This window comes from Dama dama, chromosome 23 (assembly GCF_033118175.1).
Source record: "Dama dama isolate Ldn47 chromosome 23, ASM3311817v1, whole genome shotgun sequence".
In the NCBI taxonomy this organism is placed as follows: domain Eukaryota; kingdom Metazoa; phylum Chordata; class Mammalia; order Artiodactyla; family Cervidae; genus Dama; species Dama dama.
Window position 1 is genome coordinate 13,694,354 of NC_083703.1, and position 72,089 is coordinate 13,766,442.

The window sequence follows — 72,089 nt, forward strand, 5'->3', positions numbered from 1 at the left end:
ATTTAAATATATTTAAAGCTCTTGATCAGAATGATGTCTTCTGATCATAAGGTCAATTTGTAATGAAGCCTTTAAACTCAATTTCCTGAAATTTGGGGGGAGAGAATAGGGCACCAATTTGTTAAATGATTGGTGTTCCTGCTAATGTAATGTCTTGTGAATGTTCACTCAGCTCCTTAAGGATGAGTCTGGTACATCGACAGGATGATCAGGTAGAAGTACAAAAAGACTTTAATCCGTCGACCCACAGTGCACTGGTTTTAAGTTCTGCCTGGATCTTAGGATCGTATGACATGACATAATCTATTATTTGGCCTGTTTGGGCAATAATCATGAGTATTTATAAAATTGTGTTAATAATGCCTCCTTCAGTGAGTTAATGAGTGCGTCTTAAGAGAGATCAAAGCTCCTAGCACAAAGCATCGGGTCTGCCACGGAAAACAGACAAAGTTCCACAGATGTAAATAGTGCTTGTTTCCCTCTTTTATCAGTGAGTTGACCCCATACCCAACAATCAGATGCCCAGAAAAGTGACAGATTGATTTCTACAGGAAATGGAATCATCCCTGAAAACCAGGTCTTTAAAAATGTGAACTTCACTTGGAGAAATTCAGCGTGGTTTCGCTTTCTTCAGTTAACACAAATTATTTGCAGGCGAATTCATTACCAGCTAAGCCACAAGGGGAGCCCGAGAATCCTGGAGTGGGTAGCCTATCCCTTCTCCAGCAGATCTCCCCAGTCCAGGAATCAAACCGGGGTCTCCTGCATTGCAGGCGGATTCTTTACCAACTATGCTATCAGGGAACCCCATTCCAGAAGTAACAACATAGATAACCTGCTCTGGGATGCTGCCCTTCAGCTGACAGATAAGCCTGTGGCAACCACTCTAGATCAGCCAATATAATGCTATAGCTGGTGGTCCGGGAGGCTGTTATTAGAGTGGGCTACACTGAGTGAAAAAAGAGATCCCAACACAAGACAGCTCAGCAAGTAGAGTTTCTCTCTTCTTTTGTCTATGGTGGTTCTAAGTCACTCGGGACAGGAGGGTGAGTCTGGGCTCTGTCATATATGCAGGGACTCAGGCTAATAGATGCTGAATGTTATTTTGCAATTTTAGGCATTAAAGCAGTGGAAGTGATATTTCTGAGAGATAACCCTTAAGTTCCTCAAAGCAGGCTCAGTCTGGGGCTTTGTGGGCTTCCCAGGGGCTCAGTGATAAAGAATCTGCCTGCAATGCAGGAGACACAGGAGATGCAGGTTCAGTCCCTGGGTCTGGAAGATCCTCTGGAGAAGGAAATGGCAACCACTCCAGTGTTCTTGCTTGGGAAATCCTGTGGACAGAGGAATCTGGTGGGCTACAATCCATAGGATCCCAATGAGTCAGACACGACTGAGCACGCGCGCACACACTTGGGGCTTTAGTGTAGGACTAGAACACTTTCCAAGCAGCCTATGGCTTTTGGTGACTCATTATCTTTTTAGGGCAAGGTCAAGGGAAAACTGGTAAATGTGAATGTAGATACAATTTATTTTTGGTATTATAGGCTTGAAAAAACCTGAAAAGGGCCATTTACATTATGTGGTTGACACCCTCATTTAATGACTGGGAAAACTGAGGCCCAATAACATTAAAACCTTGCCCTTCATTCCTCCAGGGGCCCAGGGCCTTTCCAATGTCCTTCTGATTATTAAGACCTGCACTCCGTGATTTGTCACGTTCAAAGTATTCTGAACCACTAAATCATAATCTCATATTGATCATTTAAAACAGGGTATTTTTCATTTGAAACAAATGAAGCTCTTGAGACTTCCCTGGCGGCCCAGTGATTAAGTCTCCTTGCTGCCAATGCAGGTGGTACAGTTTCAATCCCTGGTCTGGGAACTAAGACCCCAGATAGATGCCATTAAAAAAAAAAAAAAAAAAAGCTATCATGCACTTTTGCAGGCAGTGTTGCCAGGCCAAAAGAGACGGTATTTGATGGCACTTGGTGGAGGGTAGGGTATGGGCTTCCCAGGTGGTGCTACTGGTAAAGAACTCTCCTGCCAATGCAGGAGACATAAGAGACACAGGTTCGATCCCTGGGTTGGGAAGATCCCCTGGAGGAAAGCATGGCAACCCACTCCAGTATTCTTGCCGGGAGAATGCCTGGGACAGAGGAGCCTGGTTGGCTACAGTCCATGGGGTCGCACAGAGTCGGACATGACTGAGCGACTTAGCAGGCACACACAGCAGAGGGTATAAGGGGGAACTTGCCAGTTCCTCAAAATCATATCTCGTAGCCTATTCTTCCTACCCTTTTTCTCATTATGGTACCCATTGAAAATGGGAATATTTGTCAAGCAAGTTGGCATGAATAAGAGATTTCTCACTCTGGAAACAACTGTCTAGGGGGTTGGACTGCCCCAACATCCACCCCACTCCCTACCCCCGACCCCACTGCTCTAAGCAGACACAACCCTCCTACCCACAGCACACCAGCCCAGAAGGAAGTGCCCTGGTAGACCACCACTACTTCACCTGCCCATCCAGACCAGCTTCGTTTGCTTAGCCCACTGTGATAGACTAAGTGGCCTTAATTCCTGGAGGTATGCGATCCTTTGCTGCTTATCTGGAACTAAATATGGAGTTAGTTGGAGGGCTGAGAGATAATCCAATCAAAACCGTGGCCTGCCTGCTGGACCTCCCGCCAGGACTGTTTTCAGAGATCATGGCTGTTCATTTCTGAGTGGACTCTCTTCCCAGAAAGCTATGATTATTTGAAACAAGATTTATGAAGCACAGAAATTCCAGGGTAACTAGGTCAGCTCTTTGTGGATCATGCAGAATTATTTGCTACCATGGTTTTTCCCCAGCTTTATACCTAGTTCAATTTTAAGTTACTCAAGAGATGGTGAAATGCATTTGACATCACTGAGCTGTGTATCCATCCAGGCAACCATGCAGCAGGGGCTGTTTGTCCTGCCCACCTGGAAAGCAAACGACCAAAAGACACAAACTAAATACAAAGGGAACAGATGCCTGGGAAAATGACAGTGAGTGCTCATTCAGTGATAAAAGGCAACACAACAGACTTCGACTGCAAATAAGCTGAACTGTGATGATTAATTTAGCTAAGCACTCAAGATTCACTAGGAAGTCAATCTCAAAGACTCAACAAGTACTTTATTTTACTAGTGTATGTTGATTTTACTAGTGCATTAGTCATTTTTCAGGAGAGATTCCTTCCCTGAGTGAAACTACTGTGCTTTTTATACAGCTCTGGTATTTTTTCTACCCAAAGTCTTTAGAGGTGTTGATTTCCCCCCTACCCGCCCCCCCCCCCCCCCCCCCCCCCCCCCCCGCCCCAGGGAAAAATAGCTCTGGGGGAGTAAGAACCCAAAGACCTCAGAGCTTTTTTCTCTGGCTGCTGTCAGTACACTAAATTGCCTGCTCAAATGTGTCCTTCTACACCCAAGACAGGCTTCCCTGGTTGCTCAGTGGTAAAGACTCCATCTTCCAATGATTTGATCCCGGTCAGGATGATCCCCTAGAGAAGGAAATGGCAACACTTTTCAGTATTCTTACCTGGGAAATCCCATGGACAGAGGAGCCTGGCGGCTATAGTAGGTGTGGTCCTGTGGTTGCAAAGAGTTGGATACAACTTGGCAACTAAACAAAAAATAACACCTCAGACAATGAACTCCTTCTTGGCAACAAGGATGGTGTTTAATTCATCTCTGTGTCCTCAGAAACCTTCAAGGAAACCGCCCATCGGGCACTCAGATATTGATTGAATAAATTAATGAAAAAAAAAGAGAACTGTCTTTTAAAAAGTTACCATTGTGATTGTTAAAAAATAGATGTAATTTTAAGTGCTTGATTTCAATCGTGGAGCCTTAGGAACTGGTAGGATCATTTCTAATTCCCCATCTTTAAACCAAATTATAGTCACAAGAAGTAGAGGCCACATTGTATTGTGGTCTCTCTTTTTTAAGTGGTTAAAAGCTGGCAAACCTAAGTGTAAAATAAAAATTAAATTTGTAAAAGCTGAGGTCTATGTGACAGAAATAGACATAATTTTTTGAATATGTCATAAATGAAAATAATATAGTTTCTTCCTTGAAGGTTCTTTTTAATCAGGTCTAAAAACAGTCCCTCGGAGAAGGCAATGGCACCCCACTCCAGTACTCTTGCCTGGAAAATCCCATGGATGGAGGAGCCTGGTGGGCTGCAGTCCATGGGTTCTCGAAGAGACGGACACGACTGAGCGACTTCACTTTCACTTTTCACTTTCATGCATTGGAGAAGGAAATGGCAGCCCACTCCATTGTTCTTGCCTGGAGAATCCCAGGGACGGGGAGCCTGGTGGGCTGCCGTCTATGGGGTCACACAGAGTCGGACACAACTGAAGTGACTTAGCAGCAGCAGCAGAAAGAGTCCCTAATCAAAGGTATTTCTGAGAGTTTACTTTCTATTTGACTCAGTTTAGCATAGATGAGAACACTTGAGTTAATATCAGGAAATTGATTCTCTCTGTTATTAAGTTTTTCTGTGACCTTCTATATGTGCAGAATCAACTATCAGTAGTAATTGATCTTAATTCTTATTAGTATCTATTATATTATTAATTATAAGTAATTAGTCAATTGTTAATATGAATTGTTAGTGAGAATAATGTATCTGTTACTAATTAAAGTCATGTTATTTAATTCAATAACATTTACAAATATTTATTCAAATAAATATTTATTCAAATAAATAAATTCAAATACAATGCAAAGCATTGTATTCCACGAGCCAAACTTTTTTTCGTATATAATTTCATTTGTTTATATTTGGTCTTTGCTGCTGCTGCCCCAGTTTTAGCAAGACAGGGCTGCTCATCACCATGGCTTCTCTTGCTGCGGAGCACCGCGTTAAGCGTGCAGGCTTCAGTAGTTACAGCACGTGGGCTCAGTCAGTGTGGCCCATGGGCCGGCTTGCCCTGGGCCATGAGGGATCTTCCTGGCCCGAGGATTGAACCCGTGTCCCCTGCACTGGCAGAGAGAGGTTTATTGCAGGGCCCTGCAAGGAGACACTGGCTCACTCCCTAAAAGCCTTGAGCTCCCAGAAGGGTTTTGGCAAAGCGAAAACCCTTTTAAAAGTGAAGTGACGGAAGGGGGTCTCAGGGTCTGTGGTCAGCTTGTGCACAATTCTCTGATGGGCTGATTGGCAAGTCAGCAGGGTGGTGTCACAGGGGTTAACATCATTAGTCTTTAGGCTCCAGGAGGCCTGGGGCCATGTGTTCCTGGTAGCTGAGTAGTTAACATCTTCCATTGTTGGAGAGGGGGAGGGTTTCTACATCTGCAGAACAACTCAGGGACAGTGCATGGAATGCTATTATCTAGGTGCCCCCAGAGGGGTGCTAAAGCAAAAGATATGGGGAAAGGCCTGTCCCCTCCACAGGGTTCTGCTCAGTTACAATATTAGTTCAATTGATCGAATGAAATAACCTTGGACTTCCAAAGGCCTACAGACCTCAGTTTGAGAAATTCTTTTTCTGACTTGTTGTTTGATTCATATCCACCTCGTTACCCCCCTGTCATCAGCAAGCTGAGAAGACCAGGTTACCAAGGATGTTCATCAGTCTCCCTTCTGCTAGGCTTCACTCCCACCTCACATTCCTCCCCTGGGTTTGCCCCCCAAGGTCACCCCTGCTGAGTGACCACCTGCCTCCCTACACATCCTTTCAGGCCCTTGAAAGGCCATTCTCCTCCTACTCAGGCCTGCAGTGCTGCTTTCCTGGGAGAAGTTCATTCTCTACTCTTCTCCTTTTTGATTTCTCCCCCCAAGCACTTTGCCGAGACTTAACCACTTTGATTTGCACCTAGATACTGATGACTCCCAAATATATTTCCCTGGGGTATATCTCTTTTCCGATTCCCAGACACATGGCTATGACTGCTTATTGGATATTTGCATGTAGAAACCTGAAAGGTTTTAATTTTTTTAAGCCTTTTTGAATTTGTTACACTATTGCTTCTGGCTTATGTTTTGATTTTTTGGCCACAAGGCATGTGGGATCTTAGCTCTCCAACCAGGGATCAAACTGACTGACGCCCCCTGCGAAGTCTTAAGTACTTAAGTTCCCTGAAAGGAGTCTTAATAACCTGTATATACAAGTCAGTCTAGACACCGAGCCCAAGACCCAGATCTCTTCCACTCACCTCCTCCTTTCCCGTTAGTGTCGCTCCTAACGGGAAGTCTCCTCCTCGACCCGTCTTCAATCCCAGAAAACTCGAAACCATCCAGAAGCTGCTGTCATCCTCTGTCTTTCTTGTTAGCCAGCCTCTCAGGATTTTCTCAAATACATGCCATTTTCCCATCCACACTGCTGCCGCCACGGTGCCCTGTTTCTTGCCCAGGTTTTCCCAATACCTTTCTAATTGTTTGCTTTTCATCTTAAGCAACCCTGTCCAGTCTTTCCAAAGCTCTCTTTCTGAAATCCTGCCAGCCTGGGACCCATGGCACATTTCTCACATATGTTCTGGGCTGGTCCTACCATGTTAATGTACATCTTCCATTGACTTCAAATATGTTTTGCTGGTATCACCTTCATCAGAACTTGAAGAATTCCTAGAGATGCACAATCATGACTTTCAGTCTAGCTGCCTGGCATACCCCAAGGACGTGTAGCTAACTGCCTACTTGTGAGTCACTTCATTAGTATTTTCCTCATGGGTAGTGCTGGATCAAGTCCAATTAAAGAGTTTAATAAAGGGCTAACCACCAATTTAAACAAGTTTATGAGATTAACGTTGAACGTTTAGAGTTTAGATTAACGTTGAGAGTTTAAGTCTGAAGACGTCAGTCCCCCCAAATTATTCCTCTGTGTTGCTTACTAAAGAGAGTATTAAAAATAATATGGAGGAAGGCAGATTTGTGAAAATGATGGAAATTAGATGGGCTCATTTCGAGTCTCAAATCGTCCCTGTCTGTCGCTTGGGAGGTTGTTACACAAGCCACTTTGGCTCTCATTTTGCTCAACTGATGACCTGGACCTACATGATAATCTATAACACATGCTCAGGAAATCTAAATTCGCTGAGTTCTTTAGAACTTACTAGCTTTGATCACAGGCTTCTCAGGTGGCGCAGTGGTAAAGAATCTGCCTGCCACTGAGGTAGACGCAGGAGACTCAGGTTCAATCCCTGGGTCAGGAATGATCCCCTAGAGTAGGAAATAGCAACCCGCTCCAGTATTCTTGCCTGGAAAATTCCATGGGCAGAGGAGCCTGGCTGGCTTTAGTCCATAGGTTGCAAAGAGTCGGACATGACTGAGCATATAAGCCCAGAGCTTCAGTCAAGTTTCACCAAAACTTTATTATGTTAGGAAATAAAGGATCAAAAAGTCAATTCTGATTTATTGGGGGATGTATTACTATGTTATTTTCCCCCCAAATCAAATTTACCTTCCTAATGATGATTTATTGGGGTTATTGTAAAGTTAGTTAACATGTTTTAATTTTATGGGAGTGATAGTTGATTTACAATGTTATGTTAATTTCTACTGTACAGCAGAGTAATTCAGTTATACATATATACATATTCTTTGTCATATTCTTTTCCATTAGGGCTTATCACAGGATATTGAATGATTTTCCTGTGCTATAAAGTAGGGCCTTGTTTATCCATTCTATAGATAATAGTTTGCATCTGCTAATCCCAAACTCCCAATCCACCCCCTCATCGGCCCCTACCCCTTGGCAACCACAACTCTGCTGTCTATTAGTTAATATGCTTTTAACAGACCACTCACTGGTGACATAGTAGTAAAGCCAGAAGTCACGCTTGGCCACGGAAAACGCTGAGGCTTCAATGAGAAAAGTCCACAGGTGAATAATTGATTACTGGCATTACAGAATGATAACAAATCCCTTCAAAACTGAAAGGAAAGCAAAGTATATTTCACATCATGGAGGGAGCGTAAAGTTCCTGGAATGATGAGCTGTTACCCCGAGTCCTGACAGTATCTTGGTCTCCGGGAGAGCACCATTGCGTCCTCTGCCAAGACACACACTCCATATTTCCTCCCATTACATCTGCCTTGAAGGCTGACAAAACCCAGAGCAAATCCATCACAAGGCTGGAGTTAATCCAATAGACTCGCCTTCCGCTGCTGGAAATCAGGCCCCACATCTGGGAAGGCAGTGCTTGTTACAATGAATGAGATCACACATTTGACCATCTTATTAGAATCCTCTTCTAAAGTTCATGAGTGGAGAGCGAGGTTAAGTTGAGATTAAACGGAAACCCCATCCTCTGTGCCGATTGCAATATCTGATAACACACTTGACTTGGTGCATTTCAGTTGCCTGGTACTCAAAGTCCAGCTCGAATAGGAAATAATTGGTATAATTCTAGAAAAGATTCAATCATGGGGAAATAAATGAGATTAATAGTCTTTGACTTGAGTTCATACACATCAGTTGAACTCCAGCCATCCATCAGGTTCTAAGAACCAGGGACTTCCCTGGTGGTCCAGCAGTTAAGACTGTGCTTTCACTTCAGGGGACAAGGGCTCAGTCCCTGGTTGGGCAATTAAGATCCCACATACCATGTGGTACAGCCAAAAAAAAAAAAGGAGTTTGGCTGTGAAGCAAGCTTCCTTCCACATAGCCCATTGCTTGATGAGGACAAAGCAGCCCAGTTTGGAAGAAGACGCTAATCAGCAGCTTAGACTTCATGGTATCTTGTGGACACAACTTCTGAGGTCTGACTCTACATTGGTCACCTTTTCTTCTAAGAGAGAACCTCTGCTTTTCAACAATAACCCTAGAGTTAAAGCTCAGATTGACTGATACTCAACCCATGTCAAAAGTGCAATTGAGATAAACAGTATCTGAGAGACAACTTGAAGAACAAGTTTAGCATCCTTATTGGTTACAGGGGCCAAGCAGAACATTAAAACTGACGCTGCCTGGTTTATATGAACTTAGCCACTTTAAAAGTGCCATGTTCCCACTTGCACTAACAGTTGATATTAAAAGACACTTTCACAAAGAAAGTTCGTTTATATATTACAGTTCCATAAAGTTTATCCTTTCCTTGTATAAGTAATTCATACTCGTTGTAGACATTTTGGAGGCTGTAGAAAAGGGAGAAAAGGAAAACTACCCTGGATCATTTCATTTCCCAGCCAGGATGGTTTATTCCTATTCTTTCTTTGTCCCATGAGATTATTTAGAACAGCATGACAAGATAGTAAACATAATTTGCAATGTATGTTTTTTTTCTAGAAAAATTGTGCTGAGAACATTGTTCATGTTATGTTCTGCCCTTTATATCAGAGTCTACACAATTTCCTCCCAGAATGTAAGATTGTGAGGGAATGATCTCTTCTTACACGTTAGTATGATTTCTTTTCTTTATCTTTTATTCCCTTTTTCTCTTTCCAGTTACAACAGTTGGTCTACAAGTGGTAAAAAGGTAGGGATCCTCTAAGTGGACATCTAGCTATTTTAGATAAATTTTACCTTTTAAGCTCCCCTATTCTTCCCCAGGCTTCTCTGGTGGCTCAGTGATAAAGACCCTGCCTGCCAATGCAGGAGACATAGGTTTGATCCTTGGGTTGTCAGGAAGATCCCCTGGAGAAGGAAGTGACAACCCACTCCAGTATTCTTACCTGGAAAATTCCATGGACAGAGGAGCCTAGTGGGCTTCAGTCCATGGGGTTGCAAAGAGTTGGACGTGACTGGAGCAAATAAACAATAGCAATATTTTCCCCAGGGTAATAGGAAAACTTGATGGGTATGAATAAATACTGTTGGCAGTCTTTTGAGAAATGATGCTGACAATAGAAGCACTGGAAGCCTTGATAGGATATATTTTGAATTTTTTTTTTTTTTTTTTTGGTTGTCCTGGGTCTTCGCTGTTGCTGCCCGGGCTTTCTCGCTTTGCAGTGAGTGAGCAGGGGTTACTCTTCATTGTGGAGCACAGTTTCAATAGTTGTGGTGCATGGGCTTAGTTGCTCTAAGACATGTGGAATCTTCCTGAACCAGGGATCAAACCTGCTCCTCTGCATTGGCAGGCAGATTCTCATTTACTGTATCACTAGGGAATTCCCTTTAGTAAATATTTTTCTAAAGGTATGTGGGGAGGGGGTGGAAATCATTATACTGTAGACATGTAACCCCATCTTTTTGTCATTGTTCAGTCCTCAGTCGTGACTCTCAGCGATCCCATGGACTGCAGCACACCAGGCTTCCCTGTCCTTCCTTATCTCCTGGAGTTTGTCAAACTGATGTCCATTGAGTCAATGATCTACAAGCAGATCATTAAACGGGGATACTGGAGCATTCTTAGGCAAATGAAGTGATTGCTGAGGTCACAGAAATGGGTGGGTCTAGTGGGACTCCTGGAGAAGGCAATGGCACCCCACTCCAGTACTCTTGTGAAGTGAGCAGAAGTAATGCCATGGCAGGCAGCTTAGATTAGGAGTAGGCCTTCCTACTTCTCGGTGGTAAGATTATCAGACCACCTGGATACAACCAATCAGCTTAACACTGACCGCTGTTTGCCAATTAGGAATGGGGCGGAAACCCCTGGGAAAGTCCCACAGGCGCAAAAGTTTTGAGTGTGTTTGACCAATGAAATTGCTTTGCAAACTTGTAACCAATCTGCTTAAACCAACTACCAACGGCGTGTGCTCACCCTATAAATTTGTGTAACAGCTTGGGCTCGGGGCTCTCTGACCCCGCACCACTGCGTTGGATGCGGTAGGAGCCCTGACTCGAGTCAGCAATAAACTTCCCTTTTTGCGATTTGCATTGTCTTGGAGGCCTTCTCTCTTCCCGCTTGGGGATTTGGACATCGGACATAACACTCTTGCCTGGAAAATCCCACGGACGGAGGAGCCTGGTAGGCTGCAGTCCATGGGGTCGCTAGAAGTCGGACACGACTGAGTGACTTCACTTTCACTTTTCACCTTCATGCCTTGGAGAAGGAAATGGCAACCCCCTCCAGTGTTCTTGCCTGGAGAATCCCAGGGACGGCGGAGTCTGGTGGGCTGCCATCTATGGGATCGCACAGAGTTGGACACGACTGAAGCGACTTAGCAGCAGCAGCAGCAGTGGGACCCCTGCCTCTCAACGCGGCACCTATGTGTGCATCAGATACACACAGATACATGGTCCTAAAGGTCCATGCCTGCATGAACAGGGGTGAACAGTGGAAATCATAAAACTGTTCCCTTTCCTTTCAGTCAAAGCAATTCTCCTTTTTATCCTGGGTATTAGTCGCTCAGTCGTGTCTGATTCTGCAATCCCATGGACTATTGCCCACCAGGCTCCTCTGTCCATGGAATTTCACAGGCAAGAAAACTGAAGTGGGTTGCCATTCTCTTCTCCAGGGGATCTTCCTGACCCAAGAATTGAACCCAGATCTCCCACGCAGGTGGAGTCTTTACCACTGAGCCACCAGGGAAGCTAAGTACACTATTGATACTATGTATAAAACAGATAACTAAATGAGAACCTATGTATATCATAGGGATCTCTACTGAGTGGTCTATGGTGAGCTAAATGGGAAGGAAATCCAAAAATGAGGGGATATATGTACATGTATAGCTGGTTCATTTTTCTATGCAGCAGAAACTAACACAACTTTGTCAAGCAGCTATGCTCCAGTAAAACTCAACTAAAAAACTAAATAAAATATTAAATACCTGGGGGGGAGAAAAGAATTCTACATCAGTGCACCTGCTGGATGTCAGCTCCCGCTGACTGCCTTGGGCTGATACCCTTGTTTAGAGTTGAGATGCTATAACCCTAACCTAGACTGGTATGGCATCTGTGAGCAAGACCTCTGGAGTCCATCAGGCTAGGGTTAATTCCACATTGACCTGCTGTCAGCTTCATAGGCTCTCGGAGACATTCTCTCTTCTAAAAAAATTGATATCATCATGTTATCTTCATATCTTGCCTTTCTTGTTTCAGAAAAAAAAAGAGCTAGACCACCAGGGTAAAAGCTCTAAAAAATAGATTTTATTTCAATGCAAGGAAAATTTTTCTTTTGAAAAGCCACATAATGTGCACAAAATGTTCACACAAAATGTTTCACATAATGACTGTATTCATGTTAATATCTGGATTATGGTATGATATTATAGTTTAGCAAAATGCTGCCAACTGAAGGAATGGAGAATAGGACTTAAGGGATCTCTCTGTTCTAATTCTTGCAACTAAATGCCAACCTGCAATTATCTCAAAATTTAAAAATTAATTTAAATATTAAGCATTTAAACTAAAAGTCACATAAATATAAGCAGATAACATTCTGATTAAAACAGACTGGGCTGCACCACGAAACTGGGCCCCATCATGGGTGTGTTGAGGCTGAACGTGAACCACTCTTATCTGAACATAATAGCAGACAAGGTAGATGTCTGCTGTCTAATGTGTGCCTTTTTGCTGACCTATTTCCAAGAGACTAAGGAAAGATTATGTGCATTTTTAAAAGCTATGTGCACATGTGGTGCTGGTGTGAGCAATGGATGGATTGTGCTTTTTACAGGAGCAACCCCAGGAAGAAGTAGAATATTAAAAACAAGCAAACAGCTGACTAAGAAACCTACTGTTAGGTGCCCCCTGGGTCACATTTTGCTACAAATACCAAAGACAAGAATTATTTTCTTGTTTTTTTTTTTTTTAATTTTTTTTTAATTGAAGGATAATTGCTTTACAGAATTTTGTTGTTTTCTGTCAAACCTCAACATGAATCAGCCATAGGTATACATACATCCCCTCCCTTTTGAACCTCCCTCCCATTTCCCGCCCCATCCCACCCCTCTAGGTTGATGCAGAGCCCCTCTTTCCGTTTCCTGAGCCATACAGCAAATTCCCGTTGGCTATCTGTTTTACATATGGTAATATAAGTTTCCATGTTACTCTCAGCATACATCTCACCCTCTCCTCCCCTCTCCCCATGTCCATAAGTCTATTCTCTATGCCTGTTTCTCCATTGCTGCCCTGGAAATAAATTCTTCAGTACCATTTTTCTAGATTCTGTATACATGCCTTAGTATATGATATTAATCTTTCTCTTTGTGACTTACTTCACTCTGTCTAATAGGCTCTAGGTTCATCCACCTCATCAGAACTGACTCAAATGTGTTCCTCTTTATTGCCGAGTAATATTCCATTGTGTATATGTAACACAACTTCTTTATCCATGCATCTGTCAATGGATATCTGGGTGGCTTCCATGTTCTAGCTGTTGTAAATAGTGCTGCAATGAACAATGGGATACATGTCTATTTTTCAATTTTGGTTTCCTCAGGGTATGTGCCTAGGAGTGGGATTGCAGGGTCATATTGTGGTTTTATTCCAAGCTTTTTAAGGAATCTCCATACCGTCTTCCATAGTGGCTGCATCAATTTACATTCCCACCAACAGTGCAAGAGCATTCCCTTTTCTCCACACCCTCTCCAGCATTTACTGTTTGCAGACTTTTTGATGATGGCCATTCTGGCTAGTATGAGGTGATATCTCACTGTGGCTTTGATTTGCATTTCTCTAATAATGAGTGATGTTGAGCATCTTTTCATGTATTTTTTAGCCATCTGTATGTCCTCCTTGGAGAGATGTCTGTTTAGGTATTTTCCCCACTTTTTGGTTAGGTTGCTTGTTTTCCTGGTATTGAGTTGTATGAGCTGCTTGTATATTTTGGAAATTAATCCTTTGTCAATTGTTTCATTTGCTTTTATTTTCTCGCACTCTGAGGGTTGTATTTTCACCTTGCTTATAGTTTCCTTTGCTGTGAAAAAGCTTTTAAGTTTAATCAGGTCCCACTTGTTTACTTTTGTTTTTATTTCTGTTACTCTAGGAGGTGGGTCATAGGGGATCTTGCTTTGATTTATATCATCGAGGGTTCTGCCTATGTTTTCCTCTAAGAGTTTTATAGTTTCTGGTCATACATTTAGGTCTTTAATCCATTCTGAGTTTCTCTTTGTGTATAGTGTTAGGAAATGTTCTAATTTCATTCTTTTACATGTAGCTGTCCAGTTTTCCCAGCACCGTTTATTGAAGAGGCTGTCTTTGCCCCATTGTATATTCTTGCCTCCTTCATCAAAAATAAGGTGCCCATAGGTGCATGGGTTTATTTCTGGGCTTTCTCTCTTGTTCCATTGGTCTATATTTCTGTTTTGGTGCCAATACCGTACTGTCTTGATGACTGTAGCTTTGTAGTATAATCTGAAGTCAGGAACATTGGTTCCTCTGGCTCCATTCTTCTTTCTCAAGACTGCTTTGGCTATTCACGGTCTTTTATGTTTCCATATGAATTGTGAAATTTTTTGTTCTAGTACTTTGAAAAATGCTGTTGGTAATTTGATAGGGATCACAATGAATCTGTAGATTGCATTTGGTAGTATAGTCATTTTCACAATATTAATTCCTCCTACCCAGCAACATGGAATATCTCTCCATCTGTTTATGTTGTCTTTGATTTCTTTCATCAGTGTCTTATAATTTTCTGTGTACAGTTCTTTTGTCTCCTTAGGTAAGTTTACTCCTGGATATTTAATTCTCTTTGTTGCAATGGTGAATGGGATTGATTTCTTAATTTCTCTTTCTGATTTTTCATTGTTAGTATATAGAAATGCAACTGATTTTTGTGTATTGATTTTGTATCCCGAGACTTCGCTAAATTCACTGTAAAGCTCTAGTAATTTTCTGATAGTATCTTTCAGTTCAGTTCAGTTCAGTTCAGTCACTCAGTCACATCTGACTCTTTGCAACCCCATGAATCACAGCACGCCAGGCCTCCCTGTCCACCACCAACTCCCAGAGCTTACTCAAACTCATGTCCATCGAATTAGTGATGCCATCCAGCCATCTCATCCTCTGTCATCCCCTTCTCCTCCTGCCCCCATCTCCCAGCATCAAGGACTTTTCCAATGAGTCAACTCTTCTCATGAAGTGGCCAAAGTACTGGAGTTTCAGCTTCAGCCTCAGTCGTTCCAATGAACACCCAGGACTGATCTCCTTTAGGATGGACTGGTTGGATCTTCTTGCAGTCCAAGGGACTCTCAAGAGTCTTCTCCAACACCACAATTCAAAAACATCAATTTTTCGGCGCTCAGCTTTCTTCACAGTCCAACTCTCACATCCATACATGACCACTGGAAAAACCATAGCCTTGACTAGACGGACGTTTGTTGGCAAAGTAATGTCTCTGCTTTTTAATATGCTATCTAGGTTGGTCATAACTTTCCTTCCAAGGAGTAAGCGTCTTTTAATTTCATGGCTGCAATCACCATCTGCAGTGATTTTGGAGCCCCCCAAAATGAAGTCTGACACTGTTTCCACTGTTTCCCCATCTATTTCCCATGAAGTGATGGGACCAGATGCCATGATCTTAGTTTTCTGAATGTTGAGCTTTAAGCCAACTTTTTCACTCTCCTCTTCCACTTTCATCAAGAGGATTTTTAGTTCCTCTTCACTTTCTGCCATAAGGGTGGTGTCATCTGCGTATCTGAGGTTGTTGATATTTCTCCCAGCAATCTTGATTCCAGCTTGTGCTTCTTCCAGTCCAGCATTTCTTATCATGTACTCTACATATAAGTTAAATAAGCAGGGTGACAATATACAGCCTTGACGTACTCCTTTCCCTATTTGGAACCAATCTTTAGGGTATTCTATGTATATTATCATGTCACCTGCAAACAGTGAGAGCTTTACTCCTTCTTATCTTATCTGGATTCCTTTTATTTCTTTTTCTTCTCTGATTGCTGTAGCTAGGACTTTCAGAACTATGTTGAATAATAGTGGTGAGAGAGGACACTCTTGTCTTGTTCCTGATCTTAGGGAAAATGCTTTCAGTTTTTCACCATTGACAATAATGTTTGCTGTAGGCTTATCATATATGGTCTTTACTATGTTGAGGTAGGTTCCTTCTGTGCCCATTTTTTGAAGAGTTTTAATCATAAATGGGTGCTGAATTTTGTCAAAGGCTTTTTCTGCATCTATTGAGATTATTTTATGGTTTTTATCTTTCAATTTGTTAATATAGTGTATCACATTGATTGATTTGCAAATATTGAAGAATCCTTGCATCGCTGGAATAAACCCAGTTTGCTCATGGTATATGAGCTTTTTGATGTGTTGCTGAATTCTGTTTGCTAGAATTTTGTTGAGGATTTTTACATCTATGTTCATCAGTGATATTGGCCTGTAGTTTTCTTTTTTTATGTCATCTTTGTCTGATTTTGGTATCAGGGTGATGGTGTCCTGGTAGAATGAGTTTGGAAGTGTTCCTTCCTCTGTAATTTTTTGAAAGAGTTTTAGAAGGATAGGCATTAGCTCTTCTCTAAATGTTTGATAGAATTCTCCTGTGAAGCCATCTTGTCCTGGGCTTTTGTTTTTTTGGGAGATTTATATCACAGTTTCAATTTCAGTTCTTGAAACTGGTTTGTTCATAATTTCTATTTCTTGCTGATTCAGTCTTGGAAGATTGAACTTTTCTAAGAATCTGGCCATTTCTTCCAGGTTATCCATTTTATTGCCATATTGTTGTTGTTCATAATAGTTGTTCATAATAGTCTCTTATAATCCTTTGTATTTGTGCATTTTCTGTTGCAACCTCTCCTTTTTCATTTCTAATTTTGTTGATTTGATTCTTCTCTCTTTTTCTTGATGAGTCTGGCTAAAGGCCTGTCAATTTTGTTTATCTTCTCAAAGAACCAGCTTTTAGTTTTATTAATCTCTATTATTGTTTCTTTCATTTCTTCTTCATTTATTTCTGCTTGGATATTATTCCTTCTATTAATTTGGGGTTTTTTGGTTCTTTTTCCAGTTGTTTTAGGTGTAAAGTTAGGCTCTCTTTTCCATGTTTTTCTTGTTTCTTGAGGTAGGGTTGTATTGCTATAAACTTCCTGCTTAGAACTGCTTTTGCTGCATCCCAAAGGTTTTGAGTTGTTGTGTTTTCATTGTCATTTGTTTCTAGAAATTTTTTTATTTCCCTTTTGATTTCTTCAGTAACCTGTTGGTTATTTAGAAATGTGCTGTTTAATCTCCATGTGTTTGTGTTTCTTATAGTTTTTTTCCTTGTAATTGATATCTAGTCTCTTAGTGTTGTGGTCAGAGAAGATGCTTGATAGAATTTCAATTTTCTTACATTTACTGAGGTTTGATTTGTGACCCAAGATGTGGTCTGTCCTGGAGAATGTTCCATGTGCACTTGAGAAGAAGGTGTATTCTTCTGCATTTGGATAGAATGTCCTGAAGATATCAATGAGATCCGTCTTATCTAATGTATCATTTAAGACTTGTGTTTCCTTATTAATTTTCTGTTTTGATGATCTGTCCATTGGTGTGAGTCGGGTGTTAAAGTCTCCTACTATTATTGTGTTACTGCCAATATCTCCTTTTTTGTCTGTTAGTGTTTATCTTATGTATTGAGGTGCTCTTATGTTGGGTGCAAAGATATTCACAATTGTTATGTCTTCCTCTTGGGTTGCTCCCTTGATCATTGTGTAGTGTTCTTCCTTATCTCTTGTAATCTTCTTTATTTCAAGGTCTATTTTGTCTGATATGAGGATTGCTACTCCAGCTTTCTTTTGCTTCCCACTTGCATGGAATATATTTTTCCATCTTCTCACTTTCATTCTGGTAGATATAATTTTGGGTTTCCTTTGTTCTCTGGGTCAAGCTATTGAACTTTATTTTTGTTGGACTATTTTGATTTTGCTTATGGGCATATATATGTGTGTGTATATTCAGTCACACCGTTTATTGTTGCTATAAACCTCTGCATCTACGTTGGGCTTTTGTAGTTCTGTGGAGTTTTCCTTTTTTTTCTTCTTCCTTTTTTAAAAACCTTTTCTCTTTTTTATAATTTTAACTTTCAACTTATTTTAAACCTATTATATTTTTTCTACATTTATTCCTTTGTTTGCCTTTTTTACTGTTCTTTTCCCCTTGCATTTATCTTTAATATATATAAATCTTCTTCATCTATTTAACTTTGCATAGCTATTCTTTCTTTCTTTCCTTTCTTTCCTTTCCTCTCAACATATTTGTTAGTTTTGTTTTCATTGCTTTATTCTCCTCTTGGCACCTTGCTTTAGTTTTGTTTTCCAGTTGGTGCTTTAGTTAGTTTTGTTCTTAACTGATACATATAATTTTTTATTTCCTTAGTTCACTGGGTCAATCTATTGTACTTTATTTTTGTTGGACTGTTTTGACTTTGCTCATGGGTGTATATGTATATGTGTATATTCTATTATTTTAATTATTATTTGCCTGATTTTGTAACTGCTGTTTGTCTGGGGTTCATCTTTGGTTTCTCATTTATGGATATTAATTTTAATCTCAGTGAATGCCATAACAAACCACTTGTGGAATCTTCATTCCTGACCAGAGATCAAGCCCTGAGTCTTTGGAGTGGGAACACTGACTCCAAGACCCTAGACTACCAGAGAACTAACTCTAGGGGGTATGAAATAGTGAGAACTCCCACAAAGGAAACCATTTAAATACAAGACCTGGCATCATCCAACCACCAATATTACCCTGCGCAGGACACCTCATATAAACAACAAACAAAACAAAAATACAAACCCAATCTCAGCAGACAGGATTACCACCTCACTCAGCCTTGCCCATCAGAGGAAAAACAAACAAAAACTCAGCACAGATCTTACCCTATAAGAAGCTTACACAAACCACTGGACCAACCTTAGGAGGACAGAAACCAAAAGGAAGAAAGAATTCAACCTTGAAGACTGGGAAAAGGAAACCTCAAACACAATAAGTTTAAAAAATTAATAATGAAAAGGCAGATAAATACCCCACAAATGAAGAAGCAAACTAGAGGCATAAAAGTCCAAATAAATGAAGAGGAAATAGACAAACTACCTGAAAAAGAATTCAGAATAATAGTAAAGATGATCAAAAACCTTGAAAGCAAAATGGAGAAAATGCAAGAATCAATTAACAAAGATATAGAAGAATTAAAGAATAAACATGCAGAGACAAGCAACACAATTACTGAAATTAAAAATACTCTAGAAAGAATCAATAGCAGAATATCTGAAGCAGAAGGACAAATCAGTGAGCTGGAAGATAAAATGGTGGAAATAACTTCTGAAGAGTAGAATAAAGTAAAAGGAATGAGAAGAACTGAGGATAGTCTCAGAGACCTCTGGGACAATATCAAACACACAAGCATTTGAATTATAGGGATCCCAGAAGAAGAAAAGAAAAAGAAAGGATTTGAGAAAATTTTTGAAGAAATTATAGTTGGAAATTTCCCCAACATGGAAAAGGAAATAGTGAATCAAGCCCAAGAGGCACAAAGAGTCCCATACAGGATAAAGCCAAGGAGAAACACGTCAAGACACTTATTAATCAAACTAAAAGACTAAACACAAAGAAAGAATATTAAAAGCAGCAAGGGAGAAGCAGCAAGTAACATACAAGGGAAACCCCATAGGCTTAACAGCTGATCTTTCAGCAGAAACTCTGCAGGCCAGAAGGGAATGGCAGGATATATTTAAAGTACTGAAAGGGAAAAATCTACAACCAAGATTACTGTACCCAGCAAGGATCTCATTTAAAATTGATGGAGAAATCAAAAGCTTTTGAGACAAGCGAAAGTTAAGAGAATTCGGTACCACCAAACCAGCTTTACAAAATATGTTAAATGTTAAATGGTCAAGAAATACAAGAGAAGAAAAAAGACCTACAAAACCAACCCCAAACAATTAAGAATGGCAATAAGAACATATACATCAAGAATTACTTTAAATGTAAATGGATTAAATGCTCCAACCAAGAGACACAGACTGGCTGAATGAATACAAAAACAAGACCCATATACATGCTGTCTACAGGAAATCCACTTTAGACCTCAAGACATATATAGACTGAAATAATTGCTTTTATTGGCTGCAGTGATAAAATATACTTTCCAATCACCAGAGGGAAGGTGAAATGATTAAAAATTCAGTGTAACCTAAGTACATTGAATGACCCTATGCGCACCATATTTTATTATTTTATTATTTTTTCACCAGGGAATCCATTTAAATTTGCTAGTTCTCAAAGGAGTCCAGATCACGGATTTTACCAACATATATAATTAAAGGCCTGAATTAATAATGTTTCCACAGTAATTCTTTGATTTCTAAGTTTCTATAGCTGAAGCGACAGAGTAAGGGTAGACATGACATTTCATTAAAAACTAGAAATCTTGGACTAGCATTGGGGATTTTAATTTATGCCTTAAAAAAATTAGTATTAAGAAAAGTCCTTTCCTCTATATCTATTTGAAGTTTCAATGTCATCTTAAAATATTTCAAATAACTTGCTTACTTTAAATAACAAACATTTAAAAGGGAAAATAAGGTTGAAAATCTAAATCTAAAAACAGCTTGATATTAGAATAATACTCTGGGCATAAATTACATGTAAAAAGTGTGTGTGGAAAAGTGGGTAAACAATTCACTAGCTGCACCTAGAAGCTTGCTATTAAAAAATGTCAGTGAATTCTTTTATAAAACAAGCAAAAAAGCACTTAGCAAGTAGATTAACATTCCTTGACCTATATGTATTGTAATTTTGCACACCAATTTTTCTCAAAGTATAAAAACTAACAATAATAAACAAGCTATATAATAAAATCTAAAAACTAATCTGTTTTACCTTATTTATTCTGTGAAGCAGAAACCTTGGGAAAGTAAGTCACTTGGGTAGAACTAAAGTGTGTGCACAATTTTGAAATCACAAAAATGATTTAAACTTAGCCAGTGTCTATGGGTCCCGTGTTTCTTATCTTCACAAGTGAGAAAACTGGGTTGGATTAGACATTTAACACTAACATCCTTCATCTTTTAATAAGATATTTTTCAAATTTAGAATACTTCTAGATTTACAAAAATTTGCAAAATGGTACAAAATGTACCTGTATACCCTTCACCCAGTTTCCTCTACTCTTTTTTATTTTTTTAATTTATTATTTATTTTTGACTGTGCAGAGTCTTCATTGCTGCTCAGGCTTTTCTCTGGTTTTGGAGAGTGAGGGCTACTCTCTAATTGCAGTGTGAGGGCTTCTATTTGCTGTGGCTTCTCTTGTTGCAGAGGACAGGCTTTAGGAGGTGCAGACTTCAGTAGTTGCAGCATGTGGGCCCAGCATATGCAGCTGCTGGGCTCCAGAGCACGGGCTGAGTAGTTGTGGTGTATGGGCTTAAATGCCACGTGGCACGTGGGGTTTTCCCAGATCAGAGATAAAACCCATGTCTCCTGCACTGGCGGTTGAATTCTTAACCATTGAGTCTCCAGAGAAGCCATCCTCTACTCTTAACATCTTACATTGTATGGAGCATTGGTCATAACTAAGAAACCAGAATGGATACATTGGTATTAATTAACCTTCACACTTTTTTTTTAGGAATTTCACCGGTTTTTCCCAATGTTACTTTTCTGTTAGGCAGAAGGCAACTACATTGCATTCAGTCCGTGTTCTCCTTAGACTCCTCTGGTCAGTGACAAATTCTCAGGCTGTCCTTGTTTCCAGTGATCTTGACAACTTTGGGCAGTACTGATCACATGTTTTGTAAAATATCCTTCCGTTTGGATTAGTCTTATATTTTTCTTATGAGTAGACTGAGGTTATGGGTTTTGGGGAGGAAATACACAGTGGTGAAGGACCACTCTCATCACATCGTATCAAGGGAGGACTATCTACATAAATTATTTAGAATCCTGACCAAAGAGATTCATCATCAACTTTCCTTCTCACAATCAAACTAAAAGTTTATAAATTTCAGCTACTACTAGATTGAGGTGGAGGTCACTGGGGAATTATCTAAACTGGGGGTGGGGGATGCCAAGGGAATTTTTCTAACCTCCCACCTCCAAAGTTAGGTCATTTCTACTTAAAGATATTTGACATGTACATATTATGAAGACAACAAACAAGATATCATGGCTTGAAATGTCAGCAAATTTTTTTTTAAATTTTCGTATTGAATGAAAGATTCTTACAACTCTAGAGTGCTTTACAATTTGTGAAGGTTTCACACACCTGGTTTCATATAAGCCCATTATAACTCTTGACAAGACCTTGAGTTACTATTTATCAGCACAACACTGGAAGCCACCTCTTCAGACCACAGTTACACTATGTGTAACATCTGAAGTTCAGACCAGGTGATTGGAATGGGGTTGCTAGCCAGAATATTCTAGTGTCCATTCATTCATTTATTCAACAGATGCTTTTAATGTCTTTCCTGAGCCAGGTTCCATGCTGGTCACTGTTAATAAAGCCATGAATATGACCAATGGGTCACAAAGGGAGACACAAAGTGGTGTGAGTTGAGTCAGGAAAACGGGATTTCACTCCTACCATCACCAGTAGATAACTGCCGTCCAAGGTCCCTTTTTGTTTTCCTTTCACCAGCAACAAAACAGCGTTATAACAAGCTTCGAACCTACAAATCACCTACATCAGTCATTGCAAACATAAGTCAAGACCACAGGCCAATAACAGAAGACAGTACTATGATACATCTTTCCCCCAAATAAAAGAATTATAACGATGTACTTTATATTCTAACAGAATCAACCAGTGTATTGCCATTTTCCTGTCTAAAATGTTGTTTTTCCTGAAAGAGTCTGCTGTAGTTGGAAAAGTGAAATAGCTACAACAGCCTAGAGCCATTTATTTTCACCCAAGCCCTGCATTCAGAAATGTCACTTGTACCAAACTATATTAAGGACAGTGAGTGGTTTTTATAATCCAGGCAACTGATGACATTTGCCTTATGAGCCCAAGACTTAATTATCATCATTTATAAAGCCTACAGAACTACCAAAAACATTTTGCTTTTGGTAGATTCCTTATACCCAGGATGAATCATGTGCTATTCTTACTTTTGTTATTTATAGAATTTAATACTTAGGGTGATTTTTGCACATTTCATAAATATATTCTTCATACAGAACCCCATGTGAAATCTATCTTCTTCTCAGTAGAAACAGCATTGCATTATTCTAAATCTGATAGATTCAAATCAAAGTTGAATTTTTATTCATGATGGAGCTGGGTGATGATTGCAGTCACTTACTCCTTCTTCTGAAGCAAAATAATTCTGAGGGTTCTGCTCTGAGGATTAAATTAAATGTTCACTTGAGTGTATTTTGTAAATTGTAAAGGATGATATCAGCTAGGTAGTGTAAGTACCCCTCATTTCAAACTAGATAGTCAATGGATAGAAGCTTGTTGCCTACAAATTTGCCTCCTCAAATTCCATACCCAGAATAATATTAAGCATCTACTCAGTGCTCCCCTCCCCCACAATACACACATATCTGTGCTCCTGTGAATGGATAGGTGACCCTTTTCTCTCCTCTCCTCTTTCCTTCCTCCTTCCTTCCTGTTCCCTCCCTCTCTCCATTTTTTTTAATTCCCATCTTTCTTTTTTCACTTTCAACAAAAATGAGATATTCATATACCACTTGCTGTGAAACATGCTTATATTGTTACTTACAGATATACTATGCAACTTTTACAGTCAATACCTACAGCTCTTATTCTTCTTTATTTTTAAAATTTTAAAATGAGATTATACTATATGTTTTAAATAACTTTCTTTTTTTAAAAAAAATACATTTATTTCTTTATTTTTGGCTGTGTTAAGTCTTAGTTGCCTCACGGCATGTGAGATCCTAGTTCCCTGACCAGAGATGGAATTGTATCCCTTGCGTTGGAAGGCAGATTCTTAACCATTAAACCACCAAAGAAGTCCCTCTTATTCTTTTTTAAATCACTTTTTAAAAATAAGTGCACTAAATCCTGAAGCATCTTGTCATTTATTCAACCTGTAATCTCTTGGTGAAATCTGTTTGCTTTCTTTCCTTTTCTTTCCTTATCTTCTTCCTCTTTCTTTCTTTTTTTTTTGTGTGTGTGTAGGGGGGAGCTATTAAAACAGTTTTGTAGCAATAAATTCTCTTGTATATGAGCTAGGTCCCCAAAATGAGACTTTAATTATTATTTTGAAAACAGGAAAGTACCCTTAGAGTTTTGGTAGGTGGGAACAGAGCCAGGCACTTCATATTCAACTCTCTCTAGTTTGGAGAATATGGTGCGCTCTATGCTAATATGTGTAAGGTAGCTATTATCTGAGCAACAGGATATCTGCTCTATGGTATAATGACATCCTTCAAGGACATTACTATATTATTATCATTATTACTTGCCTCTTAAAATCTAATCTTATCATATTTTATATTAGGTGTAAATGTGAAGTGGGCAGTGATAAAACCAATTTAGCAATAATGGTAATTATTAATGGTAACAATTATTCATTAGAGTCACTCATTATTTTATTATTCAGATAAATCTAATACAGTGCAGATTTTAGTGCCATGTGTATTATGTTGAGATTAAAAATGGATCTCTTAAATTCCAGGAAACATGTTCTGCTTTCTGAATTGTCACTGGTCTCTGACAGCTGCTCAAGTTCATTATGGGAAAGTTCCCCCAGCAAGTCTGGAAATGGAGGTCACACACTTCTTAGGGTATGGGAAATGCAGCCTTACTCACAAAATGACTAAATAGTATTTATTTCTTTTTCCCTGTATGCATTCTGTGGAATTTTGAAATGTGGGTAGTGAGTTAGGATTTGTAAATCAAATGCTATAATGAAAGCACCAGTTTGGGGAAATTATGCAGGTGAGAGTCGTTCAGTTGTGTCTGACTCTGCGCCCCCACGGACTGTAGCCCACCAGGCTCCTCTGTCCATGGAATTCTCCAGGCAAGAACACTGGAGTGGGTAACCATTGACTTCTCCAGGGGATCTTCCCAACCCAGGCATCAAACCTGGGTCTCCCATGTTGCAGGCAGATTCTTTACCATCTGAGCCACCAGGGAAGTAGAGTGTTTTTATAAGGAAAGCCTTTTGAAAGAAGGCTTTTGAAGCAAGGATGTGCATTTATAAAAAGACACATCTTAAGAATCTGGAGTGTTTTTAAGGCCCTATACTCTTAAATGACTACAGACACCGTAGGAGATTTTAAACCCACTTACAACAGAAGCCACATTTCTGTAAGAAGAGGGCGTGTCTCTGACCTGCATCACTTCCCATCCCCAGCTGAGTAAATGCACAGCCTCTCTGGTCCTCCCAGAGAGGCAGAGAGGTCTTAGTTTGCTGACTAAGTAGACTAAGGTCTACTGATTACCTTTTGATGGATGCTGGGGTCAGACACACTGGGAATGAGACTATCCTACCCAGGTCTTCTAGAAATAACAGAGCAGAGTCCTCACACAGGCCCCCACGCTCCAAGGAAAAGGAGGAGGGTTGTCCCTTTGGTCCAGATATTCTTCTGCTCCGATTCTTATCAGAATTGCAAATGGCTCCATTGGCACCATTGAGGGTGTTTAATAATGGGGTGAAATCCCAGAGTTCAAAGGGTGTACAGATAAAATGTGTATATCACAGGATTCTGTGACTCATGACAGGCCTGCAGGATGGGATTGGGTAATTGTCAGTATTATCAAAATGGTGTTTCTTTTCCCTTTACCGTTACTCCCGTCTCTCTGTAATTTGTCACACTGGCTATCAAACAGAGCATCACAGATAGTGGGGAAAGCAACAAAAGCATATGCAGCCTCTTTGTATCCACATCCCTATCAGCCGTTATTAAATCAATTACTAGGGCTCAGTTTTGAGTGGGTTTCTACGGGTGGAATCGTTCTTTTGTCATCTGGCAACTGTCAGCTGAGGCTTTAACTCTTTACTGGTTAAGCCTTTCTAGCTCCCTTAAGAGAGACTAAAAATACCAATGAAGCAAAATAGAATAAAATAGGCAAAAAAAAAAAAAAAATGAGTGAAAGCATTTGATGATTTGTGTTAAAGTAAATAGTGTAAATATGCAAGCCTTAGGAAAGAGATCCAGTGGCCTGACTTTCCAAATAAAGAATGATGCTCATGTTCAAAATAATGCTGATTTGTCTCTCTCATTCTGGGAGAAACTCCTCCGAGGGAAAATTATTTGTATCTATTTAAAAAGCTTTCCTCCAGTAATTTAATTTAGTCCATTCAATAACATTTATTCAACAAAAATTTCTCTAAAGGAGAACTAAGCAGGAGAATTTATTGCATATTATCTTGGAAAATAAGTTGTGATATCAAACTGAGTCAAAACTACTTTCCATTTTTTTAATTTGAGTCAGCAAGGTATGGAAACCTCTCTGTTCTTCAGTTTTCTCTTCTGTAAACTGGGTATGAAAATTGTGTCTCTTTAAGAGTTTTAGTGAAGATTAAATGTGTTAATATATGTAGGGGGTCTAGAACAAGATCTAACACACCATATAGTTTCCTTAAATGTTAACCAATATCATCACAGGCCAGAAACAGGGCAGGGATGCAGATAGAATAGACTGAATTTTCAATGTTTAGGAAAGTCAGAATTAAAAAATGTGATAAACCCACAAATAATACAAGATAGAATATATTCGGTTGGATAAAAGGAACAAATATCTGTGGCAAGGATTTATCTAAAGAGAGCTGTCATGGTCGTCTTGCCTTGACACAATGAGAGTTAAGCTTAAAATGTTTATTGGTGTGGTTTTCAGGGATTGCACTGGAGGTATTTGCACCTCTCAGCTTGTTAGTTGGAAGACGCTTGCAGATTCGTGCTTTCTTGAGCTAAAGGAGTAGAAGCAATTAGGAGTTGAACATTAGGAGTAAATTACACAGTTAAGGGTCATCCTGGACTTCTAATGATGTAAACTTGGGAGGATGAAGCAGTGAGCTACAGATCCCTCCTTTAACAGCAGAGAAAGGATCAAAGGTGGGCTGCAATTGGCCTTTCTCCGTCCCTCTCTGCCTGAATAAAGTGCTAAGCCCTCTTCTAATCATCACGCCTACCTCTCTCCTCCAGGGTACTTGCCCAGAGGATCAAACAGATGCTGAGTTTATTCAGCATCTTTGTCCCATTTGGGTCTTCAACTGATTCGGTGATGTCCAGCCACCCACTTAAGGGAGGGCTGGCTACTTGACTGAGCCCATGATTCAAATGCTAAACTCATCCAAAAAATACCCTCACAGACACACCCAGCATGTCTGACCACACATCTAGGTCCATCATGGCCCAGACAAGTTGACACAGACAATTAACCATCACAGATGGGGAGATATAGCAAAGTTGATTATTCTTCTCCCTGACAGGGAAAAAAAAAATTGAGTTTTCTTGGAAATAGCCAGTCTTTAACAGAGATCTTTGGACTTCCCAGGTGGCACTGATGGTAAAGAAGCCACCTGCTAGTGCAGGAGACATTAGAGACCTCGGTTCAATCCCTGGGTTGGGAAGATCCCCTGGAGGAGGGCATGGCAACCCACTCCAGTATTCTTGCCTGGAGAATCCCAGGGACAGAGGAGCCTGTAGGCTACAGTCTATGGGCTACAGTCCATAGAGTCGCAGAGAGTCAGGTAGGACTAAAACAACTTAGCACACAACAGAGATCCTTACTCTCAGTCTTACTGCTAGGACTTGGGAAATTGAGTCAATGGGTACTTAAAATAGGTGATTGGTTATCCATACATTCATTCATGTACTGATCAACCAGTATTTACTGTGAACCTGCTGTTATGCCACCACGGCGTATAAAATGGGGAATCCAAACAGTCCTTTTCCCTCAAAGTTAAACATTTGGGTCGATGTCACATCTATTTACAAGTTGCTAACTTAATTGCAAATTTCTACTTATTCAGTGACTTTGAACAAAGTTAAATGGATGGGATTTAGAATTAACTGAGGCTCAGAAAGCTTGTCTCACCTGAGGTCACAAGGCATGTTGGCTCTGGAGCCTTGAAGGCTGAGCTGGGCTGGGCTGAATGACACCTGTAGCAACATGATGACCAGACACAGCCCTCCAGAATGCCTGCCCAACCATCCCAGGATGCTTTTATAGTTTCAAACTGCATTCTGGTCACTTTTATTGATTCTTCCATGTAATACCCTGTGATCTTTTGGAAAAGTTACCATCATTTTTAAAGCTAGACAAAAACAAGTCTTTGTGCAAAAAGGGGTAAGGTGGGAATCAAATGAGAAAAAGGTTTTGGGGGGGTGCACTGGGTCCTTGTTGCAGGGCATGGGCTTTCTAGTCACAGCACGTGGACTTGTCTTGCTGTGGCACATGGGCTTCGTTGCCCCGCAGCATGCGCAATCTTAGTTCCCCAAACAGGGAGGGAGCCCACGTCCCCTGCCTTGAAAGGTGGATTCTCAACCACTGGACCACCAAGGAAGTCTCGAGAGAATTTTTTATCTCGAAGTGATTTATCTCAAAGTGATTCGAGATAATATAAAGAGCTCGTGGCAGAGCTGGGATTAGAACTCATAATCAGTGTGAAGATGTTTGAACTCTTCTCTTTCCCAGGCTTAACACAGTTTTGTTTTAGAAATTGACTAATGAGCATATACAAAGATCCAGGAAAGCCAGTGGAGTGATCCATTAAGTCCAGAGGTCTGAGAACCAGGATTGCAAATGTCTAAGGCAGGAAAATAGAGATGCCTCAGTTCAAGAAGAGAGAGAGTGAATTTGCCTTCCCCTCATGTTTGTACCCCTTTCCAGCCCCCAGTGGCTTGGGTGATGCACGCCCACACTTGGGAGGACCATCTTCTTTACTTGGTCTGCTGAAGCCAAAGGCTTGTCTCTTTCAGAAACACCTTATAGACACGTGCATGCTCAGTCGCTCAATCGTGCCCAACTCTTTGTGAACCCATGGACTGTAGCCCACCAGGCTCCTCTGTCCACGGAATTCTCCAGGCAAGAATAAGATCCCATGTCTCTTGCATCTTCTGCATTGGCAAGCAGATTCTTTACCACTAGCGCCATCTGGGAAGCCTGTTGCAGACACACAATCAGAAATAATATTTTACCTTATTTCATTCTCTCTGTGACAGAATGTATCCTAAGACAGTGAATTGGCATCATATTTTTCAATCTGAGCACATATTCTGGAGTACTTGGACTTACCCCAGTAACTGGACTACATTTTGTATCCCCTATGAATTAATATTTCCTAGGAAGTGTTTTTCAGAATACCAGTTTCCATGATCTAAATATGTTTGGGAAATCCTCCATAGAATATATGCCTCACATGGACAGGCTACCTTTTCATAGCAACATGCTTAGTATCTAAAATTATGCCTTGGCATGTAGTATAATAGATACTTGCTAAATATTTGTTGAATGTACAAATCTAGGAAAACTTTTCACCTTCACATATTTTCCCATTTAAGGTCTCAAAAAATCAATGAGGAATGTTTGCTTCATTTTTTAAAATTCACTTGTTACTCTGTCACTTCTGTGGAAACTACTTTGGGAAGCCCTTCTAGAAGAGTCCTTCTTGTCCGGCTCCCATGAAAAGGAGAGAAACTTTGATCATTACAAGGCTTGGGAAGAGGAGGCAATCATAGTCATGTCAATGGTGGAGTTTGCTTCCTGTTTCCAAGATGTTGAAAAGCGTAGAATGGTGTATGAAGAGGCACTTGGGGATTCTTCCTGGACAGCAAACAGCGCTTACAGAACAGCCATTTGATGAGCTCAGTGCAAATGATCGGAAACATATGGATTCAATTTCCCTTGGAACCCACGTGGCTTGAACAATTAAACACCACTGCGATTAGTAGGGAAATGAATACACAACGGGGATTCAATGGAGTCCAAACATTGGAAACATGTCTGAGGTCTTCCGGGAGCCCTAGATGGGGTCACTCGCATAGAACACAGGGAGTTTTAGCTACCCTTGCCGAAGGAACAAAACGTTCTTTTTTCCATCACAGACTGTGGGGACAAGAGGAGCGATTCTCCCAGCAGCTCCATGGAGGAGAAAGGGTTTTTTTCTTAAAGATAATGGTTGGAGTAGAATTATAATGGGGGGCATTATAATTTCCTGTTTCTTAGACTGATAATGTACATGGAGAGACAACATACATGAGTGTGTATGTGTCTGCTTTATGGTCATGCTCTCCAATTTTTACTAAGACATTATCTCATATGTTTTTATTATGCGTGCCAGAGAGGCATATGTGATTATCCCTGTTCCACACTTAGGGACAGAACCTGAGGCGAAGCCTGACCAAGATCACACAGCTGGCCCCTGGACCAGCCAGACCAGAGTGAACCTCTCCAGCCCGTGGCCCACTGATTTCCGCTTGCATATGCACCTGCCTCTGGATTAATAAAGCCGTGTACAGCATTACTATATATTAACTTGAAATTGGGTCTCCTAAGGGGAGTTCTGGCTTTTGCCAATGAAGCTGTAGCACTGAGCAACTGGCTGAGGAAGATGCAATTAATTTTCCCCTCATGAGTAAAATCATTGTATAAGCGATCGCAGCAGCCTCTAGGGCCAGATACAAGGCACTGAATTATATATCACTGAAGTTGATCTCTCCATCAAACCACTCGAGGCCAAAATGAAGCCCCAAAAGGCCATATTACATCATGTCACCATCCTAAGTTAAGGGCGTGGTAGTTTTCTAACTGGTCCAGATACGGGGAAGAACCCTTGCCTGCCTCCCACTTCATTTCAAAAGTATGGTAAATGTATTCTTTTTACACCCCACAGGAACTAGTCTGGATGACCTAATATTTGGAGCTTTCTACGTCTAATTTATCTTTCTCAGATATTTTTACCCACAAGAAGATCCTTCAGGGTTTATTTAATAAAGTATTTTAAAACTTTAGAAAAATTCACAGAAGACCCACCCCAGGAGGTCTGGATTCTGCCTGAGCCTTAAACTCATGGGAAGGGGCTTTAATTTAAAAAAAAAAAAGAACAAAAACCCCACACCAAGAAGTACTGATGCATCTGCTCTGAGAAGGGACAGTTCCTCAAATCTCTCAGGTGATTCCTGGCACTTGCCAGGTGGTCCAGTGGCTAAAAGTCCACACTCCCAATACAAGCGGCATGGGTTCCATCCCTGGTCAGGGAACTAGACCCCACATGCTGCAACTAAGACCTGGGGCAGCCAAATAAGTGAAAAAAATGTTTGAAGAAATATTTTAAAAGTCTCCCAGGTGATTCTAAAGGGCAGTAGAGAGCACTGACCTACATCTGCTCCAAGCCAGTTGCCCGGAAAGGTGAAGCAGCCTCTAAACTCACCGCCATGGTGCTTTCCGTTCCCTGGGTTTGTTCACTTCAAAGCGTATCCATGTGGACAACTGTCTTGAGATGTACCTGAGGTTTGTTTTGATCTGATATGTTAAGACCTATAGACGTAGAAATGATGGCCGTGAGGGAATAGGTTTATAGGCACAGATTCCCTGGGAACAGAAGGCACAGTGTGCGGTGGAGGGCCAGCTGGGGAAGCACCAGGGCCAGCCAGGAGGCAGGGGGAGGGAGGGAGAGGAACGCAGGGGTGAGAGCCTGCATCTCACAGGAAAAGTAAGCAAGCCGAACAGCTTTATGTTGGATAATTTCAACAAGCCCTAGGGTGTATAGATGGCCCCTACCTCCTCATCCAGTGCCTGGCCCTGGGGTGTTTGAGGGCAGGGGAGTGGTGTCCTGAGAGCAGGAGTCTGATGAATGGAGGCCGGTGGGGATTTGGATTCATGACTCATTGGTTTGCAAGTCAAAGGGACACACACGGTGAGTCTCTTACTCTACCCAGGAATTAACTGAACAAGGCAGGGGCAGTCCCTCCTCTGGTTCACAAGGCCCCAAGATGCCAAAGCCTCATAAAATAGAGAAAAAATTAAACACACGATCAATACAGTATTACATTAGCCATCAGAGTCCTAATGATCACTAGGATAAAATAGTAATAAAAAGCTTTTGACTAGATATTTTCAGTTTACACACAGTTTTCAAGTTGTCATATTCTTCCCAGAAAATCTGTTGCGTGTGTGTACTAAGTCACCTTAGTCATGTCTGACTCTTTGTGACTCTACAGACTGTAGCCTACCAGGCTCCTCTGTCCATGGGGGTTCTCCAGGCAAGAAAACTGGAATGGGTTGCCATGCCCTACTCCAGGGGACCTTCCCCACCCAGGGATGGAACCCAAGTCTCTTACATCGCCTGCATCAGCTGGAGAGTTCTTTACCACTAGCACAACCTGGGAAGCCTGCAATAATATCATCTGTAGATGTGGACACCCAGGCAGACAGAGGGAAAGTGACATTTTTTTCCTTGTGGGGGCTTTGAAAAAAATGATTGTTAGGATTTGAAACCAGATATTTTGACTCCTGGTGCCCAACTCTGGCCATGCCCACCTCTGTCTGATGTGAGCCTTGGATGCTTTCTCTAATAACTACTGGGCACAATGACTGTTGACTGTTTACAAAAGCACAGTAATTTGTCTCCCAGGCAGGGGATGCTGGCCTGAGTGTGATCTTCTGGAAAACAGAGGTAGGAGCAAGCTCTCTGCTTTTCAGAGCAAGAGAACATTCCCTCAATGCTTCAAATCAGATGTGGAATTTTTTCCTGAAAGAGCATCATGAGAAAGGTGATCATAATCATGTGCAAATACTGATGGGTCGGCCACGGGGAATGTTGTAGGTTTTGACAGACAGACCGGGAGCTGCCCCAGTGAGTGAGCGGGCACCCTGCCATGTATGTGCACTTCGATGAGAAGAGAATGCGTCTGTGACTCTAGTCCTTTCTTTCCATCCTTCTATCGCTCTGTGTGTGTCTGCACACGTGCGCACTCAGTCTCATCCGACCTTCTGTGTTCCCACGGGCTGTAGCCCACCAGGCCCTTCTGTCCAGAGGAGTTTTCCATGCAAGAATACTGGAGTGGGTTGCCACTTCCTTCTCTAGGGGATCTTCCCAAGTTAGGCATCAAACTCCCATCTCCTGCATTGCAGGTGGATTCTTTACCTCTTGTGCCACCTGGGAAGCCCCTATTGTTATAAGGACATCAAACAAATGTTTAGACAGAGAGCCCTTTAACCAACTTCTCAGTGGCAGTGAATCAAGTCAGAAAAGTAATTCAACCCTCGCTCCCAAGGTACAAGGGAAAGGAAGAAAAACTGTTTCTTTAGATTCCATCTTCCCCGTGGAACCGTTTGTCACTTTCCTCAGACAGTCTGCATCTATCCTCTCTGGAAAGCAAAAGTGAAAGTCACTCAGTCCTGTCCAGGTCTTTGCAACCCCATGGACTATACAGTCCATGGAATTCTCTAGGCCAGAATACTGGAGTGGGGAGCCATTACATTCTCCAGGGGATCTTCCCAAGCCAGGGATCGAACCCATGTCTCCTGCACTGCCGACAGATTCTTTACCAGCCGAGCCACCAGGGAAACCCAAGAATACTGGAGTGGGTAGCCTACCCCTCTCCAGGGGGTCTTCCTCACCCAGGAAATGAATTGGGGTCTCCTGCATTGCAGGTAGATTTTTTACCAGCTGAGCTACCAGTCTGGACCACTTGCTAAAATGAATGCTGGTGAAAATGGAAGCCGATGCTTGTCTCTGCTCTCTGTGCATCTTCCTTGCTTGGTGTAGCCAGGAGGAGACCATGAAAACAGGAAATACAACAGGTTCCCAGGCTCCTACAGGTCCTTCTGTGTCAACAGATGGGGCCCTGAGCACTTCCCCTTCACCATGCTATGTTGGTCACTAAAGCAAAGATGTAAACACAACCTAAATGTCCACCAACAGATGGAAGGACAAAGAAAATGTGGTCGATCCATACAATGGAATATTATTCATTATTTAAAAGTGAAAGTGAAGTCATTCAGTCGTGTCCGACTCTTTGCAACCCCATGGACTATTGCCCACCAGGCTCCTTCATCCAAGGGATTCTCCAGGCAAGAGTACTGGAGTGGGTTGTCATTTCCTTCTCCAGGGGATCTTCCCAACCCAGGGATCGAACCCGGGTCTCCCTCATTGTAGGCAGACACTTTACCATCTGAGCCACCAGGGAAGTCATCTTTAAAGAGGAGAGAATTCTGCAATATGTGAAAGCGTGGATGGACCTTGGGGACATTATACTGAGTAAAATAAGCCAATCACAGAACATGTATTGCATGATTCCACTTGGGCATCTAAATAGCAAAATTCAAAGAATGGAAAAGTAGAATGGCAATTGCCAGGGACCGGAAGGAGGGAGAAATTGGGACTTACTGCATAAAGTGTCAGTGAAGTGAGATGAATAAGCTCTGGAGATTCTGTGCCACCTGGTATCCTAGTCAACAACAATGTACTGGACACTTAAAATTTCATTAAGAGTGTAAATACCATGTTAGGTATTTTTTCACTATAAAATGAAATAGGAAAAGGTGAACTCTAAAGCGCCCTTGGAAACTTCTCTGGTGGTCCAGTGGCTAAGACTCTGTGTTCCCAATGCAGGGGACCAGGTTCCACCCCTGATCAGGGAACTAAACCCCACATGCCACAGTGAAGATGCAAGATCTCACATGCTACAACTAAGACCCGGCTTAGTTTAAAAAAAAAGACTTAAAAAATTTCCCTTGTTCTGATCCACTCATCCCTCCTGCTGTCTCTAGGCCACCATTCCTTCACTGGATTCTCACAGAAACCTCATTCTTCTCTTATGACAAACATGATGTTTCCCAGATGGGCTCAAAAGCTTGGAGGACAAGAGAAATATTCTCCTCCTACTTCTAGGAACCATAGGAAAGCGCTTGAATTTCACTTGCCTCAGAACTGTCTCCAGAGGAAGAATCCTGCCCCCAGGCAGTCTTGCTGAAGCCACCAAGAAGCTAAGAATCTCTTGAGGAGACATAAAGAGGCCAGGGAAGACCCTCCACTTCCTTGGCTTCATTGTCATTACCAAATAATTAAACACACATTTCATACTTCTTGAGACCTTCTGGGATGTGCCATTGCATTTTAGAGAACGCATTGTGTTTATAGAATACACCATGCTTAGAGAACACAGTATTTATCCATTAGCATTTGTCTGTCAACGTGAATTAAAATGACAGGCTAATGTTAATGTCGTATCAAAATTTCAGGAGTCTTTTGAGTTTGATAGGAAGTCATTTAAAGCAATTATTCTCTTTCTAAAAGCCTTTCATTTAGAACATCTGCTATTATATTATTGGACCTAGATTTCGTAGAATATAAAAGACCTTTCATTTAGTTACAGTTGTAAACCATAAATATTAGTGATTTATACCTCATAATTATTCTTCCAGGGACAATTGCCAATTTTACAAAGCCATTTGCAATTTTAACAGACAGTGGAGGAATTGCAAGCAAGCTGTTGTGATACAAAGTTTTGCATACAAGATAGGAGCGCACCAGGTACCGCAGGGCATGTTCCAGTGCGGAATCGGTCTCTGGCCATTGACCTTACCCAGCTCTTTGCTTAGCACTTACCTTTTCTTAATGCAGGCAGTGGTTTCACTGTCCAAAGCTCATGCAGTATAAATAAGTACAGCTCCTGTGACTTGTGAATATCTTGCTCATTTTTCTTCTAAAATCATAAGCTACAATGTTAAGCTTTGTGTATTTTCCTCTTCTTCTTCTCTTATTCCTCTTATTCATTCAACAGATGATCTTTGAGCATCTTGTAGGTGCCAGACTAAACTTGGCTCCAGGGTTACCATATTGTATAATCCACATCTCATTTGTGAATTGCCCTCAGGAACACCATGCTTTGAAAAGGAGTTTATTACAACGCTAGCAGAATTCATCACAACACACAACATTACAGAGCTCAGTCGTTATTCACATAATATTACAATATTAGCATTTACATATTCATGTTCTATTAGTTCATTAGAAGCACAATTAGCAAAATCATCTTAGATTAATACTTCAAAAGTCCAATTCTTGAACTGTTGAAAGAATATCTACAGATGTCTGTTAGCCAGAGGTTTTGGAAGATACAAGATTTCGTCAAATGTCTCTGAAATTTGATGATAATGACTCAAAAGACTTAGATTCCTCTTTAGCAAACTGTTTTCTTTGGAAGAGGAAAAAAATATTCATATCAGATGGAATGAGAGGAATGCATGGTCCAAGAATAATACCTACCTTTATAGCAGGCCGCAGCTTTGACTTAGGTTTTTTTATGGGTTGCTGTTCCATTTTGATTATAGCTTGTTGACCCATTGTACCTGGAACATTTATACAATTTCTTCTTAGGCCAATCATTGTTCTTCCTTCTACTTTCTCCGCTCTTCTTCATCACCATAGTGTCACACATTGGTCTAGCAATCTGTGTGATCTTTGCTCTAAACTTTCACTAGCATTTCTTCTAGAATTTCTCAAAGTTCTCACATCAGCTCTTTTTCACACATCTGAAAATTTAGGTAAGTAGATAAAGACACAGAGACTGATAGGCTTCTTGTAATCAGTTCCGATCAACCAGTCATCTTTTCATAACAGCAATTTGCAAGTAATATGGTATGATTTTCATATATCCTCTGCCTACTTGCTCTCACTGGACACCTGAAATTACGTAATCGCAGGAAAATTGTACCTTACTCAACCTGAGGGGAACATACCACCGTTTTACAGGGAGAGGTATTAACAAACCCATAATCACATCCAAGGAATTGATGTATTAGCAAGATTAGCATTTTCTGTCAAAAGTACCATTTCTGGATTTGCAGAGTATTTGAGTCAGTTGAAATATTCTCTGTACAAAGAGAATAAAGAGAAATAAAGAGAAAACAAGGCAGCCTGACAAAGTGGGAAGGGGTGGGCTTTACAGACTTGGGCTGTAATTTCTGTAATGGGCTTGAATTTCTGTTTTACTTCTTCCTAATATTAAGATGAGACATTCAGCTTCACTCTTTTATTTGTATAATGAGGATAATAAAACAAACATCCTAAGACAACACACAAATGGTAGTTCTATCCTTTTTCTTCCTTTGAGGTAAAAAAACAAACAAACGTGTTTAAAATATGCACCACTCAACACCATCAGACAGGAATAATTTAAAGTACCAAGTTTGAGATCGATGTACTCAGTGACAGAGATTATTAAATTTCCTTGTTCAGAAGAAACATAATTAGCATGATGAGTTTAGGGGTTTTGTAATGCCAAATTCGCTTTCTAGTCTTAAAATAATGTTGTGCAAATTGTTGGCAAGTTGTTTCGTGTTCATGCTTCATAAAAAGGGAAAAAAATCTTTTTCTTGTGCTTCAATGCCTATTTAGTTCCATTTGGGCCATTTTCTTTGAACCAAATGCAAATGAGCGAGGGAGGGTTGCAGCTATTTTACAATCTTCCTTTAATCAAGATCGCTACAAAGCATCATGGGTGACATAAATCATATTAACTTAATTCTGTTTCATTAAAGGATTTAGTACTTTTATGAACCAGAATATCTGGGTCAATGCCATGGAAACTTCGACCAAATTGCAGGGCTTGTGGATTCAATGATCTGTAGATCCTTGTCTGAGATAAAGATAAAATTCCTGCTTCCCCCTCATTCTGGCCTCATTAGTACATGGCCACCTTGGCCCAGGTGGTAAAAAATTTGCCTGCAGTGCAGGAAACCCAGGTTCAATCCCTGGGTCAGGAAGATTCCCTGTGGAAGGGAATGGCTACCCACTCTAGTACTCTGGCCTGGAGAATCCCATGGACAGAGGAGCCTGGTGGTCTACAGTCCATGGGGTTGCAAAGAGTCAGATATGACTAACAGTTTCACTTTTCACCTTTCAAGAGTTCCCAGCTTTGGAAGGGGCTGATGGGCCCTGGCCCCAGGAAGTAAAGGAGAAATCCAGCTCTCTACAACGTTCTGGACTTGTGAGGACAGTCATCTTGTCACCCAATCCATGTAGGTCCAGCTGCTCGCCTCTCAAAAGCCATTAAAGAGCCCAGGTTGGTGGAAAGGAAAGTTTGCTTTATTTTGGATGCCGGCAAGGGGTGGGGGAGGGGCGCCAGACACCTGTCCAAAGGCCGACTCCTCCATCCCTGACAATCAGGGAAAAAAAGATTTTATAGACTGAGGTAGAGGGCTCCAGGCAGAAACAGCACAACCAGCTCTGACAGTCATCTTGATATTGGTCGGTGTTGGTCTGACCAGGGTCATCTTTGTTATTTTAGGTACAATTAGTCTTCAGTTCCACGGTTGGTTTGTTCCCATTTCTTTGAGGCCACTTCTTGGAATTGTGGCAGTTTTTGTCATGGCTATAGTCTGGTCATCGTATAGCTAACTTCTCCACTGAGTGGGGTTTCAGTGTCTACAAAGACAGCTCACAGGATATGGCTCAGAATATTATTTATATTATTATATATATATTATAATATATATTTATATATTTATATTATATTATATATTATATGGCTCAGAATATTATCTATGTAGTCCTTGAGAAGGACTACAGATCCTTGACTTTGCTTAATGATTACCATGTTATTCTCTGGTCTTCTTTGGCTGTTTTCCTTTATTTCAGCATTTTCTCACTTCTCTGATCAAACTTATTCTTTGGTTAAAGTTCCTCCACAGACCAAAGATAGGCAGTAACATTGCAGTGGGAGGTGGGAGACAAGGACTGTAGGGTCCTGCTCCATTTCAATCTCTGTATTCTTTTTATCCCACACAGTTGAACACTTCTATGATTTTTCCATTTGCCTATTTTCTCAACAACCCTAAAAGATAAGATTGGCAGTATAAAAAAAAACCCACTAAAGAATATTGCCTAAATGTCCCTTTTCATTTAATACTGTCTACCCTGGGAGAATCTTTTTTCTTTTTTATTCCTTATAAGATGAGTTAACTATGACAATCCAAGCCTCAACATGTTTCCACACTTCCAGACTTCAGGCACTTCTGTATAACATCTAAATATTTATATTTCCTTTTCAAATGACAGGCCCAAGAATGTTTCTGTAAAATATTCATGAAAACATAGACATTGTTAAGCATCTTTGCCTCCTGAAGAAGGAAAATGAGAAAATCTGGGAAGAAGGATGGAGCCCAAAGTTGACAAAGGTTTCCAACATGTAAGTGGTTATCCTGGAAGATCTCTCGCCTGGATTGTTTTGTAGTTTATAGTTCCCTGGGCCTGGCAGTAATTAGCGATGCTGGTTTTCATTCTTTCTTGCTAGTCACTGTTTGGAAGCAATAGAACTTTTTTCTTTGCCAGTCTCTGCTACTTTTTCATAAAATGTATCTCATTCAGTTCCAAAGTTGTAGAGCCTGAGAACATGGAGTTCTGGGAAACTCCAGAGAGATTTTATTTTGACTCCTCATTTTGTTGTGAAAAAACTGAAGCCCTAAATGGTAAGAAGACTTGCCCAGGTCACGTTGCAAAGCATGAGACCTTCAATCTTCTTCTTGATATAATTTTTAGAGTTGGGCCTAAAATGTGTGAAGGACGAAGTCTGCATTTTCTCTCAAGAGTGAGCCTTTCATGTTCAAGTTAGTAGATGCATTCATGTCCTTTCTGATCAGTCTCCTTTTGACATCAGTATTAAGGCAACTGCCTGTTTAAATGTTAAACTGAAGGATTTCCCTGGCAGCCCAGTGGTAAAGAATCTGCTTACCCATATCAATCCTGTTTGGGTACCACAGGTCAACTCAGCCTGCACGCCACAACTAGGGAAAACCTGGGTGCTGAAAGGAAGACCCAGTGCAGCCAAAATAAAATAAATACATACATAAAAATTAAATAAATAAATAAAATGTTAAGCTAAAAATAAGAATTGGACCAATTTTTGTTTGTGTTGGTGCCACTTAATTTCTACCAATCTCTAACACTTCATTTTTCATATGTAATTTTTTTTCATCTTGACATACACTTTTAAAATTGAAATTCTTATAATATACATAATTTTTCATTGTTTTGCTCTCTTTCCTCTCCTATGATAACCTCTCAAAGCCAAAATATCATTTAGGGCTATGCCAGACATTTTCCCACCACATCAGGAAAGTGAGTGTATTTTGTACCTTTGGATTAGCTGTAAAGAAAGCTAATTTTATACACTCATATATAATTTAACCTTAATCATGGTTTGTACGATTCATCAGCTGAGTCACGTTTAATAGCTGGATCATTTATAGTGCAATATTTACACTTAATGAATTAATTCAATTCTTAGTAAATGCTCAGATCTATGACTGGTATATTTTAAAAATAATCTTGATTGATTGATTTGGCTGCACTGGGTCTTTGTCGTGGTATGCAGGCTTCTCTAGTTCATGTAGAATCTTAGTTCCCCGACTGGGGATCAAACCCACATCCCCTGCTTTGGCAGGCAGATTCTTAACCATGGGACTACTAGGGAAGTCCTGGTGTCTGGCATTTTTTAATCCAAATACCCAACTTTACGTCTGAGCTCCACTCCTTTCTGGCTTCCTGACTGAAGGAAAGTCATGTAGCAATACTGAATCTCAGTTTCCTTGACAGAACAATCACGAGCACAGTAACCACAACAATAATCTCACCTCTCTCCCAGGGCTTCAGTATCACTACTCTTTTTATCTATAAGGAATGGGTGTTCCCTGGGATACCCTGTCTATCTCGGTGTCCCCTTTTCCAAATCAGGCACCAATTAGTTAAAATACACCAAAAGCTCCCAGGATCTATGCAAGGTTTGAATTAAAGCACCTTTGCCACGTTTTCCATACCATTGCTTATATTTCTGTTTTGAAGCAAAGGATGAGCCTTTGAAAGGGAACAGTGACAATATATCAATAGTGTTTATTTTGTGTTGGAGACATAACTGGATAGTACTTGCTAGTGTGGCAGAACCTCTCCTGAAGGAGATGGGCATTCAACCCCTGCCATGTCAGCAAATCATCAAATTGGCTCAACTCCAAATGAAAAAGAATAGACGGAGGAAGAAAAATCTGACCTGAAAAGATAATCAACCTAGAAATCCAGAAACTAGAAGGCCCAGGGGAAGGGTTAAGGCTGCAGCCAAATCTCTTCTTAATTTTCTTAATCAGATTTTTGTCAGCATAGGACATGTTTTGCAAATGTTGGGGAAAATATCAGAGCTTGTGAATAGGGCCTGGGACACATCTTATTACTTTCCTGATCACCAGGGAGCAATTTCTCAAGTTGACTTCCTAAAAGGTACTTGGGCTTCTGTCTCCTGTATGAAGATAATTATTTCTGTCATGATGAATAATTTAACCACCATTCCCAACTGCCACCCTCAGACCACTCACGGCTTTCAACAGAAGGAGATTCCCTTCTTTGTAACATAACAGCCTCTCTATTTTATGGCAGAAAGCAGAATGAAAGCCGAAGTGTTCCAAAACCTTCCATTCCCAAAGCATGAGTTGGTTTCATTTGTTTTTTTCCAATGTAGAATCAGAGAACATTAGTACTAAATGTTTCCTTCGACAAGGACGGAATCCTGATCAACTCAGCGGTGAGACCCGGGCACCGAAGCTTATGTAGAGTGAGGTTTTAGATCTGGATTTATCACCTGGTGAAATCTTTTTGTTTCAATCTCACACTTCTCTAACTCTGGTGAAAACATTGCCTAATAAAAGTCCGTGAAGAGAGGATCTTGGCCTAGTAACCTCATGTACCTCAGGACTCTGTTTACTCATCTGTAAAATGGGTCTAATGACTTAAAAAACCTTTTATTTTGAAACAATCTCAAACTTAGGAAAAAAAATTATACCTCCATATGCAAAGAACTTTCTTTTCCTGAACCTTCTGAGAGAAAGCTGTCAACACGGTGCCTACATGTTGCTCCATCAACCTGAATACCTCAGTGTATATTTCCGGCAAACAAGGGGGAAAGCTACCATAGAGCCCTCTGAATCAAAATGCATTCACGTTTCACCAGTTCTTTCAATAACATCTTTTCAGCACAGGGAATCGGTTCCTAATCAGACAATGCTTTCTTTCTGCCTTTTCACTTCCTTCACTCTGGAAGAGTTGCTAGATCTTCCCTTGGTTCTTCGTGACCTAGACATCTTTGATTATTAACAAGCCACTTATTTTATAGGAAGCCCCTAGTTTTGGTTTTTCTGATGTTTCCTAGTGGTGCGATTCAGATCTTCGATGGCAGCATCACATCACACAAGGGAAGCTGTGCTCCGGTGCTGACTGATCCCTGTCGCGTGGTATGCCATTTTGGCTTTCGTATCACTGACGATGTTAAGTCTAGTTATATGACCCAGGAATTTCTCTCTGGACTCTTCACGCTAATGCTGTTCTCCTTTCACCATTATTAGGTACCTTGTAGAGAAATACTTTGAGACGATGTTATCAAACTCCTAATTTATTCATTTACCTGTATCAATAGGAACCCATGGTGGCCTATTTTTCATAGAAGTATAGATATTTACAATGTCTTGTTAGTTTCTGATGTACAGCAAAGTGATTCAGTTATGTGCATGCTCAGTCGCTCGGCTGTGTCCAACTTTTGTGACTCCGTGGACTGCAGCCCGCCAGGCTCCTCTGTCCATGGGACTTTTCCAGGCAAGAATGCTAGAGTGGGTTCCCATTTCCTCCTCCAGGGGATCTTCCTGACCCAGGGATCGAACCTGCGTCTCTTGTGTCTCCTACATCGGCAGGTGGATTCTTTACCACTGAGCCACCTGGGAAGCCCCTGATTCAGTTATACCTACAGATATACATATATATGATTCAGTTATATATATATATATATATGTATCTGATATATATATTCTTTTTCAGATTATTTTCCATTATAGATTATTGCAAGATATTGTATATAGTTCCCTGTGTTTCTATCCTATACAAGATATTGTATATAGTTCCCTGTGTTATACAATAGGTCCCTGTTTATCAGTTTCATATACATTAGTGTGTACTGTTAATCCCAAGCTCCTAATTTATCCCTCCCCACTCCTTCCCCTTTGGTAGCCATAACTTTGTTTTCTATGTATTTGAGTGTATTTCGTTTTGTTCATAAGTTCATTTATATTATTTTTTTAGATTCCACATATATATCTGTCTTGCTCTTTCTAACTTCACTCAGTCTGATAACCTCTCGGTCCATCCATGTTGCTACAAACGGCAGTATTTCATTCTCTCTGGCTGAGCAGTGTTCCACTGTATGCATGTACCACACCTTCTTTATCCATGCATCTGTCTAGTTTGCTGCCACTTTTTGGCTATTGTGAATACTGCTGCTGTGAAGATAAGGGAGCATGTATCTTTTTGAATTAGTCTTCTCTGGATATATTACCAGAAGTGGGATCCCTGGATCATACGGTAGCCCTTTGTTTATGATCATGAAATGAAAAAATTAGAGTGTTGGTTAAAAGATCTCCAAAAAGGAAACAAAATAAAAGTTATCATTTCTCTGCACTTCTCAGGACACTCGCAATGTTTTCATGTCCAATGTATGCTCTGCCCAAAAAAATGATATTGAAAAAAAAAGAGGTCAATGGTTGCCCAATATACCCTGCACACTTTAGCACTTCGGAGATCCTGCTGGGATGAAAACCCACATATGATCCTGGCAAGGTGGCTGTTGCCTTTTGTTTGGCTGAACGGCTCGTTCAGACCTGGATTATAAACCCTGGCATTCTCTTGGGAGGTCATTCTTCTTTCCCTGGGGCGCCTGTTATCTTTATTTTATAATATTAATGATAACTGTAACCACCAGCTGGGTCATGCTAAAACGAGCATTATCTTAACAAAACTGAAATTCACTGCTGGGACTTTTTTCTAAACACCGTTATGCACAGTATTTTTAATGGGGTGATTCCTACCAAGTGGTTCACAAAACTCTTGTCATTTTTTAAAGCAGAATTAAATAATACCAGGCAGCAGAGTGTGTAAGGCATAAATTACAGATGGCAGGAGGGCAAAGACATTGTGTGGTGAATAAATTAAAGTCCTCAATTATGAGGCAAGGGAGGTGTGAGGAGGAAGAACGGAGGCCTTGGGAGAGAAATGTTTTCAGATGACATTGAGGCAAGATCGTGACCCCATGAGTTTCTAAGACCCAGGGGATAACAGTGCACTAAAGGAGATCGTTACTATGGAAGAGAAGGATTTCCTTGGGCACAAAACATTACTATAAAAATGTAAGCATTTGAAAAAATCTTCCACTTGATTGTAAAGTGCTAAAGGTCTGGTCATGTTTATAAAAACAGATAGATTAGTGCTTATTATATATCTGATGGGTGGTCATGAAGCATATAAAGGGTCAGACACTTTGGTCCCAAGAAATTCTGAGCACAACCTCAAATTAAAACGAGGCCCTTTTTGAAATTTTGAGATGGGATGAATAATAAGGGGAAATATTTGACTTCTTCGCAGCCCTTACCTTTGTAGGGCTTTAAGTTCAGCTTACTGAGTCTCAGAAATCTCTCAAAACCTGGCCTTTTGCACCATTTGCATAGGTTTGAACCTGCAGCATCACTTGCCTTGGCACACACTGTGTGCGTATGCTGTCGTGTCTGACTCTTTGCTACCCCATGGACTGTAGCTCTCCAGGTTCCCCTGTGTGTGGAATTTTCCCGGCAAGAATACTGGAGCAGGTTGCCATTTCCTTCTCCAGGGGATCTTCCCGACCCAGGGATGGAACCTGAGTCTCTTCCTGCATTTCCTGCACTGACAGGTAAGTTCTTTAATACTGCGCCCCCGGGAGCCCCCTCACAACCTCACACAAATCCCAGTGCCTCTGGTTTTGGGCTCTACTCCTTATCTCTTCCTGATGCTCCCCCAGGCAGCTGCTAGGGTCTTATTTTCTAAAAGGGAAAATTGACTATGCAGGTCCCGTTGTAATCATCTAACAAGAAAAATTCATCCTACAGGACAGACTGTAACATGTCTAATATGTTCCGAGAGATTCTGAAACCATCTCCCCAAGACGGTTTTCTCTGCCATCAAGCTTCAGCTTCACTGGCCATCTCAGCCTTCCTCACATAGTTCATACTTGTTCATAAAAGTTCATATAAGATCCTTGTGTAGTTCAAACAAGATCCTTGAATCCTTAGGCTCCCCTAAGGGCCACTAATGACACATGTTGAGCATTTGTGCAAATGCATGGTCAGGTCACCCAAGATGACTGTTCTCTTGTTCTCTCTGCATCCTCTGCTTGACCAAACGTAGTCCACTGGAGAAGGGAATGGGAAACCACTTCAACATTCTTGCCTGAGAACTCCATGAAGAGTATGAAAAGGCAAAAAGTTAAGACACCGGAAGATGAACTCCCTAGGTCAGTAGGTGCACAATATGCTCCTGGAGAAGAGCAGAGAAATAGCTCCAGAAGGAACGGAGAGGCTGAGCTAAAAGCAAAAATAACGCCGAGTTGTGGATGTGACTGATGATGGAAGTAAAGTTCGATGCAGTAAAGAACAATATTGCAGAGGAACCTGGAATGTTAGGTCCATGAATCAAGGTAAATTGGAAATAGTCAAATAGGAGATGGCAAGAGTAAGCATTGATATTTTAGTAATCAGTGAACTAAAATGAACCAGAATGGGTGAATTTAATTCAGATGACCATTTTATCTACTGCTATGGCAAGAATCCCTTAGAAGAAATAGAGTAGCCCTCATAGTCAACAAGAGAATCCGAAATGCAGTACTTGGGTGCAGTCTCAAGAATGACAGAATGATCTATGATCATTTCCAAGGCAAACCATTCAATATCACAGTAATCCAAGCTCTATGCCCCAACCGCTGATGGCGAAGAAGCTGAAGTTGACCGGTTCTATGAAGACCTACAAGACCTTCTAGAACTACCACCAAAAAAACATGTCCTTTTCATCATAGGGGACTGGAATACAAAAGTAGGAAGTCTAGAGATACCTGGAGTAATAGGCAAATTTGGCCTTGTCGTACAAAATGAAGCAGGGCAAAGGCTAACACAGTTTTGCCAAGAGAACACACTGGTCATAGCAAACTCCCTCTTCCAACAACACAAGAGATGACTCTACACATAGACATCACCAGATGGTCAATACTGAAATTAGACTGATTATATTCTTTGCAGCCAAAGATGGAAAAGCTCTATATAGTCAGCAAAAACAAGACTGTGAGCTGACTGAGGTTCAGATCGTGAACTCCTTATTGAAAAATTCAGACTTAAATCGAAATAGGGAAAACTAGGCCATTCAGGTATGACCTAAATCAAATCCCTTAGGATTATACAGTGGAAGTGACAAATAGGTTCAAGGGATTAGATCTGATAGACGGAGTGCCTGAAAAACTATGGATGGAGATTTGTGACATTGTATGGGAGACAGTGATCAAGACCATCCCCAGGGGGAAAAAATGCAAAAAAGCAAAATGGTTGTCTGAGGAAGGCTTACAAATAGCTGAGAAAATAAGAGAAGGGAAAGACAAGGGAGAAAAAGAAAGATATATCCATCTGAATGCAGAGTTCCAAAGAATAGCAAGGAGAGATAAGAAAGCCTTCCTCAGTGATCAATGAAAAGAAATAGAGGAAAACAATAGAATGGGAAATACTAGAGATTTCGTCAAGAAAATTAGAGATACTAAGGGAACATTTCATGCAAAGATGAGCACAATAAAGGACAAAAATGGTATGAACCTAACAGAAGCAGAAAATATTAAGAAGAGGTGGCAAGCATACACAGAAGAACTATACAGAAAAGATCTTCATGAGCCAGGTAACCATGATGGTGTGATCACTCACCTAGAGCCAGACATCCTGGAATACAAAGTCAAGTGGGCCTTAGGAAGCATCACTATGAACAAAGCTGTCAGAGGTGATAGAATTCCAGTTGAGCTATTTCAAATCCTAAAAGATGATGCTGCAAAAGTGCTGCCCTCAATATGCCAGCAAATTTGGAAAACTCAGTGGTGGCCACAGGACTAGAAAAGGTCAATTTTCATTCCAATACCAAAGAAGGGCAATGTCAAAGAATGTTCAAAGTACCACATAGTTGCACTCATTTCACATGCTAGCAAAGTAATGCTCAAAATTCTCCAAGTGAGGCTTCAACAGTATGTGAACTGAGAACTTCCAGATGTTCAAGCTGGATTCAGAAAAGGCATAGGAACCAGAGATCAAATTGCTAACATCCGTTGGATCATAGAAAAAGCAAGAGAATTCCAGAAAAACATCTTCTGCTTCATTGACTATGCTAAAGCCTTTGACTGTGGATCACAACTAACTGTGGAAAATTCTTAAAGAGATGGGAATACCAGACCTCCTTACCTGTCTCCTGAGAAATCTGTATGCATGTCAAGAAGTAACAATTAGAAACAGATACATGGAACAATGGACTGGTTCCAAATTGGGAAAGGAGTATGTCAAGGCTGTATATTATCACCCTGATTATTTAACTTATATGCACAGTACATCATGCAAAATGAAGAGCTGGATGAAGCATAAGTTAGAATCGAGATTGCCAGGGGAAATGTCAAAAACCTCAGTTATGCAGATGACACCATTCTTATGGCAGAAAGCAAGGAAGAACTAAAGAGCCTCTTGATGAAGGTGAAAGAGGAGAGTGAAAAAGCTGGCTTAAAACTCAACATTCAAGAAACAAAGATCATGGCACCTGGTCTCATTGCTTCGTGGCAAATGGATGGGGAAACAATGGAAACTGTGACAGACTTTATTTTGGGGGGCTCCAAAATCACTGCAGCCATAAAATTAAAAGATGCTTGCTCCTTGGAAGAAAAGCCATGACAAACCTAGACAGCATATTAAAAAGCAGAGACATTACTTTGCCGACAAAGGTCTATCTAGTCAAAGCTATGGTTTCTCCCGTAGTCATGTATGGATATGAGAGTTGGACCATGAAGAAGGCTGAGTGCCGAAGAATTGATGCTTTTGAACTGTGGTGTTGGAGAAGACTCTTGAGAGTCCCTTGGACTGCAAGGAGATCAAACCAGTCAATCCTAAACAAAATCAGTCCTGGATATTCATTCAAACTCCAATACTTTGGCCACCTGATGTGAAGAATTGACTCATTGGAAAAGATCCTGATGCTGGGAAAGATTGAAGGCACGAGGAGAAGGGGATGACAGAGGATGAGATAACTGGATGGCATCACTAACTCAATGGACATGAGTTTGAGCAAGCTCTGGGAGCTGATGATGGACCGGGAAGCCTGGTGTACTGCAGTCCATGGGGTCGCAAATAGTCAGACACGATGAGCAACTGAACAACAGCGACGGTGGTCAGGTCGCTCAGGATGGCTGTCCTCTTGTTCTCTCTGCATTCCCTGTTCTACCTGCCCCTGCTTCTCCTGCATCTCACTCACATGACTGACCTTCCTACATATCTGCCCCAGGCCCCAGCTACTGACTATTCTTTCCAAAGGGGCAGCGAGGGGGTGTGCCACTCTGCTGGTTTCCTTGGTAACTGAGGAGTCAACCAGATGTGGATTCCCCCTGTAACTGATAACCTCACCCTCTCCTGAGAGCGAAGACTGTTGCCAAGGCCCACCCACAGTGTAGTGTCACTCCAGGACCTTACTTCCCAGGGAAGATTCCCCCATCCATTAAACCATCGATGGTGTTATGAATATGGTATATGCAATTTCTACTTTACTCTTTAAAATGCCCAATTAAGACTAGCATGGAGCGCGGCCGGGTGCTATGTGAAGCCTATCACAATAAGCGCCACGGATGTGACAGAGGCCTCCTGCTTTCAGTCTGTGTTCACGGAGAGACAGTAAACCCAGGCTGTTGCCATCTGGAATCTTCCTGATGCAGATTCTTCTGATGTGAATTATTTGGTCAGTTCCCTCAACCAACGGTCTCTTCTCGGTCAATCAATTTTGAAGGAAAGCTACTTTCGGAAGAGCAACCAACATTAATGACGACAGTAGAGTGACTGTAGGCTGAAATGACTTCATCTGTGGAGAATATAAACTCCTTGACAACATTTCAGCTCCATGTAGAAAAGCTCTTGTCTGCCACAAAAGCTCCTGACGACCTCACCTGGAGTAAGGGTTATCTGCAGTTCTCAGCACCTGGTTGCTAACATGGATTTATTAAGTCATCGCAGTAGGATACCCTTAGCTGGAATTCCTTGAGACCCTTTCAAAGGTCTTACAGCCAAATACATGGGAAGTATCCTTGAAATAATTTGAGCTCTAGAAGTGAATTTCTATGTGAACGAGTCTTGCTGGCTGTGTGAAGTCTTACAGGGAAATATTCAAAGAATTGGGTTAATTAGCTTGGTGAGAAGAGAGTTGAAGGAAAATTTAATAACTATCCTTAGGAATCTGAAAGATTATTATAAATAGGCTGGTTTCCCAGCTGTTCTCAATATCCACAGAGAGCAAAGCTTTTGATAAAGCAAGAAGGACTTGAATAAGACCTGGTTAAGAACTTCCAGACTTGACACTGAACCAGGGAATGAAATATCTGTTCCTGGAAACCTTTCAGAACAACCCCCTGTTCAATTACCTGGCTCTAGTCCTGGATCAAACCAGTCAATCCTAAAGGAAATCAGTCCTGAATATTCACCAGAAGGGCTGATGCTGAAACTGAAGCTCCAGTACTTTGACCACCTGATGCAAAGAGCTGACTCATTAGAAAAGACCCTGATGCTGGGAAAGATTAAACTCAGGAGGAGAAGGGGATGACAGAGGATGAGATGGTTGGGTGGCATCACTGACTCGATGGACATGAGTTTGAGCAAACTCCGGGAGCTGGTGATGGACAGGGAGGCCTGGCACGCTGTAGTCCATGGGGTCGCAAAGAGTCAGACACAACTGAGTGACTGAACTGAACTGAGTCCTGGATCAAAGAATTAAACAAATAACCCTTGTATTTCTTCCACGAGGGATTTGTAATTCTATTCTAACAGGCAAGTCAGTCTATCAGAAGAGTGTGAAGGAAACTCACTGAAAAGCCACAAAGTGCTTAGTGTTGATTTTTCTAAATGTTACGTATAAGAATGATAATAATTAAATTTAGAGCTCTATGCAATGGAGAGCTTGTGTAATTTTAGTCTTGAAATTGCAGCCAATCAAAACACTTCCAATGGCAAAGAAATTGAAAACTAACATATACACTTCACACCCTGGAAACAAGTTTTGAAATATGATATCACCTAGGACCTACAATGCAAATATCTACACTTTTGTCATCTGTCAAGCCATAAATCAGGTGAGTTGGTGTGCCCTTCAATAGAAATGCCGTCTCCACTTCTGGCCACAAACAATAAAAGAGCTATGGAAATTCATTTATTTCCCTGAACCATTTGAAAATGCCACTCTTTGTTTGGAGCTATTCCAAGACTTAGGGTGCAATTCAGTCCCAGTAGTCAAAATATTCAACAACAACAAAACCAGCAAATGGGGTATTAACCACACCCTGGTGAAATTCCTCTTTGAAACAGATTGGTAGTGCATTCAATTAAAAACGACTTCAGTTTATTTAAGCCCCAGCCCATGAAAACATTCCCCAAAGCTTTAGCTATGAATAGTTTTCTTGTGCACTTTGCTGCAGCTTTCCAAACGTTAGCCCCAGGGCCCCAAACATTCTGCAGAAAGCACAAGATCTTGGAAATGAGACTCAAGGGTCTGGAGAGTTGTTTTTTCTTTTTTCCCCATCCTGCAAAGCCTTTAGGAAAAGCAAGCTGCTAGCCAACTTTTGTGCCCCTGTCAAATTCCAGGGTCCCAGAACAGTAATTAGCAATTAGCATTGGCACCAAAATAAAGCACCAATATCTTTTGGCAAAGAGGCAAACCCAACACATGAGGCGTTTAGCATTCGTTAATGAACAATTCTTAATTAATCAACTCTGAAATAAATAGACATCTTCAGTTTTGCCAGAGACTGTTTACTTCCAAATTATTCCCTCATTACCAGTAACAACCAATTTAGGGACTGTATCACGGCATCCGTTTTATGAATGTCACCTTGGTGAAGCTATTGTAACAATAAAATGACATATACTGTTAAAAGAGTTTTTCCTTATGTATTAATAATGTATCTGTGCTAGATTTTAATATTCTATGTCTTAAGCTGCAGTGCTTTACATATTAAGCCGACAAAAAGATTAACCGTAATGAACCCCCCACTCTTAGCTATTCTCATAATACAGATGTAACATCTCCCTGCATTTTCAAGCTTACAAACCATTGTTACCAAAATCTGATTCTTAAGCAATATTATCACAGTCATCCCTCAGTATCCTCAGGACCTCAACAGATACAAACCAAAGGATGCCGAACTCTCTTACATAAAATGGTACAGTGGTTGCCTATAACCTAGGCACACACTTTAAATCACCTCTACATGACTTATAATACCCTGTGCAATGTGAATTCTGGGTAAATAGTTACACGGCAAATTTAAGCTTTGCTTTTTGGAATTTTGTTTGGAATTTCTCCCCCAGTGTTTTGGATCCACCATGAGTCTGCAAAAGAAGAAGCCACAGTTACAGAGGGCTGACTGTTATTTGCAAAACTGTTCCATAAGAAGTTTTGTAATAGATTTCTGCACAATAAATGGGCCCCTTTGAAAAGGAGAAAGAACACTTCCACCTTTCCTTTTTCCCCCAGATGGTTCTAGGTAAAAGGTGAGCAGTAAGCAGTTTCAACAGTGGCTTTCTCAGCGAATTAGGGATGATCTAGGGCAGACTCAATATTTTTGTTTAACTAGCGAAAAGAGAAGGTGTCAGGAAATAAGTGTTCAGCTACAAGAAAATCCAAACAGAAAGCCACAAAGAGGCCGGCTGCACATTTGTAAAACAAGCATGGAAAAATTTAGGTGTGTCTTTTCTCTCTCTCTCTCTCTCTCTCTCACACACACACACACACAGACAAAGACTCTACCAGAAATCCTCAAAATAACAAATACCTCTTGGCATTGTTAACACTGTATTTAAATGTTGATACACAATTAACTTGGCAAAAACACACATCTTATGTCCGAAAGCCAGGGAAGTGGGCACTGTAAAGTCTGTAATGTAAATAGACCTACATTCAAACTCCAGTTCTGAGTGTGGGAAATTCATTCCTGGTACTCTCATTACTTGTCAATAAAATGAGTTAAGAAGCTATATTTTCAAGGTTATCACAAGGACTAAATTCATAAGGTATGTGAAACGCAAAGTGGCTCAGACGGTAGGAAATCTGCCTGCAATGCGGGAGAACCAGGTTCGATCCCTGGGTCGGAAAAATCCCCTGGAGCAGGAAATGGCAACCCACTCCAGTATTCTTGCCTGGAGAATTCCAAGGAGAGAAGCCTGGCAGGTTACAGACCATGGGGTAGCATAGACTTGGTCACGACTGAGCAACTAACATTTTCTTTCTTTCAGTCAGTATTAGAAATGTATCTCAAAGTACCCTCCAGGGAGTGACCATAGGCTTAAAACCCCTCATTCAAGCCACCCTTGGGGAAAATTCCAATTTATTAAAAATTTTTGAGGGAGAAGGATAAATTAGGAGTTTGAGATTAATATATACACACTACCATATATAAAATAGATAACCAACAACAACCTACTGTATAGCACAAGAAACTATACTCAATATTTTGTAATAATCTAAAAGGGATAAAGATCTGAAAAAAATAATATATATATATATACAACTGAACCACTTTGTCACATACCTGAAACTAACACAACATTGTAAATCAACTATACTTCAATGAAAAAGATTAAAAGATTTTTTAAAAAAATCTTATACGAGTCACACATTCTAAGTCTCTCTAAATCTCTTTCTGTCACTAAGATATCTACCAGACTCTGGTGGGTGGGAACTTGTTTGCCTTGAATTAGAATGAGGAAACAAGTAAGAAAGGATGTTTTTCAAAGGAAAAATTAGGAAGTTGTTTCAAGCTAACAAGAAAGTATAATGGGGGCAACATCTCCAAGGCCCTGGGTGGAAATCTTTCCCACAAACGTGCCCACCAGGAGAAACATGCCATCCTTATGGAGATGAAGAGTGTGTTTATGTAAAAATATATAGCAGTCCAAGCTTGAAAGTGAAAGTCATTCAGTCATGTCCAACTCTTTGCAACCCAATGGGTTATACAGTCCTTGGAATTCTCTAGGCCAGAATACTGGAATGGGTAGCCTTTCCCTTCTCCAGGAGATCTTCCCAACCTAGGGATGGATCCCAGGTCTCCTGCATTGCAGGCGGATTCTTTACCAGCTGAGCCCAAGGGAAGGCCAAGAACACTGGAGTGGGTAGTCTATCCCTTCTCCAGAGGATCTTCCTGATCCAGGAATCAAACTGAGGTCTCCTGCATTGCAGGCAGATTCTTTACCAACTGAGCTATCTCAAGTTCAAGCGTGAGAAGGTGACTTTTAGATTTTCAAAGCAATACTGGGAGAACTTTTATAAGAAGAATCTTCTCAACGAAGGAATGAATTAAGAGCGTGGTAGGATGTCACTTGAACAATGGAAAACAGGTGCCTGTCAGTTTCCCCTCCTGGCTTCTGATTCTGTCCTCTCCTTTTCTAACTGATGTTTGCAACTCACCTCCCTGCTACGTGGATTACTGTTAAGCTCCTTGGTAACATTTTAGTCTGTTTCTCCTTTCTTTATTATCAATGTCTCCTTCTCTCTGCTTCTTCTCCTTCACTTTTGAGCACCTTTGAATATCTCATGTCTGAAAATCTCTTTCCCTGACTCCTGCTTTCTCTTTCTCCCCGTAGAGTCCTGTGCGCTTTTGACCTTGCTCATCACGGGTCTCGCAAGGATGGGTTAGGGGAACTGTCTCTCCCCTTCTCTTTTCAGTTGAGTCTCTAACACATGCTATTGGAACTGCTGGGGGAAAGATTGCTTTTTCAGAAGAGCTTATATGGAGAGAATCTGATGCGTTCCTTTGTTGTATAAGTCTAAAATGATCATTGTCGTCATCATCATTTATCTTGGCAACTAGGAAGCTCTGAATAAGTTTGCTGCCCAAATACAGGAACCAGTGATGGTGATATACGTTTATGGGTCATTTATCTAACATCCATTTTCTCCTAAGATAATCCTAACTTTATTTAATTGAGCCCATGAGCCTTGCATCTTTTTCAGCCTCGTCTTCCATTAATTCATAAACATGCTCTCTTGATTTTGACTCCAAACTACTTTCTACTTCTTCCATCCCAACCCAGGCCCCAACTAATCCATGTCTTGCCTAGACAGCTGCAATGGTCTACCAATGAATCTATCACCTTCTTTTATTCTAGTCACTCCCAAATTGTTCTCAAGAGTAGTCTTAAGTATTTTACTTGAGTATTTTATTGGTTAAGTCTTAAATGTTTTATTTATTAAGTATTTTCCTTGTGTAAGGCCACAGTTAGGCATTTTGCAGCATACGTTGGCATAGGTGGCCCATCTAACCTGAATCCCATAGCGCAACGCTGCTAATAGTAGTAGTTAGAGGCAGCAATAACTCTAATAAAGTTGATATTTATCAAATATTTATTATGTCCCAGGCACAGTACTGGGTCTGTGGGCTACTCTAGCCCTGTGCAAATACTATCAATACTATGTTAAAATTATCATCACCATTTTACAGACAAGGGATCTAAAGCTTGAACTTTCTCAAGGTCCCGCTACTATCAAGTGTCCAAAATATGACTCAAATCCCTTTAATATGACAGCAGGGTCTGCATTCTTAACCCCTGCCCTGCACTGCCTCCTAAACATCATCCTGTACTTCTTGGGATAAATCAAAGCGAAGTTTGACACAGAAAGGCAATCTGCTTTTAGAGATTTTAGACTAGGACAATACTGAGAATTTGTGTGTTGAGAATTTGTGGATCTGTGGGGAGACACAGATGTCTCCTGGGTTAAAGAGGTTCTGAGAGAGTCCAACAGAAGCTGTAGATTTCTCACTTTTCTCTTGCTGCTTTCAAAGTTGGGACAAGAGGGTAAACTAAGTCCTTTTCCTCCTTCAGATACTGTAAAACAAAGGAATATTCTGCAGTGATGTGTATTCTTTGACCAAGATGTGACCCCAAAACTGGGTTCACCTCTTGTGAGTGTCAAGCCAGTAGACACAACCAAGTCAAAGATCGAGAGAAAGAATGACGTATTATTACTTGTAATAATGAGTAAGGAGAGTGCCAGAATCTTTCCCAGAGCAGTGTCTCATTGAGCAGCAAAATTCGGGGAGTTTTATGCTAAGGTACATGCATATTCATAAAGGGGCTGGAGCAGAGGAGAATTCAACATAAAATTGGGACAAAGGTCCACAGAGTCCAAGCCTTAGTTCATTGAATTCAGGAGGATCCACATCATCCTCCCACCCTCTACCTGGTGGGGGCCTCAGTTCCTACAGGACTCAAAGACTGTGAAAGTGAAAGTGTTAGTTGCTCAGTCATGTCTGACTCTTTGCGATCCCATGGATGGTAGACCACTAGCCTCCTCTGTCCATGGGATTCTTCAGGCAAGAATAGTGGAGTGGGTAGCCATTCCCTTCTTCAGACGATCTTCCCAAGGATCAAATCTGGGTCTTCTGCATGACAGGTAGATTCTTTAACATCTGAGCTACAAGGGAAGCAGCTATCATATTATTATTCACATCCCTGGAGGAGGAACTACGACCTGGTTTTATTGCTTAACTATTGCCTCCTGACTGCTTTTCCTTTGTCCTGCATTCCATCACTTCCTTTAAGATCATTGATTATGGAGACCTGTTCAAGGGCAAGCATGGCAGCCAGGCTTAGATCACAGAATGACTTAGACCAGAATGGCTTCCCTTATGTCAGGAAAGCCACTGCTGGTTCTATTTCTTCCAGGGACCGCCTCGCCTATCTGCTTACAAAGATGGTCCTTAGTATTTTCAGAGAAACAGTGACTCTCTAGTATAATATGGTGATTCCGCTTTTATTTGCACTGTGAGAGCTGAGATGCTGGACTTGACCTCCAGGTGGTGAAGGGGGAGCCAGAGGCTTCCCTCTTCCAGATGGTGACCAGCCCAACCCTTGGCCCTAATTTCCACTCACCTGTTGGGCCACATCCAAAGGGTGGGTGAGCAATCATTAGTGACCTCTTGTTGAATGGGTACTTGAAATTACCAGGCAGGAAGGTCACCGCGTGTGTTAGCGACTGCCAGTAATTCTTTGCAGAAAGGAGGTGAAATGATTATAAAAACAGGTCAAGGGATAAAATGGAGTAAAGAGGAGTGGAGCTTTGTGGGTGAAACATCAATGCCCAGGCTTCCATTTTGCCACTACGGCTGTCAGGAAGCAATTGCTCCTTTGTTCATTTAAATGGCAGGCTTTTAAGAAGTGACCTCAGCCATTAATCTTAAGCAAAAGCCCCTCTTTGGTTCATCCCTCGTGGATAAGCTGCTTCCATGAAATAGCAATAAATCCCACTGGTTGCCCCTGGAAGAGAAGGGCGAACCTCCCATCCCAGTAGGCTTGGGAGATAAAGGTTTTTGTATGTGTTTTGTTTTGTTTTTTAAGGAAAAGAGAGACTGATGAATTTCATCTCTGCAGTCTTTGAAAAGTTCAATAAGGAATAAGATGGCATCTTTAGTATTTCTTTTCTTTTTAAAAAGATTATTGGAGTATAGTTTGATTACCACGTTGTGTTAGTTTAAGGTATACAGCAAAGTGAGTCAGTTATATGTACACATATCGCCACTCTTTTTCTTTTAGATTCTTTTCCCATATAGGTTATTAGAGTATTGAGTGGCATTCCCTGTGCTATACAGTAGGTCCTTGCTAATTATCTCTTTTATAGTATTTATTTTCCATTCTTTATTTTGAGTTTTATTCCAGATTCCTTCCATCTGACCTGCTCAGCTATTCACCCTCCTCCCTGACACATACCCCAGCCTCTTCACCTGTGATCACAGTTCCATTTATGCTCAGGGTCCCAGTCTACATCACTTGCAAGGATGTCTGAATCCCCTAGGAGTTCAGTCCCTGGCATCATTCTCTGTCCTACAAAGTCACAATAGCACAATTTCCAATGGTTCCCAGGGGGACAAACTGAGGTCAATGAAGATTTTTCAGTGAATACAGGAGTCTTTCTTCTGGCTGGCATTACCCATCTCTAGACTTCACCTCCTCCATCACAGGATGCCCAGCTCTGGGATTACGGTCTTTAGTGGGGAACCACCTGAGCCAGAAGAGTTCAACTTGATCTCATGCTAACAGCCAACAGGGATGCCAGGGCCTTGATTTCCCCATATGTATAAAAGAAAAATGCTCTGGTACCCAGAGCAAGCCAGCAACAACACCAAAGGTGCTCTCAATCCTACAAAGAGAAAAGGTTCCCAAAAGTGATTAGAAAGCCCTCCAGTGGCCCGAAAGCAAATCTTTTTTAGGTTCCAGATGAACAGATGAAACATCCTTAGAAAGTCAGCATTGGGACCAGGTACTCCACTTGGAGTCTTCAGAAAACTTAATAAATGATAGTGTGGTGCTCTTAAATATTTATATGAGAAGGTGAGACCCTGCCAGTTTCCTCAGCTGGAGGCAGAGTATTTTATGTCAAATATGAATCATCCTATAGTATCCTCTCTCAAAGGGACTTTACTCCTGGTCGTAAATCAGTGCATGGAGTGAACCAGACACTTTTATTTGTTTATAATCTTTTCTCCCTCAGTCGTTGCAAATTCATTTTGCGAGAACTTTTGCTCCACGCAGCACAGCTGGGCCTCCCCCTTCAGCCACCCATGCTTTCTAAGTCAAAAAAAGATTAGGCTTATCATACCAATGAAATACAATGAAACTAGCATATTAAAGTTCAATATAACGTGATGGTTAGGAGTCTAGACCCAGCTGTTGAATCGCCTACATTTTAGCTCTGTCATTTACTAAATGTGTCAGTTGAGTAAATTATGCTTTAAGCTTCAGTTTCCTCCACTATAAGATGGGGATAATAATACAGGAGTGTGTGGAAATAGTCCCCTCTTAAGTTAGCTGTTATGATTATTACAGCTAGACACCTACCCATTTACAAAACCAATACTTCTACAAGGGAGGAGATCAAGGTTTTTCAAGCCTGGCATTATTGACATTTTGGACGAGATAACTCTTTCTTGGCGTGACTGTTCTGTGCATTACAGGATATTTAGCAGCATCCGTGGCTTCTACCTTATAGATGCCAAAAATCTCTCTGATGGTTATTGTCAAATATCCCTGGGGGACAAAATTGTTCCCAGTTAAGAACTATTGAGGTACATTTAAAAATAGATAGATGGATAGGCATATATGACAGATAGATATGATGGATGGATGAATAGATGGATAGATAAATGGATAGGCAGATGATAGATAGATAGATGATACATATAGATAAGATGAATAGATATGATGGATGGATGAATAGATAGATTTAGATGTACAGATATAGATAGGTTTATATCTATCTTCTCTATGTCTTGATGGGAGTTAGAAAAATTTAACAGCACAAGTAAAACACTTCTCATAGTACCTACCATGATTAGTACTCAATAAACAGTTGCTATTGTTGTATCCAGCTCTTTGCAACCCCATGGACTGTAGCCCACCAGACTCCTCTGTCCATGGGATTCTCCAGGTAAGAATACTGGAGCGGGTAGCCATTTCCTTCTCCAGAGGATCCTCCCAACCCAGAGATAGAACCTGGGTCTCCTGCATTGCACACAGATTCTTTACCTATTGTGCCACCAGGGAAGCCCCAAACCAGGCAGCTCAGTTAATTCCTTTCACTGCCTTTTTCCTTCTCTGTGAAACAGGCCTGGTCATCACTGTCCTGCCTTCTGTCGGAGCCTTTGAGAGTCTCACACCAGATACAGTGAAAGTGCTTTGCCCTGCTGTTGGTCAGTCGCTCAGTCGTGTCTGACTCTGCAGCCCCATGGACTGTAGCCCATCAGTCCTGACAGAGGACTGTCAGTTCCTCTGTCCTCCACGATCACTCAGAGTTTGCTCAAATTCATGTCCATTGAGTCGCTGGTCCTATCTAACCCTACAGAATCATAAAATTGAATCATTGCGTCTGGTACATTCTCAATAAATATTCAAGAGTAAATAAAAAATTATTCAGCCTCTCAATTCCATGGGCTCTCACGGAATGTGGTTTCTCTCCTATAAATAAAATGTAGATCGGTTTGAGAGAAGAAGAAAGACACTGTCACTGCATTTTAATATCTGAAGTCTTATTTGCAATAACAAAGCTTCACATATTAGAGCTGGAAAAACCTGCAGGATGAATTCATCCTACTTTTCAAAGTCAAAGTGCTATGTCTTATCAAGGTCAGCCCCCACACACAAGGTCTCCTGGTCCAGTGAGCCCTCAATCACACCGCAGGGTCATTTTTCTAGATGTCCTCCTATATGGAAAACAGAACAAGAATCAGCCATTTATATCTGGTCTTTTCATAAAATGCATTTTTGAAATCTGAAAAGACCAGATATAAATGGCTCATTCTTGCTGTATTCCCTATAAGAGGACACCTAGAAAAATGACCCTGTGGTGTGGTTGAGGGCTCACTGGACCAGGAGACCTTGTATGGGAGGGGGGAGCTCACCTTGATGAGACATAGCATCTGACCTTGAAAAATAGGATGAATTCATCCCACAGCTTTTTCCTTTGGTCCTTTACAACGTGGAGAAGAGATGCCATGACCCACCCTTTATCACCAGCAAGAAGATTCAAGTTCAGGTATGCAAAATAACATGATCAGGAAATGACAAATGGCACATAAAGCTCTTTTTCCAGTGCTCCTACTGTATAGAAGCTTCCCTGTGGTTCAGCTGGTAAAGAATCCACCTGCAATGCAGGAGCCATGGGTACGATCCCTGGGTTGGGAAGATCCCCTGGAGGAGGGAAAGGCTACCCACTCCTGTATTCTGGCCTGGAGAATTCCCTGGGTAGAGTAGCCTGGCAGGCCACTGCCGTCCATGGAGTCACAAAGAGTCAGACACGACTAAGCGACTTTCACTGTACAGAAAATTTCTACAATTTCCACAAAAGGAGTAGAAGAGTTGCTTCACAGCTCACATGAATGGCCAGGCATCCAAACAAGCCAACTGAGCAAGATTTCTGGGTCAGCAAAGAAACAAGCAAGACTTTCTTGGTTTTTTGGAGAAACAGATCTGAAGGGAATTGAAACCACAGGCGGGTGATGACCTCAGGTAGAGGCACTGATGTTTTGCACGTTCATTTAGAGAACTTAAGTTGCCAACACACCACTCTATCCACATGATTAGATTTGGTATTTATCGTCCCTTAGAGCGAAATGGTACCAACTAGACTTTGTTAGATGATTTCACCCTAATTTAACTGGAAGAGCTCATCTGTACTATTTAAAGGCAAGTTTTTTCTTTCTTTGTGGGATGTACAGTAAGCCAAGTGAAGGGGCAATCCATGGCACAGAACAGGTGACCTCAGAAAGATGCTTGGGACTTCCCTGGTGGTCCAGTGGCTGGGACTTTGCCTTCCAATGCAAGGGACATGGGTTCAATCCCTGCTCAGGGAGCTAAACTCCCACATGCCTCGAGGACCAAGAAAACATAAAACAGGAGCAACATTGTGTGAAATTCAATAAAGACTTGGGAAAAAATGGTCCACATTTTTTTAAATCTTTAAATAAGAAAAAAAAAAAGAACATGCTGGGCATCAGAAGAGCTTGAAGAGAGGCAGGCTTCACCAGGAATGCATTTCTAGATTCTCCTTTTGTATTCAGTTTCTGGGGACTTTGAAAATGAGTGCTACAACGTTTTTCAGTAACTTCTGAGAGGGTGTCATTAGTTATCCAGTCAATGGATATTTATTGTTTTATGATGTAACTGGGGACAAAATGAGCTTACATTCTAGTGGAGGGGGCAGGTACGAGTAAATAAGTAAAAGCAAAATCCCTTTTGAAAAGCAAAAAGGGAAGGGAATAAATCAGATGATTTTATTTAAAAATTTATTACATTGATTTTTATTGGAGTATAGTAGCTTTATAACATTGGGTTAGTGAATCAGCTATACGTATACATACATACTCTCTTTTTTTTAAAATTTCTTTCCCATTTAGGTGACCATAAAGCATTGAGTAGAATTCCCTGAGCTATAAAGTAGGTTTTCATTACCTATTTGATATATAGTATCAATAGTGTGTATATATATATGAAATCAGATGATTTGACTGACAATGATAGGGAGATAAGAAGGACTTCTTTCTGGAATAGTAATGATGGTGAAACTCAAGTGTGAGACGCAGCCATGGGAAGAGCTGGGACAAGAGGGTTCTAGGTACAGGGGTTAGAAGGGTAAAGACCCCAAGGCAGACACAGTGAGCAAGTTGGAAGAATAGTAAGGGGCCTGTGTGGCTGGAGGGTGATGAAAGAGGTGGCATGGGTTCAAGATGAATTTTAAAAGATGGGTGGGGCCATGATCCTGCAGCCAGCATCCGCACAGAAACACCCAGAATAATATTAGACCAAGTACCTGGACACCCTCGTGACTCAGTCTCGTTGACAGATAAAATTAACCATAGCATATAGGCTTGATAACTCCGTCTAGGATTTTGTGGGATAGATTCTTGGGGTTAAAACCTAGACTGGATTTAAAAAGCTCCTTCCACCTACTAGGGTTCTTGACTCTAGGATTGATAGGATATATGAAAAGGAAACAAATACTTTTAAATAATTAATTGAAAGCAAGATATGTCACCTAAAGGTCCTTGGATGCCCTGGGGATTCTAAACAACAGAGGTGAAGTTGGAAACAGCTGTGTTGCAGGCAGAGAGGAAGATTCCCTCTGCTCCTTTTTGACCCTTGAGTGAGTGAGTTGCTCAATCATGTCCGACTCCTTGTGACCCCATGGACTATACAGTCCATGGGATTCTCCTGGCCAGAATACTGGAGTGGGTAGCCGTTCCCTTCTCCAGGGGATCTTCCCAACCCAGGGAATCAAACCCAGGTCCCCACATTTCAGGTGGATTCTTTACCAGCTGAGCCACAGGAGAAGCGCTTTTGGGCCTTAACTCCCATTCGTCTCTCTGTTCCTCTAATCAGATTTCTCTCCTTCCACCCTTGATCACTGATACGCAGATGCTCACAGATACCTATAGATGGCAGCAGCCTTCTCACTGGCAGAGGAAAGTGGATTTCTGCCTTTCACACACTTTCTTAGGAGCCCTGGGTAGGTGTGGATCAGGTGGTGGATGAACGTTCACACAAACTGTGCATATTCCTTTTCAAAGCAAAGAAGTGGCACTTTCCTGGTATGTGTTAAAATGTTTGTTATTGTACAAATATCATATATTAACACATCTGTATGGAATTGAGAAAAATGGTACAGAGAAGCCTGTTTGCAGGCAGAAATAGAGAGGTAGATGTAAAGACCAGAGGTGAATGTGGACACAGGTGGGGAAGGGGAAGGTGAGAAGGATTGAGAAAGTAGCATTGATGCAGACACACACACACACACCCTTTGTTGTTCAGTCGCTAAGTTGTGCCTGACTCTCTGCAACCCCAGAGACTGCAGCACATCAGGCATCCCTGTCCTTCACCATCTCCCAGAGTTTGCTCAAATTCATGTCTGCCGAGTCGATGATGCTGTAACCTACCATATGTAAAATAGATGGCTAGTGGGAAGCTATGGTACAGTGCAGGGTGCTCTGTGATGACCTAGAGGAGCAGGTGGGAGGGAGGTCCAGGAGGAAGGGGATATATGTAGACATAGTGTGTGTGTGTGTGTGTGTGTGTGAAAGTGTTGGTCACTCAGTTCTGTCCAACTCTTTGTGACCCCATGAACTACAGCCCTCCAGGCTCCTCTGTCCATGGAATTCTCTAGGCCAGAATACTGGAGTGAGTAGCCTTTCCCTTCTCCAGGAGATCTTCCCAACCCAGGGGTTGAACCCAGGTCACCTGCATTGAAGGCAGATTCGTTACCGTCTGAGCCAGCAGGGAAGCCCCTGATACATATGTCTTGAAACCCCTGCTAAATATATCTGATTCACATTGTTGTAGAGCAGAAACTAGCACACCATTGTAAAGCAATTATCCTCCAATAAAAAATATTTGTTATTCTATATTAAACTAATATTCATCCTTTTAAACTTCCAGTTCCCACATAGTAAGAAGACAAGTTATACCCCTTGCGTGTGACTGTTGCTTCTAACATATGTTGAGCCCTTATCATTTCACAGCAGCTACAAGAAGGACAGAACTAGCTGGTCCACAATGGCCTGCAATCAGTTAAATACAGATGTCCACGTGCATATATCTCCCTCTACACCTTAAAGGTAATTTATGTTGAGTAAACAGAACAATGATCACATTTACCCTCAACACAGTGGGCTTTGCCTAAGAGAACTTTGTCACAGAAGTCATTTAGCATGGAGCTTCAATAACGTCACATCAAAATACGGTCCTTCACAGGAGAAATCCGTGATACCTGTGCTCCTGCGCTTGTCCTTCCACATCCCACGTTGCCAGCTCTGAAGAACTCTGCAGCCTGTGGGAACCAGGGGCCCGCCAGGAAAACTCAGTGCACTTTGGGGGACACTCAGTGATGTCCGGGACATTGGTTTAGGCATTTCACTGACTTGAGCATGCTGGAAAATTAGAGCAAGGGTATTTCACTTAAAAGTCAGGTTCCAGAAAATAAACAAACCAACCCTCCATATCCCCCCAGGGGGGATATCAGCAGTTCCCCAAGTCCCTTCACCCTGCAACATTCATGGTCAGGCTCTAAAATCTGAGTTAAGGCAGTGATGGAGACCCAAGCTTAGGCTGATATGCACCATTCTCTACACGATTTACATGAGTATTTCTTCTAAATATCTTATGTTTACTTTTGAATCAGTAATTCTAAACAATTAAAAATATATGAAAAGGAATGCAATGAAAAGACTCCTTCAAGCTCCTGTTACCCACCTACAGGGTACCATTGTCATGGGTTTCTGATGTCTCCTTCCGAAGTAGAAATGCCTACAGATAAAGGTATCTATTAATATACACTCTTATTTTCTCCCCTTTAAACAGCAAAAGGAAAACTCTAATCAGCTGTTCTTCATCTTGCTCCTTCAGCTAACACTATAGCTTGAACATCGTTCCATATCAACATATAGAAAGTTTCTTTACTTGCTATGTCAAAGTAGATATCATATTTTATCAACCACTTCACCATCGGTAGATATTTTGTTAATTTCCAGTCTTCTGCAATTACAGAGAGTGCTGTAATTCTTGTAATACATCTTTTCAACATCTGCCAGAATACCTGAGATAAGTGACAGGAAGTGTGATTGCTGGGCCTCAGAGTAGATGTCTTCTTTTGTGTCTTTGCTCCCAAACCTTGAAATCCTAACCCTTAGTGCGATGATATTTACAGGTGAGGACTCTGGAGGGAGATCAGGTTATCAGGGCAGATCCGTCAAGAATGGACTAGTCCTCTTATAAAGGAGGCTTCCCTGATGGTTCAGTAGTAAAGAATCTGCCTGCCAAGCAGGAGATTCGGGTTCGATCCCTGGGTTGGGAAGATCCCCTAGAGAAGGAAACGACAACCCACTCCAGTATTCTTGGCTGGGAAATCCCACGGACAGAGGAGCCCGACAGATTACAGTCCATGGGGTTGCAAAGAGTCGGACAGGACCGAGCAACTAAACAACAACAAAGAACTTATTAAGGAGACCCCAGAGAGCTCCCTCCTCTCTTCTGCGCGTGAGGACACAGGAAGAAGTCCATCTGTGAACCAGGAAGAGAATCCTCACCAGACACCAAGTCTGCTTGCTGCTGCCTTGATCTCGGCCTTCCAGTCTTTCCAGACTGTGAGAAATAAATGACTGTTGATAAGCCACCCATTCTGCGGTGTCCTGTTGCAGCAGCCCAAATGGAGTAAGGCAGTCTTTTATTCAAATTTTAAAGTTTTCTCCACCTAAATTTGCACATTTTGTTGTTTCATTCCTGTTTTTTCTTTGCATTGCAATTACTAAAAAGATCTTTGCTTCCATTATCTCTTCTAACTGGCTACTGTTCACATACATGAAAGCTATTGATTTCTATACAATTTTGTGCTTTATTCCTTTAGTCATTCTCTTATAGTTTCAAAAATTGATTAACTGGTTCACGTTAGTTTTCCAAGTATTCATTTTCATTGTCTTTCAAATAAAGTGGTGGTTTTATATCTTCTGTTCCATTTTTAAATATGAATTTTTTTCTTTTGTCAAATTTCATATTTAATTCTACATTGAAATATTAATAATATTGGTGGGCATCCTGGATTTGATTTAATGGGAATGTGTCTAGTGTTGGCTTTTGAACTGAGATACTCATATTTTATCATGTTAAAGTTGTGTTCTTGTATTCCAACTTTACTGATTATTTCATTAAAAATGGCTATTGAGTTTTAAAAATTTCATATGAGAGATTGTGTAGATAACCATAAGATTTTTCTACTAACATGATAAGTTATGTTACATTCCCTACTATTGAATCATCTTTGAATTCTAGGCTAGGTCTAATGTGATTATAATTAATGTGCTTCTGAATTCCATTTGTTAATATTTTATTTATAGTTTTGGAATTACTACTCATAAATAAGATCTGTTGACAGAATTTTCAAAAATTTTATCACATTTGGAATTAATATTATATTTGCTTTAAAAAATAATTTGGAGCATGTTTTTTTAATGCTCTGCAATAGTTTCCAAAACCTTGAAATTCTTTCCTCTTTAGTTTTGATAGAATTTCCCTGTGAAGCTAACTCTTTGTCATCACTCTGATTTTTCTATGAAAATAAGGCATTTTAGATTTTCTTCTATTTTCTCTGATGTCAGCTTTGGTAAGTTACATTTTTCTGGAAAATTATCCATTTTTTCCAGGTATTGAAATCATTTTTCAGAGTTGAGCAAAGTGGACTCATTCTTTTCATTTTCTCTATTGCTTTGGTCTACTCCCCTTTTTGTTTCTTATTTTTTTATGTTGAATTTCTTACCCTCCATGAAAAGTAGCCTTTCCAGTAATTCATATATTTTTCTTAAAAATCGTTTTTAAATTTATTTATTGGTGCTATGGGTTTTCTCTTTTCTAACTCATGAAATTCTTTATGAGCCTTTAGTAACCTTTATCATTATTAAAGGCCAGTGTTGTAGGTCTTTTTCTGATTTTTAAGTGTTTTTCATCATTTTTGACATATGTTTTTAATGTTATGAACACTTCATTATGCACTGCTTTAGCTATCCCCCTTGATTCTCCTATGTAGTGTTCTGTTATAATTATATTTTAGGCCAGTATACTATCCAATAGAACAATCTGTAACAATGGAGATTTTCTATAACTACACCCTCTGGTGTGACAGCTACTAGCCTCTGGTAGCTATTGAGCTATTAAAATGTGGCTTGAATATGTGAGAGAGAAACTCATTTTTTAATTTAATTTCGTTTTAAGCAGCCACATATGGCTGGTTGTTAACCATATTAGACAGAGACTATCTGTTTTGTAGTTTTCATTTGTATTTCATCTTTTACCCAAAACCTAATATGGTTTATTGAAGTAGTCAAGAGGTAAGGGTTTGAAATATTATTTTCAGGTTTGCATGCAGTATGTAGACTTCTATCTTTCATTTTACTAAAATTACATATCAATGTATATTTGTTCTACTCATTTCTCTTTGGAGATTCTAACTGCATCTATGTTGAATTTCCTTACCATTTTTATCTGCTGTTTTCTCTCTAATGCTTTAAAATATTCACTTTTTTATTTTATTTTATCCAATTTTTATTTCTTTAGAGCCCTGAGAACCCTTTCTGTCTTTTTCACAGTGTTGATTCTTTCTTGTGATCTTTAGATTTCCTTTTCATTTTTGTAAGGGTTTGTTTTTCTTCTATTTCTCTTCTGAGTTCTGCCCACTGATTTTTTTTTTTTTAAGTTTTGCCTTAGACTTTTACTTAATTTATCTGTGACTGTGCCATGCAGCTTGGAGAATCTTAGTTCCCTGACCAGGGATCAAACTCGCACCCTTAGCAGTGAAAGTGAGGAGCCCTAAAAACTTGCCAGCGAATTCCCATTATAACCTACAGTTTTTTTCATGATATTCTCCCAAAGTCCTTGAATTTCTACCTTGTGGTCTTCCTTCTTAGAAGCAATTGCTTTCTTAAGCTCTCTAGAAAAGTTTGAATGTGTGAAAGTGAAAGTCACTCAGTCATGTCCAACTCTTTATGACCCCATAGACCATACAGTCCATGGAATTCTCCAGGCCAGAATACTGGAGTGGGTAGCCATTCCCTTCTCCAGGAAATCTTTCCAACCCAGGGATCGAACCCAGGTCTCCCACATCGCAGGTGGATTCTTTACCAGCTGAGCCACCAGGGAAGCCCTAAGCTCTTTAAAATCATGGTAAAATATTCGGTCTCAACTTAGCTTTGCTACATGGGTTAGAAAGCTTTGCAGATCTCCACACTTTCATTTACATCTTTTCTTTGCTTTTTTTTTTTTCCACGGATCTTTGGAAAGTTGAATTTCCAAGAATACTCCTAAGTAGAGATGAAGCAGGATGGTTTTCTAGGCTTCATGAAAATGGATTTACCTCTTCTTCACTCCCACGGAGACTAACTGCTCCTTCCCTGTGAATATTATTCTTCTGTGTAGGTTTGTGTTTCCATTCTCCTTTGCAAGTATGAACCAGATTGATGCATTAGGTCCTCTGCCATCAGCTGTCCTCATCCTGGAACAGCACACCCACTGTTATAAACAAGAAGTACAGCTTTTGCACTATCGGCCATGGCATTTTTAATGGCTCTTTCTTGGCCATAGCTCTTTGATGGCTCTTGCTTTTTATGGTTCCATCAACACTCTCTGAGCTCCTTATTTTCATTTCTTCCCATCTGCTTCTGTCTAATCTTGGGCTTTTGAAAGTCCCTGCAAGTATTGGAGGACTACAGTATATAGGGCTGCAGAGTCAGATACTACTGAAGCAACTTAGCATGCGTGCACACACAAGTATCTTGAAGCCTGCAGATTACCTGACTTCTAAATTCCAGGGACAACTGAATTTGTACAATTTCTAAAATACTCCTAGTTGCCTTTGTTTGCTTTTTCAGAAGAAGAGGAGGAAAGCACTGATTACACTGTCATATTCATAAGAAAATCTTCAAGTTTTTAATGGAATCTCTGATTTCACCATCTTTCTTTCCCTATCCCCAATTTTACTATTTCTACTCATCAGTATGCGATTTCTTTACTGACATTTGACTGTCATGGATAAGCTCTTTCCCCATTAACCTTTTCCTCCTGAAAACCGGGTGTCTCACTGTCATTTTTGCACATTAATTTATATTCAAACTTGAAAATTTCTCTCTCCCACTTCCTTCCTTAGTTTATCAAAAAGCTTGGAAATACATAATACATAGACTGTACATTAACTGAGTTATCATTGCTTTTACTGTACATAATCAGCGCCTAATACTGACAGTTGGTTCACTGATTATTTTCAACAAAGAGTCATGCAACAGTGCTCACTATAGAAATAGTGGTCCCTTGATTTCCAGGAAGTTTATGAACTGCTGAAATCACCTGATTTTTTCTATCATCAATTAATTTAATTCAAACAATGAAATGAGAAATAATAAGAGGCAGTCTTGAAGTGGAGTTGCAAATAATTCACCAGTGAGTAGCTATTTTTATCAAAAGAGCCAAGAAGGTAGCAAGCCACTTGAGCTGTGGTTTCAGAGCTCTGGTTTCCTGTGCGCACTCTCTGACTCTGCCCTCATTGCTGTAAAAGGAAATGTTTGATGTCCTCTGATTATCCTGCCGTTCTCACCCCCCTACCACTCACCCATTGGTTAATGCCTAGGCACTGTATTGAAAACTTCAGGCTTAATTTCCAGCACGTGGGGGAACCAATGCAACTGCATCTACCCACTCTCCCCAGTGCCTTCTCTGGGTTCCGGTCTCTATCATCTGGGCCCTCATCCTGTGCCCGCTTTCATCTCCTTGCCTCCATCCTTGGAACTGATGCTACGTTAAGGCCACCAATCCGTTCCCAATGTATCTTCACTCCTGGCACCGTTTTCAGAATGTTACTGCCTCTGCCCAATGCAGCTCTCCTAAGCCCACCCTCACATAGAGATGCAGCTCCCAGAACAGGAGTCCAGGTAAGCACTCTGCCCTGGGTTCTTCCCTAGTCGTGCTGTGATTGTCTGTAAATCTACTTGATGTTCACGGACTGCATCTCAACATGCATCCCATGCTTCCTAAGTGGTGTGGGTGGCATTGCCAGGGATGAGGGGTTTGCTTTTCTTCAGATTCAAATTCATTCCTAAGGACTGTTTTCTTTTACAGACAACTAATTTTTTATGCCCTTTGCCTCTGTTTTATGTTTACTTCTGTAGACTGGCACTTGAAAGAGAACACTGTCTCACCCCCAGCCTCTCACACCACACACACACACACACACACACACACTCATACTATGCACACACCTCACAGGAAGCAGAAACTTGTTTCTATTTGGGGTCCCAAAATACAGCTCTGAAATTGAAGCCAGGGAATATGCTCTTGTGCTCATATTTTCTACAACAGGAAATAAGTGTAAACACATACCTCTTGCTGTTGTGTAGTCACTGAGTCGTGTCTGACTCTCCGTGACCCCACGGACTGTATGCAGCCCACCAGGCTCCTCTGTCCATGGGATTTCCCAGGCGAGAATACTGGAGCAGGTTGCCATTTTTTTTCTCCAGCAGATCTTCCCCACCCAGGGACCAAACCTGTGTCTCCTACATTGCAGGTGGATTCTTTAGCCTTGAGCTACCAGGGAAGCCCCAAATATCCACTACCCCCCAATTTTGTTTTCAGGAACAGACTGTGAGCAAGTCAAGGAAGTGGAAACCTCCTTGAAGAGAGTTCTTGGAAGTTAAATCTCAGTGATCACTGTTCGCCCATGAGACGCTCTGTAGTACTAAACAGTTTATCTCTGTGACAACAGGTCGAGTGCCAGATGTTTTTCTTTTTTACTTCATAATTAAAGTATATATTCCAATAACCCATAACTTGTCATTTTTCTGGGCCAGAACTAGGTCACGGGTTCCCCTATTTTGGGAACTCGATTGCTTTTACAATGTGGGCTATGTGTTACTTTAAAACCCAGCTTCTCACTTGCTGATCATATGACTTTAGGGGGGTTAATTTCTTAAATCCCTTATATTTGAGTTTCTTCACATGTGAAAATTTAAAACAATTCTATCTCAAGAGGGTCTGAGGTTTATGGCTAACAAAGGGGAAACACTGAGAGAAGGGATAAATTGGGAGACTGGGATTAACACACACACAAACACACACACACACACACACACACACACACACACACACACACTACTCTATATAAAATAGATAATCAACAAGGACCTATGGGAGAGCCCAGGGAACTCTACTCAATATTCTGCAATAACCTATGTGGGAAAAGAACCTGAAAAAGAATGGATATACATATATACATATAACTGAATCACTTTGCTATATACCTGAAACTAACACAACATTATAAATCAATTATACTCCAAAGTAAAATAAAAAATTAAATTAAAAAAAAAGATCTGAGAGGATAACATCACATTGCGTGTTGAAATTGCCCAATAATAACAAACACATGGACGGTGCTCCAAATACCCTTCTCTTTGCTGCTTCTTCACCTCTGTGGAGTTTCTGGCTGTAGCTGATGGGGGCTGTTCCTTACAAAGAGTAAGTCAAATCAATTAGTCTGTAAACCCTAAAATTTGTTCAGTGTTGGATGTCAATTATATCTCCATAAAATTGGAAAGGAAAAGGAAAAATGAGGTTGAGTTAGTTGGGTAAGTGAGAGAAGTGCATTTCAACAAAGCATCGAGGACACCGACAGCCATGGTCACTGGACAGAACTGCCTTTGTTATAACAAGGCCACTGGTCAGGGCAGGCTTCCCAGGTGGCTCAGTGGTAAAGAATCCTGCTGCGAATGCAGGAGACATGGGATCGATCCCTGGATCGGGAAGATCCCCTGGAGGAGGAAATGGCAACCCACTCCACTATTTTTGCCTGGAGAATCCCATGGACAGGGGAGCCTGGCAGGCTTACAGTCCATGGGGTTGCAAAGAATCAGATACAACTTAGCGGCTAAACAACAACAATAGCTGTTCAGGGATCCAAAGGGGAATTGTTGACAGAAGAAAGGCCAGACAGAAGCGCAGGGACAAGATCATTCTGGAATTGGTCATTCTAAAGGTTTTGTTTTATTTTTTTCTCATCTGGTGGATGACACATAATCAGAATTGAAAATTTCCAGACTGTTCCAAATGTAGATTCCAGGTTATTGACCATTCTATACAGACTTGCAAGGCTACTAAGTTCCAGGCACTTTTCTGTTTACATTTCTGAACAAAAGCCCCCTTTATTACCGGGCTTACCTCGCGGCACGGAGAGGCAGACAATGAACAAGAAAGCACTTGTGTGTGTGTGTGTCTGTCTGTGTGTCTGTGTCTGTGTGTTAGTATGTGAAATATTCCAGATGATAGCCAAGGTGATGGAGAAAAATGAGGGTGTTCAAGGAGGCTGTACTGATTAGGTGACATGTAGACAAATACTGGAAGAAGGAACAATGGAAATACCTAACTGAAAGGATTATATAAAGGGTCTTACAGTTAATGGCCTTCCCTGGTGGCTCAGATGGTAAAGAATCTGTCTGCAGTGCAGGAGATCTGGGTTCGATCCCTGGGTTGGGAAGGTCCCCTGGAGAAGGGCATGGATACCCACTCCATTATTCTTTCCTGGAGAATTCCATGGACAGAGGAGCCTGAAGGGCTACAGTCCATGGGGTTGTAAAGAGTCAGACATGACTGAACGACTAACACTACTTAAGTCTGTGCCCCCAGAGGAAAGTGCCTCACTTGGAAACCTAGCCAAAGAAGGGTCTCCATGAAGACGTTAGATGGAGGTCCCATTTCTCCCTGGAGGTCTGTCCAGGCCTCTGTCCAGCAGGTTTGGTCACAACCAGCCTTATTACCATGATACATAGGGTAGTTTAGGGCTTCCTGGCAGGGTGTCTGTGCCCTGGAGGGTGCTTGGGGGCATAAAGCAATTCCAGTTTTCAAAGATCCCAAGCCTTGTCTCTTTGCAAGAGTAGGAGAATAGAATAGAATAGAATAGAATAGCCTGCCCTAAATAGTGCTGGTGGCATCCCTTATAACTCTGCCATATCTCATGGAAAACAAAAAAAGGTTAATTCCACTTCCCCACCCTTTGGGTTTGCATCCTGCAGCCTATGGAGAGAGGCCTGTCTCCTTGGTTCTAAGGGAAGAGGAGGCTTGTCTGCAGGAATCAAACTTTGCTGCGCAGGAAGATACCCTGGGAGCTCTGAAAACTTCAGTGCCCTGGTTGCTCCCCATACTAATTAATGCAGAACCCCTGG

General features: G+C 40.9%; 1 long non-coding RNA gene across 1 annotated transcript; it reads left to right on the plus strand.

Moving 5' to 3' along the window:
• Nucleotides 1-4,295: 4,295 nt before the first annotated feature.
• On the plus strand, nucleotides 4,296-38,876 carry LOC133044519 (uncharacterized). Its single transcript, XR_009689961.1, has 3 exons — nucleotides 4,296-4,430; nucleotides 37,615-37,772; nucleotides 38,768-38,876. It is a non-coding gene; the product is annotated as an uncharacterized LOC133044519 (long non-coding RNA).
• The last annotated feature ends 33,213 nt before the right edge of the window (nucleotides 38,877-72,089 follow it).